Source organism: Theropithecus gelada, chromosome 1 (assembly GCF_003255815.1).
Source record: "Theropithecus gelada isolate Dixy chromosome 1, Tgel_1.0, whole genome shotgun sequence".
NCBI lineage: Eukaryota > Metazoa > Chordata > Mammalia > Primates > Cercopithecidae > Theropithecus > Theropithecus gelada.
The window spans coordinates 221,484,037-221,556,125 of record NC_037668.1 but is presented as its reverse complement, the minus strand read 5'-3'; the positions used below and the strand labels follow the sequence as shown (position 1 = coordinate 221,556,125).

Genomic DNA, 72,089 nt, shown 5'->3' with positions numbered 1-72,089 from the left:
GAAGTCAAATTGTCCCTGTTTGCAGATGACATGATTGTATATTTAGAAAACCCCATTGTCTCAGCCCAAAATCTCCTTAAGCTGATAAGCAACTTCAGCAAAGTCTCAGGATACAAAATTAATGTGCAAAAATCACAAGCATTCTTATACACTAGTAACAGACAAACAGAGAGCCAAATCATGAATGAACTTCCATTCACAATTGCTTCAAAGAGAATCAAATACCTAGGAATCCAACTGACAAGGGATGTAAAGGACCTCTTCAAGGAGAACTACAAACCACTGCTCAGTGAAATAAAAGAGGACACAAACAAATGGAAGAACATACCATGCTCATGGATAGAAAGAATCAATATCGTGAAAATGGCCATACTGCCCAAGGTAATTTATAGATTCAATGTCATCTTCATTAAGCTACCAATGACTTCCTTCACAGAACTGGAAAAAACTGCTTTAAAGTTCATATGGAACCAAAAAAGAGCCCGCATTGCCAAGACAAACCTAAGCCAAAGGAACAAAGCTGGAGGCATCACGCTACCTGACTTCAAACTATACTACAAGGCTACAGTAACCAAAACAGCATGGTACTGGTACCAAAACAGAGATACAGACCAATGGAACAGAACAGAGTCCTCAGAAATAATACCACACATCTACAGCCATCTGATCTTTGACAAACCTGAGAGAAACAAGAAATGGGGAAAGGATTCCCTATTTAATAAATGGTGCTGGGAAAATTGGCTAGCCATAAGTAGAAAGCTGAAACTGGATCCTTTCCTTACTCCTTATACGAAAATTAATTCAAGATGGATTAGAGACTTAAATGTTAGACCTAATACCATAAAAATCCTAGAGGAAAACCTAGGTAGTACCATTCAGGACACAGGCATGGGCAAAGACTTCATGTCTAAAACACCAAACGCAACAGCAGCAAAAGCCAAAATTGACAAATGGGATCTCATTAAACTAAAAAGCTTCTGCACAGCAAAATAAACTACCATCAGAGTGAACAGGCAACCTACAGAATGGGAGAAAATTTTTGCAATGTACTCATCTGACAAAGGGCTAATATCCAGAACCTACAAAGAACTCAAACAAATTTACAAGAAAAAAACAAACAACCCCATCAAAAAGTGGGCAAAGGATATGAACAGACATTTCTCAAAAGAAGACATTCATACAGCCAACAGACACATGAAAAAATGCTCATCATCACTGGCCATCAGAGAATGCAAATCAAAACCACAATGAGATACCATCTCACACCAGTTAGAATGGCAATCATTAAAAAGTCAGGAAACAACAGGTGCTGGAGAGGATGTGGAGAAATAGGAACACTTTTACACTGTTGGTGGGATTGTAAACTAGTTCAACCATTATGGAAAACAGTATGGCGATTCCTCAAGGATCTAGAACTAGATGTACCATATGACCCAGCCATCCCATTACTGGGTATATAACCAAAGGATTATAAATCATGCTGCTATAAAGACACATGCACACGTATGTTCATTGCGGCACTATTCACAATAGCAAAGACTTGGAATCAACCCAAATGTCCATCAGTGACAGATTGGATTAAGAAAATGTGGCACATATACACCATGGAATACTATGCAGCCATCAAAAAGGATGAGTTTGTGTCCTTTGTAGGGACATGGATGCAGCTGGAAACCATCATTCTTAGCAAACTATCACAAGAACAGAAAACCAAACACCGCATGTTCTCACTCATAGGTGGGAACTGAACAATGAGATCACTTGGACTCGGGAAGGGGGACATCACACACCGGGGCCTATCATGGGGAGGGGGGAGGGGGGAAGGATTGCATTGGGAGTTATACCTGATGTAAATGACGAGTTGTTGGGTGCTGACGAGTTGATGGGTGCAGCACAGCAACATGGCACAAGTATACATATGTAACAAACCTGCACGTCATGCACATGTACCCTAGAACTTAAAGTATAATAATAATTAAAAAAAAAAAAGATTGCCATGCTACCCAAGGTAATCTACAGAGTCAATGCAATCTCTAGCAAAATACCAATGTCATTCTTCACAGAAATAGAAAGAAAAACCTTAAAATTTGTATAGAATCACAAAAGACCCCAAATATCTCATGCAATCCTGGGCAAAAATAACAAAGCTGGAGACATCACACTACCAAACTTCAAAATATAGAACAACAGATACAAGGGCCTACTTGAGGGTAGGGGAAGGAACATGAGAATCAAAAAACTACCTATTGAGTGCTATGCCTATTACCTGAGTAGCAAAATAATCTGTACACCAAACCCCCACAACATGCAATTTACCTATATAACAAATCTACACATGTACTCCTGAACCTAAAAGTTAAAAACAATATAAGTATAAAACTACAGTAATCAAACAGCATGGTACTGGCATAAAAATAGAAACAGACAAATGAAACAGAATACAAAAACCCATAAATTCATTCGCGTATCTACAGTCAACTGGTTTTTGACAAAGGCACCAAGAGCACTCACTGGGGAAAGGCCAGTCTCTTCAGTAAATGGTGCTGGGAAAACTGAATATCCATCAGCAGGTGAATGAAACTAGATCCCCACCTCTTGCCCTATACAAAATTCAAAATGGATTGAAGACTTAAATTTAAGACCGGAAACAACAAAACTACTAAAAGAAAAAATAGGCAAAATACTTCAAGAGTTGGTCTATGAAATCACTTTATGAATAAGATCTCAAAAGCATAGGCAACAAAAGCAAAAATAAACAAATGGGATCATATCAAACTAAAAAAGCTTATGCATAACAAAGGAAACAAAAGAGTGAAAAGAGCCTACAGAAAAAGAGAAAATATTTGCAAACCATTTATTTGAAAGATAATTAATACCCAGAGTATACAAGGAATGCAATCACCTCAAATAGCAAAATAACAATCTTATTTAAAAATGGTCAGATATATCTGCATTATATTTTTAGATCAGGTGGCATGATGCCTGCAGCTTTGGCAGCTTTGTTTTCATTTTTCTGTTGTTTTCTTCATTTTTTATTTATTTATTTATTTATTGCTCAAGATTGCTGTGGTTATTTGCAGTCTTTTGTGGTTCCATACAAGTTTTTGGATTTTTTTCCTATTTCTATGAAAAATAACATTGGAATTATGGCAACTGGTGGCCCCTGCCTTTCCCCCTTCCCCTTTTCCCCTTCCTCCTTCCCCCCCTTCCCCCTCCTTCCCCCTCCTTCCCCCTCCTTCCCGCTCCTTCCCGCTCCTTCCCCCTTCCCCTCTCCGCGCTGCTTCCCCTCTCGCACCTCCTCCGCCTCCCGCTCCCCTCCTCCGTAGCCACAGCCGCCATCTTAACACACCTACCGCCACGAAGAGCGCCCTCGCTGGCCCACGGCCTCCCGGGCACCACCCGGCAACCGCTGAGAGGCTGTGCGGCCCCACGCGTGCCTCTAGGTCGAGATGGCCACGGGCTGCCAGGGCTCACAGGACCGCCAAGGTCTGGCAGGCACAGGGGTCTAAAACTTTTAAAGATAGGGAAAATAGGGAGAATAACAAAATTTTGTGGCAACAGAGAAAGATGTGAGTAGCGCCCATTCATTCATGTGTTAACCACTTGCTACTGTCCAGGGTAGGCCACACATGAAGCCATATTCTTTTTTTTTTTTTTTTTTTTTTTTGAGACGGAGTCTCGCTCTGTGGCCCAGGCTGGAGTGCAGTGGCCGGATCTCAGCTCACTGCAAGCTCTGCCTCCCGGGTTCCGGCCATTCTCCGGCCTCAGCCTCCCGAGCAGCTGGAACCACAGGCGCTGCCACCTCGCCCGGCTAATTTTTTGTATTTTGTAATAGAGAGGGGGTTTCACCCTGTTAGCCAGGATGGTCTCGATCTCCTGACCTCGTGATCCGCCCGTATTCTAAAGACAGAAATCTATCGCCATCAGTGATAGACTGGATAAAGAAAATGTGGCACATGTACACCATGGAATATTATGCAGCCATAAAAAACAGTAAGTTGAAGCTGGAAGCCATCATCCCCAGCAAACTGACACAGGAACAGAAAACCAAACACCGCATGTTCTCACTCATAAGTGGGAGTTGAACAATGAGAACTCATGGACACCGGGAGGGGAACATCACACACCCGGGCCAGTAGGGGGTGGGGACAAAGGGAGGGAGAGCATTAGGACAAAATACTTGATGTATGTGGGGCTTAAAATCTAGATGACAGAGAGAAAGGTGCAGGAAACCACCGTGACGCATGTATACCTATGTAACAAACCTGCACTTTCAGCATATGTATCCCAGAAGTTAAAGTAAAACAATATATATATATTTTATCCCAGAACTTAAAGTTTTATATATATGTGTGTGCATGTATATGTGTGTGTGTGTGTGTGTGTATATGAATGAAAGAAATCTACCTCATGATGCACAGCTTAGTGAGGGAAGACAGCAGATATCAAAGACTTAGAGAGAGAATGTCAAGTCACAGCCGAAATAAGCACCATCACAGGCCAATGGGGCTGGGAGAGCATCTAAGCAGAGAATTAGAGCTCCTCTGCAGCATTCTTAGGCCTAGGTGATCTGGACTACGTCCACCACAACAGGAAAATAATCATTACTGTAGGAAGGCAAAGCAGACTTAAAATCACAGGAAGTTGCATATCCAGACGTTATAAGATCTGAAATTGTTATTGGGAGTAACCTCGATTTTCTTGGCTGTTGTTTTTGCCTCTCTAAACATATCTAATAGCTTAGCCATGTGATAGAAAGGCCTGTAGCTACTTTCTCTTCATGCCAAAGGTCGAGCAAAGCTTCATCTCCCTGTGTGTGTTTTCAGCCTCTCAAAATTTTGCCCAGCCTTTACCCCTCTGCCCAAGCTTTTCCCTTATGTGTTTCAGGACACAGTTCACTGTAGTTTCCCTCCTAGATCAGGTTCTCATCTTCTCCCAGCCTTCACTGGTTTTGTTTAGTTTTGCTTTCCTCTCAGCCTTCATTCTGGTCTTTCTCTCTCTTTTTCAGGTTTATTCCTCTTCATCCTCTCAAATACAGCTTAGATATTTCCCTTTCCAAAAAATATTATATTGCCTCCCTATACCCAAATTTATTCTAAGCTCTTTAGTGTGAGTACTTTTACTCAGTGCACCCAGGAACTTGTTTTAATATTTAAAAATATATGTATTGATATATAGTAAAGTTGAGTTTTAATATATCTCTTTCCAGATGACAAGGATCCACACTATGCTAGGAAATGTTAGTAGATTTGGGGAAGAAAAGAGGAAAAGAGACTTGTTTGGTTTTAGTTTTGTCTTATTGGTGTTGTGACATTCACATAACATGAAATCAACCATTATAGCTTGTACAATTCAGAGGCATTTAGTACATTCACAAGGTTGTGCAACTATCACCTCTACCTAGTCCCTTTAATTTGAGAATTGATTCTACATGTCATCTCACATAGCATTTCAGATATCACCTTAGTTAAGAATGACTATACATTTGGTTTTCCTGGGAGTGTCCACGTTTATCTCCAATGTCCCAGCATCCTGTCCAGTTGTCAGAAACAAAGGAGCTCCCACTAGGGTGATACATACAAGGCATACTTCTTCCCAGTGTCTACAAGTGGAACACTACTGGCCTTACCACACACTCGATCTGGGCATAAGGGCACTTCTCAGTAGCACTCCAATGAGTGCCACCAGATTTTTCATGAGAACTCTTACTCTAGATGTCCAATATTATTGCCAGACTATGTAACCATATGGTTTAGATGATTATGAAAAGCTGATGTTGTATGTGAGAATAACTCTTCTAATTTGAAAGATGCTATCTACTAATTTGTAGTTCCCAGAATGCCATCTTCATATCCTTATTTCTTAGGCTATAGATGAAGGGATTCATGATGGGTGGCATCACAGTGTAGAACACTGAAACCAGCAAATCCAAGGGTGATGGAGATTTAGGCAGAGGGCGTAAATAGGCAAAAAACCCTGAAGAGAAAAATAAAGTCACAACAGTGAGATGAGGCAGGCATGTGGAGAAAGCTTTGGACCTGCCTTCTTTGGAGGGCATCCTGAGCACAGTGGAGAATATGTGAATGTAAGAAATGTCAATAAACACAAAGCAGCCAAAGTCCAACACGAGGCTGAGCCCAATGATTACCAATTCACCAGTGTTGTAAGAACAGGCAAGGGAGAGCAGTTGTGGAATATCACAAAAGAAATGATGAACCTCAGGAAACCCACACATGGGCACAGAGAAGGTGCAAGCTGTGTGCAGGATTGCATTGAGACCTCCATTGACCCATGAAGAGACAGCCATCTGCACACAGGCTTCATGACTCATTATGACCTCATATCTGAGTGGGTGGCAGATGGCAACATAGCGGTCATAGCACATGACCGTGAGAAGAGCTACTTCTGTATTGGCTAAGAGAAAGAAGAAAAAAACCTGACACACACATCCAAGGAATGAAATGGTGTTGCAATTCATCAGGGAGTTTGTGATGGACTTAGGAACAGTGACGGAAATGAGACACAGATCCAGGAAAGATAAGTTCTTTAGGAAAAAGTACATGGGCGTGTGGAGCCGATGATCCTTGATGATGAGGGTGATGATGAGAAGATTCCCCATCAGTGCCACCAGGTAAATTAGCAAAAAGAGCACAGAATGTAGGATCTGGGTCTCCCGAATGTCGGAGAACCCCATGAGGAAGAATATTCTCCCAAAGGTGAAGTTATTCATTTCTTTGGACATTTTACCAGTTGCTGTAAAAAATAAAGTAAGCAGTTTTAGACTTGGACAAAAGGGTTTACTGTTTTATTTCCTTCACTTATCTTTCTCCCACTCAGATGTGCATCTGCCAAAAAATTCAAGATCATATCAGACAACACCAAGGAACAAGGAGGACTTTAACAAATAGCATTTCCTCTGCTCATCCAATCTTCATTCTTATGCCAGAGTCAGGAAAAATTGTGAAAAACTTTGTAATAAGAAAATAACAACAGTGAAAAATACTAAGTGTCCTGTCTAGTTGTTTTTATTATCTTTGAGCTACTTTACAATTCTGGAAGTCATTGGAAGCAGTTAATGTGCAAATTATTCTTTCTCATAAAAATACAAATTAGTTATATTCTGATGTAATGTAATTGATTACTGTTCTGTAGGTAGACCTATTTTACATCTATTTGTAAGTTTATTTCAGCTTTCTTTATCTGCCCTTATATGTGTGGTACTTTGATTTCACTGTGGTACTTTGACTTCTCTTCTGAACCAGTTGGAATATCTTGCAAATTCCCCCATTAATTATTGAGTTAAATAAAATCTTTGACCTGTGTTTATATTCATATGTGACTCATGATTTTATCCTGTTTAAAAAAAAAAAAATACGCTTTAGCATCTGCCATGGATAGTGATTGCTGACACAGTCGAATTTTACAAAAAAAACTTGTGAGATCTTAGAAACATCACTCTAATTTATCTAACACACAGAAAAAATATCAGACAGTTTTCATTACTTTTGTTGTATTACATTTTGTTCAATGAAAACTTGTCCCTCAGTAGAACTGAAATATCTGAATTGTGCAACATAATATTCACATTCATTTATTATACGTTAAAGTCTTTACCTTCTAGCAAATTTCTCAGCATTAGTGCTGTCACCTTTCAGCAACTGCTCCGTGTGTTTTTAGTCAAGGCTCCTATTTAGTTAGCTGGGACAACAAGCTCTCGTTTTGGTTCATAGCTGTCTGGCCGGCTCTCCCTTTCCTTTTGTTGTTCTTCCTGCCCTGAGCTTTCACCACTGTCCATATTCCTTCCATCCTCTGTTGGTTACATCATCATCTGCATGACTGAGAATAGCAAATTAATCCTGTATTTCTCCATCAAGCTGCTTTCTGCTCATATTTCCATTCCTTCTTTCTTGTCTCAGAGAAAAAATTATTTCCTCCTTTCTGAGTTTGCAGTGCAACATCTAACATTGGAAACACTCAATGTCATTTAATAAGCCATGTTTAATGTACCTATTCATAAGCATTGTTGAGAGGAGATAACCTTTGCAGGATCCCACTATGAGGCCACATCAAATAGATTCAGGATTTTCCCCAGTATTTCACATTCCTAATCTAATAACTGTTTGCTCAGTTACTTTTCCCTGAACTATATTATTAATTTTTACAACTAAGGTTTTTGTCTAGATCTTGATAAAACTTCTGCATCCAAGAATTTGCTCTTTATTGGTTTCCCCTCTCTCTTCTTCATTTTGAACTCCATTATTCAGATAACCACATAAGATTCAACAAAAGTGCTGGTGTTGGCTATAAGCGTATATGCTCAATGGAAAAACAAACACTAGAGGCTTGTATACTGTAAGCGATCATTAGATGTAATTACACAACAATGAAAAATAGGGTAGAATTCACTGTTTGGCCTGGAGCATAGTCACACTTCAGAAAATAAATAAAAATTAGCTTTTCAAAGTCAGTTACAGCTGAGATAGTATCCAGCAGAGTTCTCCTATCTCAAAAAGTACTTTCTCATAATCTATTTACCCAGGTCTCATTGCAATTTCTCCCACTGTAAACTTCATATTTTCTAAAAGATTGCTTCATGCAGGCTGGAGAAATCAGAAATTATATATTCTCCCTAAATCCATCTGATACGCCCTATAGTGAAACCAGCTAAGCAACCAATCAGCCAACAAACAAACACAAAATAAAATATTTTATTATCCATGATCGAGCCAATTCTTTTTTTTTTTTTTTTTTTTTTTTTTGATCTCTTATTGGAATTTACAACAAGTATCTGTTTAATATTTATCACAGTCTTCTTCACGGGCCTGACCAGCGGTTCTCAAGGTTTAGTCCTTGGCTCGGCTATGTCAGTATCACTGGGGAACTTGCTAGAAAGGCAGTCTCAAGTCCCCACCTCAGATCTGCTGAATCAGGAACTCTGGAAGTGGAGCCCAGTGAGAGGTGTTCTAACCATCCCTTTAAATAATCAGGATGCATGCTAGAGTTTGAGGACCACTGCGTTAGAATGTCCCGATTCATAAAATTTCTTTCTGGAAGACTTTTGCATTTTTTTTCTCTCAGAAGTGGTTGTCCCTACCCCCAAATTGTTTATGCTTTTCTTCTTTTCTACTGCCAAATTCTACTTTGGGAATTCCAGCAATCAAAATTAATTTAGCATCAATCCGAAATTTCCTCTGGTAATCCAGTTACTTATCTCAACATTATTTACTACTCTGATTATACATTTTCATTTCTCAACAACTGATATTTTCCTTCCTTACAATTGTAATAAGTATGTACGATGATGTCTGTTGAACCAGATGAGGGAAGGCACAAAGTACTTCAGAAGTTCGAGGGAATCAAGGTGCATGTGATGTAGAAATGTGGGAAATGAAATAATTAACTTTTGGAAAATGGATAATATTTAGGAAAACAAAAGGGAACAGAGGTATTTTAAGCCACTGTTCTTTTACAAGAACAGTGTGAACATAGCAGGACCTCAGCATCCTGAGCGATGTGTAGGTAGAATGCTTTGTAGCAAAGGTTTGTGCATGTGGTGTGGGCTAGGAGGATGAGGGATTTCGAAAGGATGAGCAATGGGCTGAGAGGTTTAGCTTTCACCTTGCTGACAGCAAAGGGCACTTCAGTGGTTAAGGGGGAGGTGGCCTAATGAAAGTGGCATTTTCTATAACAACTTTTCTTTATATATGGTCACTTTTGCAGAGAAGATATTCTTGAGGCAGATAAACTAGGGAGGATACTATAGTAAACCTATGAGTTATTAAAAGGAGGTTTGAAATAAATGGTCATAATAGGTATGAAAGGGAAAGAGAAAATACACACTGACTTGAGAAGGAAGATGAATGGGAGGTTTGAATGTGTTCTTGAATAAAGCAAAGTGAAATCAATGTAAGAGCAAATGCTAGATACAGAGGGGTGAATATAAATTTTTCCGCCTTTGCTTTGAAACTAGTAAGGAGGTAGAAGTAGATGCTCCCAGCAAGCCTCCTATCTCTGCCTCCTTCCCACTGTGGCTCTTCTTGTTCAGACCTGCTCATGTCCCAGACCCCAGTGCTATAGAAAACTCTTCTGTTAATTAAAGACTTGGGAGAGAGGGCCTGCAAGAGGGTGTTCTGACCTCAGTGAGGACAATCACCATAACTTACGTCTCGACATAAACTACTTATAGATATCTTTATTAATTATGAAATGCAAATGAAAACTTTACCACTAGTGTTTAGAAAGTCTTTGCATTAAGGCCGGGTGCAGTGGCTCACACCTGTAATCCCAGCCCTTTGGGAGGCCAAGGCAGGCGGATCATGAGGTCAGGAGATGGAGACTATCTGGCTAACATGGTGAAAACCCATCTCTACTAAAAATACAAAAAAATTAGCCGGGCGTGGTGGCAGGCACCTGTAGTTCCAGCTACTCAGGAGGTTGAGGCAGGAGAATCGCATGAACCCAGGAGGTGGAGCTTGCAGTGAGCCGAGGTTGTGCCACTGCATTCCAGCCTGGGCGACAGAGCGAGACTCCTTCTCAAAAAAAAAAATGTCTTCACATTAGCAATTCACGGTTAGAAGTGTTTATACAGGGGAAAGAATGTCTTTGTCCCTTCAAATACTAGCAGACTTCCCATAGACTGATTCACCCTGGCTTTGATGGCTAGGCTTGGAGTGGAAGTGGTATTTGTCTCTCTTCCCTTCCTTGGACTGCTATAGAAAGGAAGATCCCAACTGTACATGTCAAAACAATGACAAACTCTTAACCATCTTAGACCAAGGCAACATATTAGAAAACGTTTTTTAAATTATATTGATTCAGATAAACAAATGAACTCAAATCTCAGTTGAAATGAAATTAAAGCTTGTATTTTGGTAAGCCTCTGAAAATATTTCTAGGCTTACAAATAATTTTGATGTAAACTGTTCACCTTTTTTAAGTATCTAAGAGGTCACATCCATGGATTATGTGTAGGAGGATATATCAAAAAGGTTATACAGATCAACCTCCCACACTCTAATTCTTCAAAAACAACAAATTGTTGTTTTATTTTCTTCAGAATAAGGTGACCTGAGAAGGCATGCATTTTGGGAGGATGGTCAGAGGCAGGAATGACTCATGGTCTGAGAAATGTGCTCTTGGGAATGTGAGATCTAGAGCACTTACCTACACCAGTCACATTCGAAGACGTTTCCAAATATTACTGGATATAACTTACATCAATGCTCAAAACAAACCCTTGTATGCCAATTATATGCAGAAATCGGACCTGTGGGAAGCTTAAGCAATTAGCTTCTGGTCACACAACTGTGGGGGCTGGATTTGAAAACAGGTGGCCACATTCCATAGGCTTCTATGTTAGGATGTCTTATACAATGTTAAGAACGCAGGCTTACTCACCTGTATCCCAGGATGGCATCATACAAGGCTTCTGAAGAGGTGATACAGTAACCCTCCTCCCTAGCATGGTACTCTTCTTTATACAAACCGATTTCACACCTTCCTTTTTCTGAATTCCGCTAGTGGATGCCACCCATCAAAGTCCAGTGGACACCAGGGAGGTGGTGTCGCGAAGTCTCCCCATTTCTATGGCTGTTGTGGGCTTCCAGCTAATGTCACTAACAGCTAATGTCATAACTCTCTTACTCTGTCCATGTTACTCACATTGACTCTTCTGAGCTTCAAAGTAGACCAATTATTCACAATCCAAAGACAAAAAGTGAATACTTACAGAAGTTAAGACATCCAACTAGGGTTGCAAATAAAAGGACAGAAAAAGGTTGGAAAACAATAAGGGCACGAATTTCATTGGATTCTTTTAGCTGCAGAGATGATCATGTACACAATCATGTCCAGACAGGGCAAGAACCATGAACTGCTGTGCCCATGGTTTTTCCCGGTTTTAAGGTGATTCTCCTAATTGGTTAGGTAAATATCCTGGGAGTAGAACCAAATTAACCACCATCCTGCCCTTGGAAAGAACAAAACTTTACAGGCGCTGCCTCATTTTATCCCCAGAGATGCAAGGAAGTCTCAAAAGACAGATTATTTCAACTTTTTTAATCTAGGTCCATCCTTCCTTAACATTATGAGAGGAGAAATAAATGTCTCCTTGTTCTGATGTGCATATATTTGTCAGTCAGTCTGGGCAAGTTTTATAAAGTATATAAGCCATTTGTTTTAATTTTTTTGTCTGATGTCTTTTTATAACTTTTCCCTATATTATTCATTTTTATTGCTTTGCTTAAGTTTTCTATATATTAGAAAATTTAGGTCCTGTAGGTCTCATGCTTCTTAAATACAAAAAATAAAAAAGAAAGAAAGAAAAATTAAAGCTGCTTTCTAAAACTCTTTTTGTGATTACATTTTGTCCATGAGATATTATTCAATCTAGTTAAATCTACTGTTCTTTTCCTTTAAGGCTTCTGGCTTTGGGGTTTTGCTTAGGGAGGATTTTTTCTCTGCTTCAGTACATTATGGTTCATACTATCAAAAAAAAAAAAAAAAAGCCAGAAGGCATCTTTCTATTTTTTTTCCCCAAGCTACCATCCTTCTTTTCAACTCCTTGACTCAGTAGGAGTATTTTAAATGTGTATGTTTCCATAGCATCACTGTAGAATTTTTCTTAGCTCCTTTTCCAAATGATTTAAGTAATAATTTATTAATCAGGTATGGATATATTTTCTGTTGCATTTCATAGGTGATAATTACCTAATTAGATATAGATCACAATGGCTTTATTAATGTAATTATAGAATTATCTTATTACTTCCATATACTGTTATTCTTAGTTTTCCAGGTAAGAAAGAAAAGGTATTTTTATGTGAGGAGTGCTAGCCCCTTGAATTTTCAGGCCAAGAAATGCATTGAAGTGCAATAACAGTCATGTCTTACTCCTTCCCTTGAGCTAAATAATTATCTCTTGAAACCACTCTCTGCATGGGCTCTAGACTAACTGACACACAAAGTAGCCATAAAATACCATACACTGAAGAGAGCAACTATTCCCCTACAGTTCCACAATGTATATCCAATTTCTCACAAATAACTTCATAATCTCCCCCTTTCCTGATTTGTTCCTTTTTCTTTAAAAACTTGAGTCTCTCCTTTGTTTTCTGAAGCACTCCTTGAGGCAACTTTAAAGTATGTCTCAGGCACCTGTGCTCAACCTTGGCCCGTGGCTATGCAATATAGCCATGTAGCAGAACTGCACGTATACCCCTTAAGTTTAGATTAAAAAAGAACAAGAAGAGGCTTACATTTTTGGCATATCCATCAAGATATATGGGAATGATAAAGATCTAGATCTATGGACAGTGTCCTCCACCAACAGATATCTTCCATGGCAAATTTTGATTTGGCATCTGCTTTCAAGAGGTGTAATACATCCAAAACTCTTATCCCCCACAAATAGAAGAAAATTAAGAAACCTCAGAGAATTCAACCCTAACCAATTTGTCCCAAAGAAAATTAGTGTTCTTCTTAGATAATAATATTTATGCAAGTAGGAAGGTCAGAGATATATTGAGGAATGAAGACCAATAAAAATTCACAATATTTATATATTTGAAGATCCAAATGATTAATGTTTCTATTTTCCTTAATCAATAGATTTAATGTGATTACATTAGAGTAAACAAAACAAAAAGATCCTAACTATATTATATGTATATGTGTGAAAATTTATAGTCTGCTCTAAAACATATATAAATTACATGAAAAGAGCTAAAACTTTCACCACAAAGGAAAAATAATTTGCTCTATGAACATCGATATATTACAGAATTACAATCATTATAACACTATGATTATCGTTCAGGCATAGGCAACATAAGGGCCAAAAACTATACCATGCATATATATGACATGAGCAGTGGCCAAGGTAGAACTTCAGAGAAAAAGATGCAGTCATTTAAATGTTCATATGGTTAAAAATAAAATTTGATGCCTACTTTACCCAGTGTGCAAAAAATTAATTAGAGGTTGATAACTGATCTAAAATTTAATGGTAAAATATAAAGCTTTTAAACATAATATAGCAGAATATATTCAATATTTCTCATGAGGTTAGAAAAATAAACCTTCAGTGAAACAGAAAAAGACCCAACCATGAAGGAAAATTTTTACCAATTACAACACACTTAAAGACTTACATTTCCATGAAGACAGTTAAAAAGACAGGCTCTAAGGTACAAGCACAAAAAGACACTGGAAACTCGTATAACCAACAAAGGTCTCATACCCAAAATATTTTTTTAAACTCCTATAAATCAATAATGAAAAAACTTGAAGAGGCAGCACACAAAAAAAGGCAATGCCAACAAACATTTGAAAATGTGTTCAAAATCATTAATTATGAATGAAATGCTTCTTAAACACATAATGAAATGTCCCTGCAGACCCATCAGAATGGCTAAAATTAAAAGGCCTGCCAAATATCAAGTAGTCCTGAAACTGCAGAACCATAGAAATTGTCATAGATGTTTGGTAGAAATAAAAGTTGGTGCAAAACTTTGTCCCTTGAGGCCAATCTCTGGCTGGGCTGGAGGGTCCAAGGTGCTCCCAAACCACTGGCAACAGCATTCTGTAGGAAATTATTGGGGACTGCCGCTATAGAAGCTCCAGTGGAGGCCGCAGGGGCACCATAGGTGGGGGGTGTTCTGACATGGTGCTCTGCAGGTGGGGGCACTCCAGAGAGGGGTGCCATGGGTCGGGGGTGCTCTGCTACGGGGAGTTCTGCTGGGGGCGCCATAGTCAGGAAGCCCTCCAGTGGAGGGCTGTGTGGGCAGGAAGTGGAACACTAAACTTTCACTGGAAATAATTTGTATTTAGACTTTATGAAATTTGAAGTGGACAAAAAATAGATTTCCAAACTCTGGTTGTTTCAAGCACACTTAAAAATGTTCCAATAAATGAATCCACTATCAATTTTTAAATGCAAATTAATTAAAAGTACTAATTTAGCTCCTTAGTGATACAAATTATATTTCAAAGTACACAGTAGTCACATGTGTCTAGTGGTGCGATATTTGATAGCATAGTTCTAGATACATTTAACTTGAAAAATTACTTTTAATTGTAGAGTTCCTATCTCTAATTAAATAACCTACATCTACTTTCCAATGCATATTTTTGACTTATGTTCCCCTTTTTGTGTCTTGCCCCTGTCCTTGTATCCTCTTGTTGTTTTGCTGTCTCAAATCATTATGTCCACATATTAGTTTCCTAAATTTGTTAATGGAAAAATCAAATATTTCTAATCTTCTTAATTCTCTATTTTATTATCATATTGATTGATTATCTTCTGTCATATAGCCCCAGTGTGCAAAAAATTAATTACAGGTAGATAATTGATCTAAAATTTAATGGTAAAATATAAAGCTTTTAAACATAATATAGCAGAATATATTCAATATTTCTCACGAGGTTAGAAAAATAAACCTTCAATGAAACAGAAAAAGACCCAAACATGAAGGAAAATTTTTACCAGTTACAACACAGAGAGTAGAAGCTCACTTTCCTTGAACAAGCAGTTAAGTGGCTAGTGTTAGATATTTGATTTAACTAGCTACTGGTGGGGTCTTTTAAATAAGCATCTTGTTATGTCAGATTATATTCTACAATGGTAAACACAGTCTTCACTTCATGGTGTGTGTGTCTGTGTGTGTGTGTGTGTGTGTGTGTGTATTATCTCCAAGAAATTTCAATATTGAGGTATAAGAAAAGCAGACTGGAAATTACATGGTTAAAATAAAAATTACATGGAATTTGAAATAAAATAATAAAGAAATCTGTTTCACACCATACCAAGTTCAGGCTTTTCCATAAACCCACAACAAACTACTGTGAAGAAGCTTTCCAAAAGTGCAATACACATTTTGTTTCAACATTTGAACAAAGCTATCTTTTTCAGATACTTGGAATTCCTTTGAACTGAAATAGAAGTACTATTTCAAGTTACTTTCATCTGTATCATCATTGTAAAGGTAAAACTTTGGAAAACAAGAGTGGGAGGGCATCACAGAAGTGATCTGTAAGCTTGCAGGGTTCTCAATCGTGGCATGTCTCCATCTAATGCACGTGGGTACAGTACAATGAACGTTTCATAAAGTAAGCAGAGAAGTGTCAAAATAGTGAATAAAGAGTTTCATAGCACAACCTATCAGAGCAAACATCAGCAATGTACTCTTTAAACATAAAACTGCATGACCAATAGATTCAAGACAAGTTACAGCTTTTTTTGCTTTGAATGTAAAACAGCAAAAATTCACTTCCTGTTACTACTTCTTACCCTTTTTTTCCATTGAAACTTTGACTGTATCTATATGTATATTTACACATGCATACTTGTGTGATTTATCACTCACTCTTTATGGTTGCTCTCTAAAAATATAGTCATTATCCAGTGCCTTCAGTTCTCAGACACACTTTTTTATTCATATTCCAATTCAATGGTTCTATAACAGGGATTCAACTCAAAGTTGATAAGTTCATTTAATGCGATGTTTATTTTTTCTTAAATACACAAAACTAAATTTATGGTGCATTGAAATGAATTGGCTTAGGATCCAGGCAGTGTTAAAGAAGTAATGACAAAACCATTATATGCTCACCAACTGTGAACTGCACTGTAAAAGTAAATCAAAGAATTTATGCATGAACTTTCCATGCAGGCATTAGATAATCCAGTTTCTGTGTTAAACAAATTTTTAAAATATATTTATTTTCTGTCAAATATTTGCGCAAAGCTCACTAGAAGATATTTAAATTACTTTCTGACGTACAATACATACAATGACATATGAGAGTTTAGAGACAGAGAAATGTGTAATTAAGCACTTTCATAATGTTTTGTAGCTAGACTCTAAAAATCTTAGCTAGATTTTAATATTTGGGTAGAATATGGGCAAATAGAAGATTTCATGAGGAAGCTAACATGGACCAAGTTTCAAAGATGCTGTAGTGAGCATACAGAGTTTGAAAGGTATTGCCAAAGGCTAGAAACATATTTTATTACATTCCTAAGTTATGAGTAACATAAACAAAAAGATACTCAGTCTCAGCTGTCCCATCTGCTTAACTGTATTACATGCTGCCTCACATCAGAGGATTAATAAAAGTGGTATATATGAAAGTGTCTGATACAGTGAAATTAGGCAACAAACGTTAATTTCCATCTCTAGGAAAGAAGCAGAGAGAGGACAAATAGGGTGACAGGACTTTTTCCTGCAGCAAGGAGTAGAAAACAATTCTACACATTTAGGGTATTTGAAATGTTACATAATATATAAGTCCAGAAAATGTAGAATTTATCACAATGTTAGAAACAGTGCTAAATGCTATTTCATTAATTCTAATACATTATGAAAGCAATTTGCACAAGTCAGGAATCAACACATTACACACATTACATAAAACAAAGTTTTAATGAAGAGAAAAATATTCTACTCCAAAACATAATTTATGTTAAAAAAGACATGAGAAAATCATCTTCCTAAATCTTTAGGTAATTGTATAAAATTTACCAAGGACACATGAATCAAATAGGTAAAATGCAATAAAATTGAGTGCATTTTTTAAACTGTAAAAGTAAGTTGAAATCATAACTTTAAGTTAAAATTACAATTTTACCAAATAGTGAAAATCAGAAGCTATAAAGAAAGTCGAATCGATAAAACCTGAGATGCAATGCAAAATCTAGGACAATAATGCAGGAACTAACTGAAGAGAATGCCAGGAAAGATAGGACAATAACGCAGGAACTAACTGAAGAGGATGCCAGAAAAGATGAAAGCTTTTTGAGGAATGAGAACCTCATACAAATCTCATGCAATGCATGTGGATCTTTAGAACAAGAGTAAAAATCATTGAAGGTGTCATAGGAAAACTTTAATCATTTCTACATAATAAAGTGAAGAAGCGGAGGAAAAGAGAAGGCACAGGGTCTTATGCCTGTAATCCCAACACTTTTGGAGGCTAAGACTGACGGATTGTTTGAGGTCAGGAGTTCAAGACCAGCCTGGCCAACATGGGCGGAACCCTGTCTCTACTAAAAATAAAAAAATTAGCTGGGCGTGGTTGCACACGCCTGTAATCCCAGTTACTTGGGAAGCCAAGGCATGATAATTGCTTGAGCCTGGAGGCAGATGTTGCAGTGAGCCAAGATCACGCCCCTGCACTCCAGCCTGGGCAACAGAGTAAGATTCTGTCTCAAAAAAAAAAAAAAAAGTGCAAAAACTTTAGGAAAATACTTGCTTTCTATTTCTATTAAAACTGACTACTTGAGATTATCAGTAGCAAGACTCCATGACATTTTGATCCCAAAATAGAGATAATTTTAAACAGCTAGTGGATGGCAGAACAACAACAAAAAAAGTTACTTCCCAGCTTCAACTTCAGTCATCTTTTCATTACCCCACTGCTTCTAACATTCCATAGGACTTTACTCAGAGCGGATTTAATGGCCTTGTTCCTCAGACAGTAGATAACAGGGTTCAAGGTTGGAGGTGCGACAGAATAGAACACAGACACCAGCAAGTCTGGAATAGACGGTGCATCAGATCCTGGCTTTAAATAAGCAACAGCACCTGTTACAAGAAACACAGTGACAACAATGAGGTGAGGCACACAGTTGGAAAAGGCTTTGGATTGTCTTTGTCTTGGTGATATCCTTAACACAGCAGAGAAAATGTACACATAGGAAACTACAATGCAAACTAAACATGAAAATGCATAACAGACCCCAATGGTCACACTGACACTAATGATGCCATGTTCTTTAGAACAAGTAAGCTTCAGTAGGGCAGGGACATCGCAGAAGAACTGATGTATCTCATTAAAGCCACAAAAATTCAGAGAGAATGTTCCAGCTGTGTACAAGAGTCCCAGGGCCCCTCCGTTGAGCCAGGACAGAGCCATCAACTGGACACAGAGCCCTCTGCTCATGACAGCCTCATAGTGCAGGGGGCGGCAGATGGCAGCATAGCGGTCATAGGACATGGCAGTGAGGATGCCAATCTCTGATCCAGCCAGCAGTACCACCAAGAAGAGTTGCAACACACACCCCAGGAAGGAGATGGAGTCAGTGGAGGTGACAGAGTTGAGGATGGATTTGGGGACTGTGGCAGAAATGAGACACAGGTCTAAGAAGGACAAATGTCGGAGGAAAAAGTACATTGCCATGTGGAGACGGTGGTCAAGAATCGTGAGGAGAATGATTACTAAATTCATCAGCACAGCCGCAAGGTAGATCAATGAGAAGAGCACAGCGTGTAGCCTCAGGAGCATCCAATTCTCAGTAAATCTCATAAGCAAGAATTCCATCATCTGAGTCTGATTGGTCATAATTCAAAATTATAAGGGCCCTATTGAGTAAAGGAAAATAAGTGTCATACAAATATTAAAAAATATCATTTGTTTCTTCATTTATTGAATGAAGGTATGTATAGCATCAAGAGCTAGACAAAAAGTTTAAAAATATCAAGCAATTTATATTTCTCATCGACTCGTGTAAAACAATTGTGGGTATATCAGTCTAACACTTAGTAGTCCTGGACTAAGATTCATTGTGAAAGAAGCAAAGAACTTCACTCATCTCCCTCATTACTTGAAATGACTTTTGAGTGATTTTATTTCCATTGGGAATTACAGGGTTGGCTATGCAATTATATATAACTATAATAGGGCATACCTTTTCATGCATAAACATCCTGGTTAATGTAGTTTTGTGTGTATTAAATGTTATGAATGAAATTTCTGCTTGCTACTTACTGCAATATTTAAAATAGTCATTATCATCAGGTGATACTCTAATTTACTATCCCCTTCTCACTGAAGGATATTAAGATTATTCTCCCATTTTTGCATTAAAGTTTACTCCTTTGGTGAAAATGTGATTATAGTATCATTTTTTTCTTTCTTTAGTCCATATACATAGCATAGCACAAAAATTAAAAAGTACTCAAGTTATTTCCACAAATCAGTTTTCAAATATATAGTGTCATTTTTCATGAAAAGAACAAAACCTGAGACTTAGGCAGATGATTAACATAATATTCTCGGAAGGGTTTAATTAACCACAGGAAGCGACAGACAGGGATCTCTACTGCATCTAACCAGAGATGCGGTGTGCCTCTTACGTGAAAGACATTCAGAGCTTGTCATGTGAGATCACTCGCACACCCCGGCGGGAGGGAGAGTTCTGGCCATGTTTTTCCCTCAGATCATCTTGTCTTTAGAACCTCTCTTGATTTTACTTTAGTATCACTTCAATGGCAATTTTTTCACCTTCCCCTTTGCTTTCCAGGCCATCTCTAAAACACACAGAACAGAAAACAGGATGGACAGTTTGCTAGTTTGGAAGTAGCTCTTAGGGTGTGCAGACACTGCTCTAGGTTTTATTCTCCCCAGCAGGTCAAACAGAGGAGGCTTTAAGTTTGGGGCAGCCGTGAGTTTGCTTATGTTAAGTTGTAAGTCAGGCTCCCCATTATTGCTCTAAAGCTACGGCCAGTGCTTTTTCCAACAATAACATCCAAAGTTTGCAACATAGTATGAGATTTCCATTTGCTCTTGAGTCTTTTCAACTTAAAAAATATTTTATTTTTGTAGACACAAGAGGGTCTCACTTTGTTGTTCAGCAGTTTTTCAACTGAAATAGAAAGTAGCAGGCGATTACAACATACATTCTCCCCCTTCCCTATTCACACACACACACACACACACACACACACAGCTGAGAGGATGAGCAAGAATAAACAGAGTTTTTCCAGCATGAGCAGTCGTACCTCTAACCTTCATATAACACGTCCATTTCAGTACAGGTGATTTTCTGAGAACTGAATTAACAAGTGATTTGAAGCTGAAAACGGACCAGGCATGGTGGTTCATGCCAGTAATCCCAGCATTTTGGGAGGCTGAGGCCAGAGGATCTCTTGAGGCCAGGAGTTTGAGACAAGCCTGGGCAACAAGATGAGATCCCTCTATGTCTACAAAAATAAAATAAAATACTTTTTTTTAATTGAAAAGACTCATGAGCAAATGGAAATTTCATACTATGTTGCAAACTTTGGGCATTCTTGTTGGAGAAAGCAATAATGGAGAGCCTGACTCATAACTTAACGTGAGCTAATTCATGGAAGCCCCGAACATAAAGCCTCCTCCGTTCAACCAGCTGGGGGAATAAAACCTGGAGCGGTGTCAAAATACCCCAGGAGCTACCTCCAAACTAGCAAACCATCCATCCTGGTTTCTGTTGCATCAGCCTGTGTGTTTGAGAGACGGCCAGGGTAGCTCAGTGAGTGAGTGTCCTTTTGAGTTCCTCCCACTCCAGTGATGTTTGACTTCGATGCTAGATTTTTATCCCTTCCATCTCGTTTTTGATTATTTTACATGATTACATATGAAATGAGTGATATCATCAGTTTAAAAGTCTGTGTGCTTTTCTTTACAGACAACATTAATAACAATAAAGCTTTGCCTCATTATATTTATATACTTATTTGGTCCAGGGAAATTCCACATAATTTATTAAAAATATGCAACCTGAGTCTCAATCAATCTAAAACTTGGAAAATACTTACAATGCACAAAATAATCCTAAAATCAAGGGGTATCTAAGGAGGCTGGGAGAATAGGGTAAGTTCAGGTTTATATGTTTCTTTACCATTTCTATATCATATTAACAACAAATTTTGTCACTTTTGTCAGGAATATGAGGAACGGAGAGAATGAGAGAGCAAACAGGAAGAGGAGGGGGGGGGGAAGAGAGGAGAGGCGAGGGGAAAGAAGGAGAGGGAAGGGGACGGGAAGAGAGGGGAGGGGAGGAGAGGCGAGGGGAAGGGAGGGGAGGGGAGGCCTATATGGAATCTTCAGCTCCGGAAAATATTTCTATTCTTGAGTAAAATCAATAGAAGCAACATTCATAACAAAGGCTGGTGAGAATGCTTTCCCAAACAGTTCTACATTTGTTTAAAATAATTTCAGAAGATAAGAAAATAAAAATGAAATGTCTAAGTAATTTAGGACTTCTTTTCACAGTTTTTGTTCAAAGAGAGCTCTAGTTTTCAATTCTTAGGGAGATCTAGAGAACACTGCAAACAGTTTCCTATAGCTTACTGATTCCTGCTTCAAGACCCCAGCTCCCCGGGTTAAACTCACAATGATTTCGATTGACCATTTCTGTCCTCTACATATCAGTATTTGTTTCTTTTGTGCAGTCTCCAAGCTCTGCTTGATGTCTTCTGTTTCAGGCACTTCATTCTCTATGAAGGAGCAAGGCTTGTAAAGCAGCTTTAAACAGACTTTCATTGACTACATGGGACTCTCCCCGGAGGTCACACTTTTACTTGTGCTTATATTTTATTTCATAGGATTTAAGGCCCTGGAGGCTCCAGCTCTTCACTCCCACCTCAGATCTGACAGGTGATGCCACTACCTTTTCCTCCAGTGAGACAGAAAAGGAGATCTTTCTGGGTCTCAGGAGAATAAACCTTTATTTATTGCATCCATAATATGTGACTAGTGGATCCTAGACATTCATTTGCATGTAACAACTTAAATTTAGGTGTGTGTACACAGAATCGTTAAATTGAGTGTAATAATCTCAGTCCAGTTTCAACTGAGAAGGACACTGGGAGATGCAGTGCTCTGACTCTGGGGTCTGTAGCAGGGATTTGTTTAAGTCCTTGAGCCATCACAGTTCTCTTGCATCTTTCTTTTCCCCTCTCACCATAGATTTAAGCCTCCAGTGAAGATAGCATCCCTGCAGATTCTCACAAATGACTAGAGATGCCTGTATAGAAAGTTCCCAAGAGCACTGAATTTCCAACTTCGGTTTCATTCTCAAGTGATGCCAGTGGCATCCTCGTGAGCATCCTACGAGTTCAGGCTTCTCTCTTGGAAGTGGCAACAAAATGAAATTCAGCAGAGTCTTCTCCAGGGTTGGGATGAGGTGCAGTTTGTTTTCAGATTTTGATCTTGTAATATTCTTCTTATATTCACAGAATTTCCAGTTATTTTCTCATTAGTTTGCTTTGAATGACTGACTTTGTAGATATCCTGGTGGACACAGCCTCTATGCTGCCTAGAGCTTGTTGCTGTCATCCAGCAACCTCTTGTGGACACCCCACGTTCATCACGAAGTTGATGTTTAGATTAGACCTTCTTCATCATTTTATGACATTTCATAAGAGACATATGACATCCAGCCCCATAGGACACCATTATCTACATTTTAAAAATTAGCTTACCGATTTTTAAGCCGGGCGCGGTGGCTCAAGCCTGTAATCCCAGCACTTTGGGAGGCTGAGACGGGCGGATCACAAGGTCAGGAGATCGAGACCATCCTGGCTAACACGGTGAAACCCCGTCTCTACTAAAAAATACAAAAAACTAGCCGGGCGAGGTGGCGGGCGCCTGTGGTCCCAGCTACTCCGGAGGCTGAGGCAGGAGAATGGCGTAAACCCGGGAGGCGGAGCTTGCAGTGAGCTGAGATCCGGCCACAGCACTCCAGCCTGGGCGACAGAGCGAGACTCCGTCTCAAAAAAAAAATAAAAATAAAAAAATAAAAATAAAAATAAAAATAAAAATTAGCTTACCGATTTTTAAGTCATTCCTAGGGATTTTGACAGGGACTGAATCTAGATTCAGTAGATCTAGAGTGGTAGATTCTAGATTCAGTAGTTCTAGAATCACAGTGTAGAAAACACTGTAATTGTAGCAACACTGAGCATTTTGAGCAATAAAGATTGTATATTCCTCCATTTCTAAGTTTTTAAAAGATTCTCAGAAACATTTTGTTATTTTAGTACACATCAGTACACAAACCCCAAGCTCATTTTGTTAAATTAATCAGTAAATACTTCATGAGTCTGATCCAAATCTGTATTTGTTTGTTCAGGCTGCCATGACAAAATACTACGGATGGGGTGACTGAAACACGCCGCCGGTGAGTGGCTGTTTCTCACCATTCTGGAGGCTACATGTCTGAGATCAAAACGTCAGCTGCCTTGGTTTCCTCTGAATCTTCTCCTCGCACTGCAGATGGACGCCGTCTTGCTGCCTCTTCCCATGGTCATCTCTGTGCACGCGTGCCCCCAGGGTCTCCCTGTGTGCCCTAATCCCTGTTCTTACAAGGCATCAATAAATTTAGATGGGGGACCACCCTAAAGGCCTCACTTTATCTTAATAAGTTCTTATAAGATTTTTCTCCAAATACAGTCACATTCAGAGGTATTGGAGGTTAGGACTTCAACAGATGAATTTTGGAAGGACACAGTTCAAACTGTAACATAATATAAATGGTATCGCTTTTGCTTTCCATTTCCATTTGTTTTTTTTTTTTTAACACCATGTCACAGACTGATTTTTATCATGCAACCTTCTTAACTAACGTAGTAGCTCTAGGGGCTGTTTTGTAGATTTCTCAAAATTTCTATGTAGATATTTATTTTGTGAGGAAAAGTTGCACTTCTTCATTTTCTTTTTTTTTTGTTTCCCTCACATTTTTTCACTACTTGGCGCTAAATAGAGGTGTTGAGAGAATAATCCTTTTTGATCCAGATCTACAGAATAAGCATTCTGGCTTTCAGCATTAACTATGATACTAGTTGCAGGGATTTGTCTTTTGTTCATTTTGTTGGCTTTTGTTTTTGTTCTTCTTGGTTTTGAGTTAGCAGACAACTTATTCAAAAAGACTATTGCAATAGAATTTCCCCAAATATGATACCTGTAGTCGTCTAAATGGTCAGGCAGAAAGGGCTTTTGTTATATAGGGAGAGTGAGGAAGGCTAGAGAGGACATGGAGTGAGGGAGTAGAATGAGCAGGTAGCATGATTGAACAGATAAACAGGAAATGTCTTTCCTTAAGGTTCAGAAGGTTTGTAAAATAGGAATGGTTCCATAGTCCAATGCATTTCTTTGGTTTTTGTTTCTTTTCAGATGCCTTTCATCAGTTTAAGAGGTTACCTTCAATACCAGGTTACTGAGGATTTTTGTCACAAATTTCTTCAAATCTTTCAAATCTGTTTTCTGATAATCAGGTAACTGTATCTATTCATTTTTTTGTCTTTAGTCTATTATTATGGAAACTAATCCTTAAATCTAGAGAGACAGGTGAATATAGAGAGTCACAGCTAAGATCTGCTAAGTAGGAATGAAAGCCACAGAAATAATAAACTGGAAGGGTCATAAGTTTTGATGAATTTCCGAATGCTCTCAGGATGGTGTGAGAGTAAGAAACTCCTGAGGGCCGCAGTCTCAGGGTGACCTCGTACTTTCATCGGTTTTATATCTAGCAACCCCACTAAGGTTCTCAAATAAAAAGCCAAGGAAGAATCCTTCCTGGATTGCCAAAAGGGTGGAAAAAGTAACTATAGCATGCCCAGAGCCTTCCCAGATCAAAGGACCACTGCAGGCAAAAAGACCCTACTACAAGCATATCCTGCCTGGGGGAAGGGCGGGCTGAGTGTGAAAGCCAGACTTTCAGACTTGCTTCTTCACTTAGCAAAATGCATTCATCTATGTTGTTGTGTGGATATCTCATGACTTTTTATGCTGATTACCGTTCTACTGTATTGTTGAAGTATACTTTATCCACTCACTTACTGAAGGACTACTTAGATTCTTTCAGTTTTGGTAATTATAAATAAAACTTCTATAAGCATTTATATGCAGGATTTGTTTGGGCATAACTTTTCAAATCACTTGGGTAAGTACCAAGGGACCAAATCACTAGGTCATTTGGTAAGGCCACGCTGGGTTTTGCCAAAAGAGAGGTTTTACTTCCAAATAAGAAGGACTAGGAAAGAGGTCCTCAGACCACTCTTTTTCTCCAACAGAAAGCACATGTGAAACCTAAACATAGTACAAAAAACACCTGAATAAGTGCTGGCAGACTGTGGCCAAAGTTTTCTGTTCACTTGGAGAAGTGTCATAAGGGCGCTTAACCATTTAGTTTCCTCCATCACAGTTTTCAGTGTTGGGATTTGTGCAGTTTTCACAGCAACACAACAGTGGTGAGCTTATGATGCTGGCCAAAATGGATAGAGATAGATCTTTTTTTTTCTGGATTGGGGCGCCAGAAAAGAGAAGCCTGGGGACTGTAAATCTGAGTGAAGAGATCTTTAAAGTAAAATACAAAAAAAAAAGTTAGGTCAAACCCTTTCTACCCACATCTCTGGCTTACCCCTGAATCACACATGCACAGAAAGCCCAAAAGATATTCAGCCATACCAAGATCTGAATGAAATGGAAGCTACTACAAATGAAATAAAAATTGTAGTTCAAGACCAATCAAGAAATGGCTTGTTAATATGTAGAAATAATACTCGCTTAAAAATAAAATAAAATGTAGAATCTCTACAATTCAGCATTCATAATATTCAGGATAAATTCTACCCATCATATGAGGAATCTAAAAATTAAACCCATTAAGATGTGAAAAGAAAATAAATCTAGGCCAAACTCAAGAGGAACCAGATGCTTAAGCAAACAGACAAAGATACTTATATTGGTCATTTGTCTCAATTAAGAAAAAAAATGTTTTCAATACATGTGAAATCTCAGTATACAAATGGGATTTCTCCACAAAGAAATAGAAACATTTTTTAAATGACCAAATTGAAATTATAAAATTGAAAATTTCTATTTCTGAAATTAAAATTTTACTGAGGGAGTAAGGAAATTGAAGATAGAGCATATAAATTATGTAAGCTGATGAATTGGAAGGAGAAAAAAGAACATGCCAGAAAAAATAATTATAGATATAATAGCCGACATTTTTTGAAATCTGAGGGAAACAGAAATCTGTAGATACAAGGTGCTAAAAAACACCAGTCAGAACACAAACAAAAATAAATAATAATAAAACTACTGAAAGCAAAGTATAAGCACCAATCTTTAAAGCAGCAAGAAAAAATGAGTAATATATTACATAAAGGGAAAAAATACTGTGAATAATGAATGACTTCTCATTAGAAATGGTGATTACACAAAGAGAATAGAAAAACATCCTCAGCATACTGAAAGGTTGAAAGGTTTGGAGGGGCAACTATCAATCAAAAATTTTATGTCCAGCAAAAATAAAATTGAGAATGAAGGAAAAATAAAGATAGCACTAGATTAAAAAAGACTAAAAGGAATTTTTTGACAGTAAAACTGCCTGTAAGAAATACTGAAGTAAGATCTTTAGAATGAAATAAATAATACAAAAAATATACTGAAATACTAAAAAAAGTTAATAGTATCAGACATGGTCATATATGAGGCATGATAGTTAACTTTATGTGTCAATTCGATTGGGCTAAAGAGTGCCCAGGTAGCTGGTAAAACACTATTTCTGAGTGTGTCTATGAAGGTGTTTCCAGAAGAAATTAGCATTTGAATAAGTAGACTGAGTAAAGAAACTCACCCTCACCAATGTGGAGAGGCATCATCCAATCCAATGAGAGCACAAATAGAACAAAAAGGCAGAGGAAAGGTGAATTCACAGTCTCTCCTTGGGCTGGAATAGCAACCTTCTCCTGGCCCTCCAACATCAGAGCTCCCATTTCCAAATATATATATTTTTTATCCAGTTGGTTTTGTTTCTCTGGAGAACGCTGACTAATACATGAGTAAATGCCAAAGATATTATTTTACAAGAAAGAGTGCATTATCAATTATAAGTAGAGTTAGAAAAAGTTAAGTATGTATATTTTCTCATTCCTGGGGCAGCTACACACAATAAAAAGCAGCTAGAAAACAAACAAAATTTTAAAAGAAATTTTAAAAATTATTCAAATAATCACTGAAAAATAGCAGGAAAGAAGAAACGGAGGAAAAGAAAGAGGAAATAAAACAGTAAAAAACAAAAATTATATGACAGAGATAAATTTCAAACAGTGGTTTGAAGTGTTTTGTAGCCCCAGGGTTAATTTTAATTATGGCTAACAGATGTTGGGTGCAGTTATGCAGAGTAGAAATAGGCAGGTTATATATGACTAAAACATGTGAGGTTTTTCTGCTATGTTTGAATCAACTGATGTGTAAGGATTTGAGTTCAGTGTCATCAGCGTTTGAGCTAACTGTCACAGCCTGTTGCGAAGAAGTAAACTACGTGAGGGCCAATCTACAGGAGCCACCTTTGACTCATTTATATGATTCCCTGTATACTATATATTCCTGTATACAGGAGATGTACCTCCTGTAGTTTAATAAATGTTCACAAGGTTTCCATTTGGCAGCTTTGTTTATAACCACAAAATTTTGAAAACTAAATACCAAAACATATAGTAATTGTTGAATATACTATTACCTTTATTTACACTGGAGTATTCTTCAACCATGAAAAAATAATGATAATGAAGGCAGTTTCCATAAACTGTATCTAATGTTTGCCAGCATTTATTACATTAAATAATCAAATGTAAGGGAGTATACTTCGCGTGCTATAAGTAACAAGAAAACATGAGCAAATCCTTTTTTGTAAAATTGAAACATACGGACAGTAAACCAGTAAACCCTGAAACTGCTTTTCTGTAGATCTCAAGCAACGGGGTGGAAAGGATAGAGAATGACATTTCATTGAGAATAGTATTCTGTGGGGTTTTTGTATGTATTTTTACTTCAGAGAAGCAGATTGATTTTTTACATATAAAAGCTGTCAACAAAAGTAAAGGACAAAAAACTTTAAAATTAAATGCAAACCAAATCAAATGAAATAACTATACTTCAAATGAAAAACATAACCATGTTCAAAACAAAATAAAAAGAAACCATTCTAAGTAACTTAACCATAGGCTTAATATAAACTCTTAGTCTAAAGGGGAACAGAGCTATAAGCAAATCTTCAACTATGTTATGTTGGCTTGTTGTATGTTTCAGGAGTCTTCATTTTTAGTGAAGTGCTCAAATGATTATTATACAGTATATTACATAGTTTGGTTACCACTGTACTATAGCCTATAACTCTATGATAAGTAGAATTAAGGGAATATTTGAGTACTTTATTATTTTTCTGCTAAAAGACTGAGTCATGTCCTTAACAGTGTATTTCAGAATGTGTTCTGGACCTACGTTGCAGTTGTTTCCTCCCTACAGAAAACACGTGATTATAATGCTAATGGTCTTAAGAGATAATCACTTAACAAGGTGATTCAGAAAATATTTAAGACATTTTTCTTCAGGGAATTCTAAAGTATTAGCCAAGTGCCTTAAAAATAATTTGTTCCAGTCCCTTTGACTATAGAAGTTTCCAAATTATGTCAAATTTGAAATAAAAGAAAGGCAAGTCGCCTTCCTCTTTGTGGTACTATGCATCCTTCCACGTGAAGAAACTCCCACAGCTTTGCAGAGCTCTTCGAGTCTTTTATCAAAAGTCTAGAGATGGAACCATGTGCTATGTTGACACGGAGTTTATGAAGGAAGCTAGATGTTTTGTTTTCATTTCAGGTAATCAACTGACAAATTAAATTTTTTATTCTGGGAGAAATATTTCTACTATTGTGTAGATGTGATGGAATTATCTCCTTAAGGACATCTGATGAGTAATCCTGTGTCCATGTGGTTGAAGAATTGGAATTATTATACGGTATTAATTTCAAATTTCTATTGGTAAAATTTTAAAAATCTTGTAGATATTAAGGAAATTTAGGGCAGACCAAAAAACAATTAAATTTAATGGCCAGTTTCTTTATCCTTCTTCCTCCCTTTTGTCCTTCCTTGTGTATTTCTCCAGACTGACCATTGAAGCTAATAAATGTCTTCAGAATTACTTAATCACTCTACCACATTTTCCAGGTTCACTGTATACTGCTTCTCCACATGTGATCCAAATGTCCATCACCTTTACTTTATTTTTTAAGCTTCTCTTCCTAAAGCATCTTCTCTACAGATCTTTGTCCTGTATTTCTTCTCTTCATTTTGTTGTCAGCCCCCAGGTCACCCACATAGAAAGCCCTTTCATCTGGTTAATCTCTAAAATAACACCTTTATATTTTCGTAATGCCTGCCCCAATCTGAGTTTATCTTGTTTACTAATTTATTTGTTCTTTTTCTGCCTCCTCCCATTAACAGCAAGCTCCTAGGAAAAAAAAAAAAAAGTTGTATATTTTTTTAAATCTCTACCATCTAGTTTGATGTCTGATATATATGGAACATTTTTCTGATCTTTTCAATAAAGAATAAATAACTCTACATCAGTAACTAATAATTGAGGGAAATATTTTAAACACTGAAAGAAGATATTTGATAGCTTTACAAAGTAAATTATGGAAAACCGACCATGATCAAGAAAAATTATTCAGTTAGGATGGGAAAGCCATTTTATCATGGTGCCCTGTTAAAATTCCTTTATACACAAATCAACCACCCTTATAATGATGTGGCTTTAGTACACATGTGCACATTCAAAGAACATGAAATTTTGCTAAATAATTCATTTTTTATTTCTACACTAATGAGATATTCATTATGTTAGAATTGTATGACCTCAAGATAATACAAACATTGAACAACAAATCCTAGTTTATTTTTCCTTGCTTACTATCATTAGAATAGAGAAAGTTATTTACCTATGTGAGATTATTCAATACATCTGTAAGTGTGACTTTATGTTTGTAACATCACATAATTGATATTTTGCACCTGTGTAGGATATTAGGGACACTAACACAATCTAAAGACATGGGCCTTTGCATTGCTTTTCTGAAAGCAACGGATTCATCATGAAGCATGGCACAATAATAATTTGATGCAAATTCTCAGTGGGTTGGAAAAGCTTCTGTGTTTAGTCAAGTTATATGTGTCTTGTAACAAATTAAGTTGGAGGCTATAGGATTAGGTAAAACTCTTAGACAGTCTAACGGAATTTGCACATTACTCATGGAGTTTATCTTAAAAAATGAACAATGAAGTTTTAAGTAAGTGGAGAGCCATTTTAGGTAGACTTCTTTCCACTGAATATTTTTGTATATCAATATGACTCTTGCTAGTCTCTATAGATTAATTTTTTAATTTTTTTCTCCTTTTTTTTTTGCATATCTTCTCACCTTGACAGGCACTGAAGAGAATCTAGTATGGCCAATGTCACCTTGGTGACAGGATTTCTTCTTACGGGGTTTTCTAATGTCCAGAAGCTGCAGATTTTATACGGTGTGCTCTTCCTACTGATTTACCTGGCAGCCCTAATGAGTAACCTTCTCATCATTACTCTCACTACCCTAGACATAAAGCTCCAAACACCCATGTACTTCTTCCTGAAGAACTTATCCTTTTTGGATGTCTTCCTGGTGTCTGTTCCAATCCCAGAATTCATTGTCAACAACCTAACCCACAACAATTCCATTTCCATTCTAGGATGTGCCTTCCAGCTACTTTTAATGACTTCCTTCTCAGCAGGTGAGGTATTTCTCCTCACTGCCATGTCCTATGACCGCTATGTAGCCATCTGCTGTCCCCTGCACTACGAGGTAGTCATGAATACTGGCATCTGTGTGTTAATGGCAAGTGTTTCCTGGGCCGTTGGAGGGCTCTTTGATACTGTGTACACAGCTGGCACATTTTCCATGCCTTTCTGTGGCTCCAGTGTGATCCCACAGTTTTTCTGTGATGTTCCTTCATTACTAAGGATTTCCTGTTCTGAAACACTCATGGTAATTTATGCAGGTATTGGAGTTGGTGCGTGTTTAAGCATTTCTTGTTTCATCTGTATTGTGATCTCTTACATTTATATCTTCTCCACTGTACTGAAGATCCCTACCACTAAAGGTCAGTCAAAAGCTTTTTCCACATGCTTCCCCCATCTCATTGTTTTCACTGTTTTTATCATAACTGCTTATTTTGTTTATCTTAAGCCACCTTCGAATTCACCATCTGTTATTGACAGGCTGCTCTCTGTGATCTACATTGTGATGCCTCCAGTATTTAACCCTGTAATCTACAGCCTGCGGAACGATGACATGAAACGTGCTCTGATAAGGTTGTTGCAAAACACGTATGGCCAGGAGGCTTACTTCATTTAACACTTTCAAGTTCTGTCAATGATACAGTACCTTACAGGTCACGAGAAACTTTCCTTATTTTTAACTTTGGAAAGACCTAAGAAAAGAAAGCAACATACATTATTTTTTCCCTGAAGAAATAAATACTCAAGAGCCTAACTGATTATTTCTAAGGTCACTTAATTGCATTACATCAGGATAACATATAGTGTTAGGGTAATCATTTGGTATTCTTCTATGACAAAGCATTTCTGCCTTTGTATTATAACTTTCTGAACGAATTGGTTCTGTTTAACATGATGCTTTCATCTTTGGTCTCTTAATAACCTATTTTCTCTATTTTATTCACTGAGAACAAATTAAAAATGCTGAGGTGATTCGATGAGTACAGTATAATGCATTTGCACTACCCAGATGAAATTCACAGAATCTAGCTAGTGTTGAGCAAGAACAATACTAGGCAAAAATAACACAGGAAGCTAAGGCCATTTTAGAGGTATGCCCAGATATGTAAACAGTCCTCAGGACACCTAAAGCAGAGGTGAAAAGACATGTCTGAGCCAAGGTCTCCTAGGCAAATGGTGGTCACCCAGTAAATTGTATTTCCAGAAAGAGACCAGGCAGAGTTCCCAAGGTCTAAGAACTGTGTGTTTCTATGTGTCTACATGTCTATAATTCAGAAAGGCCTTTACCTCTCCCTGTATAAAGAATAATATTTTAAATCTGATTCTGAACAGAAGCTTGGAAATGTGTTAAAATGATTGCACAAGTCATTCAGTTGTGATACACTTCCTTTGGTTTAACCACTAGTGTCTACAATGTGAAATCTTTTTCTTTACCTTCTATATAACCCTCCCTAGAGAATCTGTGTCTTACTAGAATAACTTTCTGAATTTTATATTGACTTTGCTATGTTCTTATTTATCTAAGAAAAAGTACAAATGTTCCTAAGATTGTTCTCAATCATATTGTCCTCTTTTTTCAATCATGTTACTAATGTTTTATTGTCCCTTGAATTAACTAGATGGCCAGGTATTAATTCTGAGTCACATGTTATCTTATTTAATCATGTCCCAAATATCCTCTGACAGCTATGTTGATTTTTACCATACCAGAATAAGATGCTAAGAATATAAATAAGGTTAAATTAAACTTTCATGATATATCTTACACATAAAATTTCCTTTAAGTTCTACCAGAGGGAAAATCACACAATTATTTGTTCTTTCCCTTTAAAGAAAAAATATATGCTAAATATAAATAGATTACTTTGACGTGTATATCTACCTATTGTCAGAGTTGAGTGGGCAGAGTTGTAAAAGAGAAAAGACTGTTACCCTACCCTCAGTTAAATTATATTGGTGAAATGTTTTTGGTTTAAATATTTAAGAAATTACATACATTGTGGAAAATCCGTTGAGATTTTTCAGTGTCCTCCCTTTTGTTTTTTAGTAGCATCTGATATTTTATAATTATAGTCCTCTTTTTCTTATACTTTATTAGTTTTATTGATACACAATAATTGTATATATTTATAGGGTACGTAGGATATATTGATTCAGGCATATAATGTATAATAATCAAATTGGAGTATTTGTGTTTTTCTTTGTCTGCCTGAATTATTTCAATAGAGTTGTCTTCAAGTTCAAAATTTTTTTCTTCTACTTAATCTAGTATTTTGTTGAAGCTCTCAATTACATTTTTATTCCATTCATTAAATTCTTTAGTTCCAGGATTTCTATTTGTTCTTTTTATGGTATCTATTTCTTGTTGAATTTCTGATTCAGATCATGATTTTTTTTTTCTTAGTTCTTTGTATTGTTTACCTGTGTTCTTTTGTATCTCATTCGGGTTCTTTCAGAGAATTAGTTTGAATTCTTTTTCAGGCATTTTATATGCCTTTTCTTTGGGGTCTTTTACTGGAGAATTATTGGCTTCCTTTGTAGGTGTCATGTTTCCTTGTTGTTTTGTGTTTCTTTCATCCCTGTGTTGATATCTGTGCATCTCATTTAACAGTCATTTCTTCCAGGTTTATGGAGTATCTTCTGTAAGGAAATACTTTTTATTATTATATATGTGTCTTCAATTTTGGTTGGGCAGGTTGCTTTGGCTTTGATTCTGGATATGCACCAGACTGTAGCCACTGTATGATTTCTTTTGCTGTCATCAATGTCAGTAGTTTCTGTGAGTTCCTTAGTGGCTTAGGTTGCAGTTGTTTGCAGATGCTTTGACTAGCCTTTGCTGAAGATGGGGACACAAGGCTGACTGGTGCTTAGGCCTTTTGGTGGTGTGTGCAAGTGCTAGCAGTAATGGCAGTGAACCCTCAGTAGGCCAGTCTTTGGACCTCTGAGTGTGGAACAAGGATGCTGGCTATAGAAGTAGCAGGCTGGGCAGGCTGGCCCTCAGGCTCCTGGGTGGGGTGTGTGGGTTCCCGTAGGCTGGACACACCACTCTTCAGCCTCTGGACAGTGTGTGCAGGTGCCTACATGTGTACTTACATGGATCTCTCATTTACCTTTTTTCCACATGAGAAGGGAAGTACTTTCTGGCTCCTAGCCCACCCAGCTGGCTGCCTTACTTCCTTCTCCATGCTGCCATCTTGAGTTTCTATATCTCCTAGGATTCCTTTTGCTTCCCTGCTGGATACCAGCATTCTCTCCTAGATAGTGCCGTCAACATTTGGCTATTTACTTGCTATTTCAGTCCTTCTTTGTGGAGTAGGTAAGTGCTAGGCATCTCTAGTTAGCCATCTTAATGACAGCTGTCCAAATTATATCAGTGCCCTATTTTTCTATAATATGTTTTAATTACCAGGGAAAAATTGATTTAAAAAACATTTTTAGAAGATTGGCAGCTAGTAAATATTTAAGAAATAATAGAATTTAAAAATTCATAACATTAATCGTCTATATTGGAATTGATTCAGGCAAGAATCAGTCATGGATGATAAAACCACTAGAAAAAGAGTTGTAAGAAAATGAGATATCTTCATAATGACAAGATTTCAACCTCAAACTATCTATATTTACAATAAAGAGAATGGATGGTAGCCTCCATAATCTAATTGATCAAAATTGGTATCAATAATAATAAAATAACATATGTGCATCCTGATATGTTGCAATATGTAGACTACATCATCCTTGAAATATTCTCTTAAAAATATTTAACCTGGAATTTAATCAAGCCTCAGAATTAACTTCCAGTTTTCAAAAAAACAGAAGATACAAATTTAATAATACCATGAGAAACAACTGAACAAACTAATAATATGAGACATCCTATAAGAGACTGATGAGACGGCTCAAAAAGTCAAATTTGGGGGTGAAATGACCAAGGAGAGTCCTAGAGTAAAAGAAACTAAAGATGGATTACATATTCACAAGAACATTGAAAAGTATTTGGTATCTGAGATTAACTCTCATCAATGGGGAAAAATAACTTTTAGAGAATATAATTTTTTAAGTTACCTAAGAGTATGAACAAAATGAAAGTAATTGGATTACATACTGTGTACAGGGATAAGAAGACTCAATAAAGGTGTTGATTCTCCATAAGTAACCAATAAACTTTTCATCTGAAGTCTTAAAGCAGTTCAAAATGGAACTTAAGTTTTTAAAAAATTCATATATACAATTGAACAGCCATGAAAATTAAAATAATTTTTAAGATGAAAAGTAAGAAGTAGATAATGGCTTTTCAGATATAAACATGTCTATAATATCATAGTAATTGAAAGATTATGGTTGTTTAGAGATAGAGAATGGACCAAAGGAAGAAAACTCAATCCATTCATGAATGGTGACCAGAATACGACAGAGGATAAATCATACATTACTGGAAAAGGAAGGACTAGAAAGGAAAATGATGTAGAAAAAAATAGAATTAAATATTTTTAAAATCCACCTTACACTTCACACACAAAAAATAAAATTCAGATGAATTACAAACCTAAATATGCCAAAGTTCACATCCTCACTGACACTTAACTTTGATCTTTTTTATTATAGCCACTTTAACAGGTGGGAGGTGATGTCTCATTGTGGTTTTAATTTGCATTTCCCTAATCGTTAGGGATGCTGTGCACTTTTTCATATATTTGTTGACCATATGCCTTCTTTTAAGAAATAACTGTTCAGGTCCTTTGCCCATTTTTAAATTAGATTATTTGTTTTCTTGCTATTGAGTTTAGTGTCATATAAATTTCAGATATTAACTCTGTATCAGACATATGGTTTGCAAAAGTTTTCTCCTAATTCGGTTTGTCTCTCATTAACTATTTCCTTGGCTATGCAGAAGCCTTTTAGTCTGATGCAATCCCATTTGTCTAATGCTTTTGTTGCCAGTGTTTTGCGGGTCCTATCCAAGAAAATCATTGCCCGGACCAAAGTCATGGAACTTTAATTCATTTTGCATTGATTGTTGCATATTGTGTGAGACAGGGTCCAGTTTCACTCTTCTGTATGTAGCGATCCAGTTTTTCCAAAGTACTCAGCATGCCAAAGTGTCATACTTTGAGGTACCATTTTCTGAGCCCAAACATAAGCATTACTGGTGTTACTGTAGAATGTATTTTCAGATTGTTTCACATGAACAAACAAACTAAAAATATTAAATATAAACAGCAAAGGAGAGAAATTATATTATTTCTTTTCTCTCTCTTAAACTGTTTTGCACAGCAATTTATTTCTCAGTAATTAAAAAAAATGCTTATCAACATGTTGGGGCTTAGGATACAACTCCAAAATATGACTGTAGGAGATCAGAATATGTCAGCTCAAAGTACACTTCTTGGGCAAATTTCCAGCAGGTTACTTTGAGAAACTGCAGACACAGCTACTTTTTAATTTTTTTAAAAAAGTACATCTATAGAGAAAACCTACAATAGTAAAAGTATCTGTATCAGGAAGAAGGCTGCTCTAGGGCAACTTTCATTATCTGATATACTTTTTATCTGCATAACAAGACAATGTGTATGCACAATACATTTTTCCCCCTCACACTCCCATAACCTGTCAACGCTATGCTCCAGAGATCCCTACTCCCAATCTTATCTATAGCTAAGGATGTTATATAAGCCTCAATCATGTGGCCCTTCTTTGAATCCCATATTTTGTGGGACTCCTGTGTATATGAACATTATTAAATATAATTTTTCTCCTATTAGTCTGTCTTGTGGCAATTTAATTTGTAGCCCTGTCAAAGAACCTAGAAGGGTGAGGGAAAGCCATTTTCCCTACCCTACAAGCACATAGATGGTAATATACCTTTAACTAAAATTTAATTGTGTAGAACAATTATAAGTTTGCAAGTGAATTTTCTAGAATTCAGGAAATATTTCTGTAGAAGGATCATGGCATGTGTTTTCACTCTTCTAATTTTACCTGAGCTCAGTCATCCTAAGTCTTCTAGAGGCATCCTTATTGTCCAGCAGTCAGGTTTTTTGACCCATGGACGTAAAGGAGGCTGCAAACCACAAGAATCACAGGGCAGACGTCTCATTAAACAATGTAAAAGACAATTATTTTAAATTTGGGGAAGGGTGAAGTTGAGGTGAAATTTAAAAGAAGTGATTTTATAGGTGGAAAGCAAAGAAAGCTCCTTATGAAGATCAGATCTGGACCCAATTGTTCTTTTTCCTTGGAAACTACAAAATTAAGATGTATGAGAAATTTTGTTTTCAGAACTTTTTCTCTGAGGCTCTGCTTCTGGAATAGAATGTGAGGTTGTATGTCTCTGTCAGCATGAATTAGGTACTCCCAGAAAGGGTGTCATATTTTATTCTTATCCATATGATTGAAAACAACAAATTTCTGATATCAAAGATTTTAAATAAGAAATTTTCTCACTCAGTGAGAAAACAGTTATCACTCAAAGAAGGGAGTCATTATGACAATTTACAACTGCAACATGTCCTTGGGTAAAATTGTTTTCTGATATATTTATAACTGACTTTTTCTTCCCTTGCTGTTTTAGTCTGATCAACAGCCAGGCAGACTTTTTTTTAAATTCAGAGATAATTTTAAATTTCTAATTATATCATGCTTCATATTACTTAATTATATTTTAGTTAAGGTCATTTGTCCAGTTTTATTCTGTTTGATTTGTTTTAAAGAGTTTTTCACAACTTTGTTGAACTTATTAAGCAGCTGTATTTGCTAAAAACTCTCCACAAGACAAAATACTTAGATTAGCGTATGTAAAGCCCAAAGAGATATCCTTTTCCTGTTCCAGTAACTTTACAATTTAGTTGTTTAAATCAAATAACTGAAAACGTTCTGAAGTCATCCATTTGGAAAGATTTAGTACGAGGTCATCATGTCTTTTTGAACTAGCCCTAGATACCTGAGAGACACTTCATCTCCCGGAAGATTCATCCGTACATAAGCAATTACTTAAAAAAACAAGTGATTTCCAGAGTCGAGCCAATTATGATGAAGAGAGGTAGAGAAAATATAAAACACCAAACTAGGTTGGTAGAGAAAATATAAAACACCAAACTAGGATAGAATGGGATCAGAGTATAAGAACAAAGGGAAACAGAAAAAGACTGAGCTCAAGTTTCAAAGATTATGAAAGTTTGAGTTAATACAGGAGTAATGGACATCAAGAGAAGGAAGCACACTATTAAATAGCAAGATAATCAAAGAAAAACAGAGACATAGAGGGAATGATTGCAATCAAAATATTTTTAAATAAAGAAAATCATGGAATAAAAAAATGAGTAAAAGTAAGGTCAAGAGACAAAGCTTTTGGAGTTTATGGCAGAAAGAATTGCAACTGGGTAAGTGAAAAGGGTGATTATGCATTTGACATGTTCTGTCCAGTGTTTCATCAATTGGTAATTTTTTATTTTTATTTTTTTTTTTGATACAGGGTCTCACTCTGTCGCCCAGGCTGGAGTGCTGTGGCGTGATCCTGGCTCACCACAACCTCCGCCTCCGGGGTTCAGGTGATTCTCCTGCCTCAGGCTCCTGAGTAGCTGGAACTACAGGCCTGCACCACCACACCTGGCTAATTTTTGTATTTTTAGGGTCTCACTCTGTTACCCAGGCTGGAGTGCAGTGGCACGATCCTGGCTCACAGCAACCTCCGCCTCCTGGGTTCAGGTAATTGCCCTGCCTCAGGCTTTCGAGTAGCTGGGACTACAGGCATGCACCACCACATCTGGCTAATTTTTGTATTTTTAGTAGAGATGGGGTTTCACCATGTCACCCAGGCTGGTCTCAAATTCCTGTCCTCAAGTGATCCCCCGGCCCTGGCCTCCCAAAGTGGTAGGAGTAGAGGTGTCAGTCACCACGTCTGCCAGATGGGTAAATTTGTAATCACAAAATTGTGGTGTATGATTGATCCATCATAGTATTCAATCAATACTGAAAACCTCCTGAGATTAAGCAACAATTTTAATGTAGGTGTTTTTTAATAAGATATTGCATATTTCTATGAAAAAATAATTGTTATATTATGTATTTAAAATTACTTTTCAGATGCAAGAAATTAAAATTACTTATACTCAAACAAAAAAATTATTAAAAAGTCAGTCTACTTATATAAGAAAGATTAATCTGTTAATCTGAAAAATTAAAAGGTAATTTACTTGAACCTAATAAATCAAACTACATTTTTCTCTGATTTTTATTTTAAGCTCTTGTTAAGTCACATCCACAGATTTCCATTTAGGCTCTCTTAGAAGTAAAACTAGAAACACTCAAGTCTGGAGCAGTATATACAGGTTTTTAAATTGGGATTAATCATCATGTGCTTCAAGTAAACATTAGGTCATGGTATCTGACAAATTCAGCAGCATAATTAAAAGTAAAATATGAAAATGTCATTTCATAATATGGTTCTGGATATTTGTTTTCTAATTTTTAGTTATCAAAATGATTTTTGAATTTTGAATATAGATAATTATAATTGCCTTATTCACATTACTCATAAAAGTTAAGAGTTGATAGAATTATTTCATACTAGCTTTTCAAAATAGCTTTGCCCAGAGATTTCTATTTGAACATGAATTAAAATATTTTTGAAATCTGCCAATCAGATGCTGTGGGAACCTATAAAAAATATCTGAAAGTCTCAAGTTCGAAGTGCTTTGGCTCCAAAATCAGACATCTTGAATTGATAGTCATGACTCCACTTTGAATAACTTCTTCAGCTTCTTTGTGTTTCAGTTTTCTCATTTGCAAAACAAGTAGGATAAAAGCAAGCTAATAGGATTTACAAAGATCATGTTAGCTAACAGTCTAGTGACTGGCAATTCACCATTCACTACGTTAACTACTTTTTGCTGTTTTTAACAATGCTCCCTGATGACCTTTAAAGAAAAAAAAGCAGATTATACCAAAAGGCATTAACAATTGACATTGGCACTTGAATTCAAAAATAGTTATTACATAACATGAATGATACATATGTTGGAATATATTAGCTTTAAGAAATTTGCAAATCTATTATTTAATATTTATTGTTAAAGAACATCTTTTCTTTGTGATTCTTGTTCTATGTCACCCATCAGTATCTAGGGCATTTTTTTCTGTATTAGGGTAATGAATTCATAATCTAGGCTCCTTTACTAGAGTAGAGGAGGAAAAAAATATTTTCCTTCTTCCCATCTTAGGTTCAGTGGGTGGAATCCTGCAATTTAGACTGACCAAAGACATATAAGCAACAACAAAAAAGAAGTTTATTGACAAGTGCATTGCACATACACATGGGAGAACTCAGGGATGAGTAACTCAAAGAATTGGTTAGAACCTGAGCTTATGTAGTATTTTAACAAAAATACAATAAATTTGTAAAGAAGTGACAAGACAAAAGAAGGGGGTTCTCAGGGGTACAAACTGTGGAAGGTAGATATATGGGGAGATTAATGGAATATAAGGGCTATTTAAGCAAGGGCTGTTGAGTAGATTCCTCTGTGGCCTTCTCTAGGACGATAAGACCCCAGAGTTGTCTTTGGTGATTAAAAATCATCCAATCCTTCCTGGTAGAAAGGGGGCAGCCAGAGAGTTTTTCTTGTGTCTCTCTATTTTTTGTTTTTCACAATTTTCTTAAGCTCAAAACAATCCAATGCCAGAGGAGCACATTTTACGGTGGCTTACTCTGAACTTCTTCATTACCCAATCAAGCAAATCTTCAGATTTATAACTTTTTTATAAAATGAGAAAGTTGCTAGATCCTTGCTTCTCAGTGCATGGTCCTGGTCATTGACATTTGGAAACATGTGAAATGAAAAACCACAGGCCCTATATCAAGGGTGCATTAATCAAAATTTGCATTTTGGCAATACTCTTAGGTGATTCATGTGCCCATTAGAGCTTGAGAAGCACTGCTTGGAAGCTCCTTCTGCCAAAAATGAGGTAAACCCAATGTATGTACCCATTTACTTTGTAGACCCATTTTATAGTCTAAATGCACTTAGTGACATTGGATACATGCAATAAATTTGAGTTTATGCAGGAAACAACATCTGGCATTGGTGAATGCAAGGGTATGATACATGAGGATGGAGAGAGCATTCCTATTTATAAGGGAATTCCTAGAATGAAGCTGCCAAAGTCTTCCCTGTCTTTCTTCAAAACTCTGTCTCCTAAACATAGGTTTTGGTCACCTGCACGTTTGAGAGTAATAGCTTCCCAATTCACCCTCTAATTTATAGACTCTATTCTCAAAACCAGTGCTTGGAAGTAAACTATGAGAATTTTTTAAAAAATGGTTTCACAGTGATATTTTGCCCTTCACCTGCTTTCAGTGTACTCCCTTCCAAATGGGCACCAGGATTTCCTAGATTGTTACCTTCAGTATATTGTTCAATATGGAAATATACATTTTTGATGAGAAGTATCTGTCATATAATGTTTAAACATGAAATCATCAAGAGAAGACAAAACTCATTTTGAAACTAATTTTAAAGTTATCTTTGGTAACTTTTGAACATATTTTTGAAGATGAATCTTATGAATTAGATCAATTTAGAAGCCACAACTGTTAAATATGGATGTGACTAGAACTTAGGTTTAGTGGGCCAATTTCTAAACAAAGACAAAATTACACATTTCATCCAGGGGCCGTGCCGAGTCTAGTTAAAAAGTAGTAAATTCAGTCAGCCCTTTGTGGGTTTAGATGTAATCTGGGACTGAGCTGGAACGTGGCTCAGAGTGGAATGAAGGCAGAAAGACTGGAGTTGAATCTTAGAGCTGAAATGTAGCTATTAGTGCAGTCTTTCCAGAATTGCTGACATTCTTTGCACATTTGTTTTCTAAACTGATAATTGGTTATAATAATACATATCTCACTGTTTCATTAAAATAACTGACAGTAACTATGCCTCCAAACACAGAGCAGACATTCAACGAAAGTTACATCATATCTCCAATAATTGCATTTAATTATTGGAGCTCTTTCATGAATCCAGTTCTTTTTCTCTTTCTAGGACTGTGTGATTGGGTTAAAGGGTTCGATGCGGGGACTCTGTTTTTTGGTTTAAGTATCACAATGGACACAGGCAACAAAACTCTGCCCCAGGATTTTCTCTTACTGGGCTTTCCTGGTTCTCAAACTCTTCAGATCTCTCTCTTCATGCTTTTTCTGGTGATGTACATCCTCACAGTTAGTGGTAATGTGGCTATCTTGATGTTGGTGAGGACCTCCCATCAGTTGCATACCCCCATGTACTTCTTTCTGAGCAACCTCTCCTTCCTGGAGATTTTGTATACCACAGCTGCAGTCCCCAAAGCACTGGCCATCCTACTGGGGAGAAGTCAGACCATATCATTTACAAGCTGTCTTTTGCAGATGTACTTTGTTTTCTCATTAGGCTGCACAGAGTACTTCCTCCTGGCAGCCATGGCTTATGACCGCTATCTCGCCATCTGCTATCCTCTACACTACGGAACCATCATGAGTAGCCTGCTCTCAGCGCAGCTGGCCCTGGGCTCCTGGATCTGTGGTTTCATGGCCATTGCAGTGCCCACAGCCCTCATCAGTGGCCTGTCCTTCTGTGGCCCCCGTGCCATCAACCACTTCTTCTGTGACATTGCACCCTGGATTGCCTTGGCCTGCACCAGCACACAGGCAGTAGAGCTTGTGGCCTTTGTGATTGCTTTTGTGGTCATCCTGAGTTCATTCCTCATCACTCTTATCTCCTACATCTACATCATCAGCACCATCCTCAGGATCCCCTCTGCCAGTGGCCGGAGCAAAGCCTTTTCCACGTGCTCCTCGCATCTCACTGTGGTGCTCATTTGGTATGGGTCCACGATTTTCCTTCACGTCCGCACCTCTATCAAAGATGCCTTGGATCTGACCAAAGCTGTCCACGTCCTGAACACCGTGGTGACTCCAGTTTTAAACCCCTTCATCTATACACTTCGTAATAAGGAAGTAAGAGAAACTCTGCTGAAGAAATGGAAGGGAAAATAAATCTCCTCTTCCACAACAGATGTCCTGTAACTGGTCTCTGCATCAATACAGAGGTTTCAAGTAAGAATGTGGAGGAACAGGGCAAATTTTTCTTGGTATGCAGACAGAAAAAACAAACAAACAAAGCAAGTAATACTATATTTTCTGTACATTATCATGTATGATAAAAATGGGAGTTTTTGACATAAGCAAAGTGGACTTTTTAAGCAAAAAATAATTGTACATTGAATTAGATTTGCTCTTGACTTTGGTTCATAAATTAGAGACATCTGCAATAAAAATGATGCTTTGGTATATCAACTCTGAATTCTTGTTTCTTTTTAAAGATTATCAAAATTGTCTTAGTATAAAATATTGAGAACTATATTTATGAAACATGAGGGAAGAGAAATATGCAAAGGTTAAATGAATTAAAACATGTAGCTGAAACTAGAGTGTGTGCAGTTATTGTAGCATAGTATTTTTCAGTAAGGTATAATAAAATAGACAGATATGGAATTAGAACTTGATTATTACAAGGTGCCACATTTGTTTCAGAAGGATAGTGAACAAAGCAATCCAAAAAGTGGATAATGAAAAGTAGATAAACGGGATTGCAGGAGAGTTTGAACAAAGCAATAGAAGTTTCTTGCATAACAATATTGATCATAGAAAAGGAAAAAATACTAAAGATTCTGTTGGCAAGTCAGCAAGTATAGAATATCCAGTGGTTTCAGGGAAGACATAACCATAGGAAACAATAATTATAATAACTATTTGATTTTCCTCCAAAGTACCGCATTCCACAGAAAGCAAAATACTTTCCTTCCAACCATCAACACATGATAGGTGCCTTCTCCTCCCTTTCCTCATTATCGTATGGCTGTGGAAAATGGGGCTCCAGCAGGGTAACAGAGGCTGCAGGGATATTCTGTTTGTCTTATTCATATTGGCTCACATGTGTACAAAGTAGTCTGCTTCTCAAGGAAATGTCTAAGGGGCTGAATAGAAGCTACTCTTCAGACCTTGCTTGTATTATTTGAAACCCCTTCTGGTTTCAAAAGTAAAGTGGTACAAAATAGAACAAGAAAGCTATATGTTTGAATAAAATAGGGAAAGATGTCTCATTGTGAGAATGATGCATATTAACTTCAGAAGTTGTATCTATGTTGAAAGCCTACCTCTTAAGGTACTTGTGATGGTTAATACTGAGCGTCAACTTGATTGGATTGAAGGACACAAAGTACTGATCCTGGGTGTGTCTGTGAGGGTGTTGCCAAAAGAGATCAACATTTGAGTCAGTGGGCTGGGAAAGGCAGACCCACCCTTAATCTGGTGGGCACAATCTAATCACCTGCCAGGGAATATAAAGCAGGCAGAAAAACGTGAAAAGGAGAGATTGGCCTAGACCCCCAGCCTACATCTTTCTCCTGTGCTGGATGCTTCCTGCCATTGAACGTCAGACTGAGGCAACAGTGATGGGCTCCCCTGAGGCAGGTGCAGGCAAGATAATGTTGGTTCTCCTCAGGAGCCACCCCCAATGCTTCTGTTTATTTCCAGACCTGTGACTACACTAAAGTCGCAGTGGTCCCCTAGAGGTGAAGTTGAGAGTGTGATCCATGAGGAGGTGTGCCACACTCAGAAAGAACTGTTTGAGTTCTAATTTATATAAACAGAAATTTGAAGAACAGGCATGGGAATGGATATTAAGGGTATAGGATAATGGTGGAAGGAACATAAAGTTGGATCAGGCCGAATTTATTGATTTGCGCCCACTAAGTAGGGACTCTGTTTTTAATGTTGCAGATCAGAGAGCTAAAAAAGGTTCCAATAGTTTGTTTGTTTAGCTGAAATGTGGGTCAAAAGATGGACCACTGGGAGCTGGAAATGCCTGACCTCCCTTGGTTTAATGTAGAGGAACAGATCCAAAGGCTTAGGGAGATGGGGATGGCAGGGTAGATTAGTCACTTTAGACCTACTCATCCCAGCTGGGAGGGCCCAAAAGATATACATTTGACCAATGCCTTGCGAATTAGATTTGTGAGGACAGCACCTGCATCTTTGAGTAACTCTGTAACTGCTCTTCTCTTTATGTCAGATCTAACTGTGGGAACTGCAGTCACTCAACTACAAAATTTAAATACAATGAAAATAATTGGATCTCAAGGAGTCAGGGGCCAAGCAGCAGCACTCAACTGTAAAACGCAAAGTGGGTGTAGTTACCTTGAAGGGGAGGCTGGGTCCCCTTGAGGAGGGACCCCACTACATTACCGACAATTTACGCAGTGAATCTTTCTCCCATCCTTCCCCAAGGAGACCTCTGGCCTTTTAGCAGGGTAACTGTACACTGGGGAAAGGGAAATGATCACACATTGTGGGGACTACTGGACACTGGCTCTGAGCTGACATTGATTCCAGGGGATCCAAAATATCACTGTGGTCCTCCAGTTAAAGTAGGGGCTTAGGGAGGTCAAGTAATTAATGGAATTTTAGCTCAGTCTGACTTACAGTGGGTCCAGTGGGTCCCCAGACTCATCCTGTGGTCATTTCCCTAGTGCCAGAATGCATAATTGGCAGAGACATACTTAGCAGCTGTCAGAACCCTCACATTGGCTTCCTGACTGGTAGGGTGAGGGCTATTATGGTGAAAAAGGCCAAACGAAAGCAATTAGAGCTGCCTCTACCTAGAAAAATAGTAATTCAAAAACAATATTGCATCCCTTGAGAGACTGTAGAGATTAGTGCCGCTATCAAGAACCTGAAAGATGCAGGAGTGGTGATTCCCACCACATCCCCATTCAACCCTCCCATTTGGATCCTGAAGAATGACAATGGATTATTGTAAGTTTAACCAAGTGGTGACTCCAATTGCAGCTGCTGTACCAGATGTAATTTTATTGCTTGAGCAAATTAACACATCTCCTGGTGCCTGGTGTGCAGCCATTGACTTGGCAAATGCGTTTTTCTCCCTTCCTGTCTATAAGGCCCACCAGAAGAAATTTACCTTCAGCTGGCAAGGCCAGCAATATACCTTTACTGTCCTACCTCAGGGGTGTATCAACTCTCCAGCTTTGTGTCATAATCTTATCCAGAGAGACCTTGATCGCTTTTCACTTCCATAAGATATCACACTGGTCAGTTACACTGATAACATTACGCTGATTGAATCCAAAGAGCAAGAAGTAGCAAACGCATTGGACTTATTGGTGAGACATTTGCATGCCAAAGGATGGGATGGAAATAAATCTGACTAAAATTCAGGGATCTTCTACCTCAGTAAAATTTCTAGGGGTCTAGTGGTGTGGGGCCTACTGAGACATTCCTTCTAAGGTGAAGGATAAGTTGCTGCATTTGGCCCTTCCTACAACCAAGAAAGGGGCACAATGCCTAGTGAGCCTATTTGGACTTTGGAGGCAACACATTCTTCATTTGGGTGGTTACTGTGGCCCATTTATCAAGTGTCCTGAAAGGCTGCCAGTTTTGAGTGGCATCCAGAACAGGAGAAGCTCTGCAACAGGTCCAGGCTGCTGTGCCAGCTGCTCTGCCACGTGGGCCATATGACCCAGCAGATCCAATGGTGCTTGAGGTGTCCATGGCAGACAGGGATGCTGTTTGGAGCCTTTGGCCAGGCCCCCATAGGTGAATCACAGTGGAGGCCTCTAGGATTTTGGGGCAAGATCCTGCCATCTTCTGCAGATAACTACTCTCCTTTTGAGAGACAGCTCTTGGCCTGTTACTGGGTTTTGGTGGAAACTGAAGATTTGACTATGGGTCATCAAGTCAACATGTGACCTGAACTGCCTATCATGAACTGGGTGCTTTCTGACCCATCCAGCCATAAAGTGGGTTGTGCACAGCAGCATTCCATCATCAAATGGAAGTAGTATATACATGATCAGGCTCCAGCAGATCCTGAAGGCACAAGTAAGTTACATGAGGAAATGGCTCAAATGCCCATAGTCTCCACTCCTGTCACCTGCCTTCTCTCCCCTAAGCCTGCACCAATGGCCTCATGGGGAGTTCCCTATGATCAGTTGACAGAGGAAGAGAAGACTAGGTCCTGGTTTACAGACGGTTCTGCACAATATGCAGGGACAACCAGAAAGGGGACAGCTGCAGCACTACAGCTCCTTTGTAGGACATCCCTGAAGGACAGTGGTGAAAGGAAATCTTCCCAGTGGGCAGAAATTTGAGCAGTGTACCTGGTTGTGCACCTTGCATGGACGGAGAAATGGCCAGATGTGTGATTATGTACTGATTCATGGGCTGTAGCCAATGGTGGCTGGATGATCAGGGACTTGGAAGAAGCATGATTGGAAAATTGGTGACAAAGAAATTTGGGGAGGAGGTATATCGGTGGACCACTCTGAGTGGACAAAAACTGTGAAGATATTTGTACCCCATGTAAGTTCTCAGCAATGGTTAACTTCAGCAGAGGAAGATTTTAATAATAAAGTGGACAGGATGACCCATTCTGTGGATGCCACTCAGCCTCTTTCCCCAGCCACCTCTGTCATCGCCCAATTGGCCCATGAACAAAGTGGCCATGGTGGCAGGGATGGAGGTTACACATGGGCTCAGCAACATGGACTTCCACTCACCAAGGCTGACCTTATTACGGCCATTGCAGAGTGCCCAACTTGCCAGCAGCAGAGACCATCACTGAGACCTCAATATGGCACCATTCCTCAGAGTGATCAGCCAGCTACTTGGTGGCAGATTGATTATACTGGACCTCTTCCATCTTGGAAAGGGCAGAGGTTTATGCTCACTAGAATAGACACTTACTCTGGATATGAGTTTGTCTCTCCTTCGTGCAAGGCTTCTGCCAAGACTACCATCCGTGAACCCATGGAATGTCTTATCCACTGTTATGGTATTCCACACAGCGTTGCCTCTGACCAAGGCACTCACTTTATGGCTGAAGAAGTGTAGCAGTGGCTCATGCTCATGGAATTCACTTGTCTTACCATGTTCCCCATCATCCTGAAGCAGCTGGATTCATAGAACTGTGGAATGGCCTTTTGAAGTCACAATTACAATGCCAACTAGGTGACAGTACTTTGCAGGGCCGGGGCAAAGTTCTCCAGAAGGCCGTGTATGCTTTGAATCAGTGTTCAATATATGGTACTGTTTCTCCCATAGCCAGGATTCATGGGTCCAGGATTCAATCGGTGGAAGTGGAAGTGGCACCACTCACCATCACCCCTAGTGATCCACTAGCAAAATTTTTGCTTCCTGTTCCCACAATGTTACATTCTGCTGGTCTGGAGGTCTTAGTTCCAGAGGGAGGAATGCTGCCACCAGGAGACACAACAATGATCCCATTAAACTGGAAGTTAAGATTGCCACTGGGACACTTCGGGCTCCTCCTATCTTTAAGTCAACAGGCTAAGAAGGAAGTTACTGTGTTGGCTGGGGTGACTGTCCCAGAGTATCAAGATTAAATCAGTCTACTACTCCACAACAGAGGTGAAGAAGAGTATGCATGAAATACAGGAGATCCATGAGGGCGTCTCTTAGTATTACCATGCCCTGTGATTAATGTCAATGGAAAACTACAACAGCCCATTCCAGGCAGGACTACAAATGGCCCAGACCCACCAGGAATGAAAGTTTGGGTCACTCCACCGGGAAAATAACCATGACGTGCTGAGGTGCTTGCTGAGGACAAACGGAATACAGAATGGATAGTAGAAGAAGGTAGTCATCAGTACCAACTGTGACCACACGACCAGCTGCAGAAATGGGGACCATAATTGTCATGAGTATTTCCTCCTCCTTTTGTTAAAAACATGTTCGTGCATGTATACACTTGTATTAATATCTGTATTTTATTTCTTTTTTCCTTTATCATGTGACATAAAATTTATTGACTTCATATCAGCATTTAAATATTGTTAACTTTGTGTAATAGTATTTGGGTTGGGGGTCGGTGTGTTTCCAGCTGTATGAAGGATAGTCATATTATGTTAGGGATAATTATGACCTTATTATTGTCTTTACTTGAAGATTAGGTACGATTTCAGGAGATGTGTATGGGTTCAGGTTGACAAAGGGTGGACTTGTGATGGTTAACACTGAGTGACAACGTGACTGGACTGAAGGACACAAAGTACTGATCCTGGGTGTGTCTGTGAGGGTGCTGCCAAAAGAGATGAACATTTGAGTCAGTGGCTGGGAAAAGCAGATCCCCCTTAATCTGGTGGGTACAATCTAATCAGCTGCCAGGGAATATGAAGCAGGCAGACAAACGTGAAAAGGAAAGATCTAGCCTCCCAGCCTACATCTTTCTCCTGGGCTGGATGCTTCCTGCCCTCCAACATAGGACTCCAAGTTCTTCAGTTTTGGGACTCGGACTGGCTCTCTGTGCTCTTCAGCTTGCAGACACCCGATTGTGGGGACTTTGTGATCGTGTAAGTCAATACTTAGTAAACTCCATATACATATATATATATATGTTAATATATATCCTATTAGTTCTGTCTCTCTAGAAAACCCTGACTAATACAGGGCCCATAAAAAACACTGCATACCTGATTGGTTCCCTTCATTTATTCATTCTGAGGATAAGTTTCATGTCCATGGAATTCCTAAGCATATTTTTGGAAATTTCTAAAAGTCATAATTTCTAACAAAAGTCAGATTGCTACCCTCTGAGGATGAATAGCCTTCCTGCTTCCATAAGTTAGGCCTCAATTTCCAAAATCCCCAAAAGCAGCGCCTACTATCTATCTCAGCGAGAGTTATCTTCAACACCTCTCTACTTCTGCTACTCACCTCAGTACTGAAAAGAAGAATGTAGAGTTCAGCTTTTAAAGTGAACAAATCAGTTTGATATGGAATTGTATCTAAAACTTAATGTTCAGTGAAGGAGTATCAAAATGAACAGAATGCTTTCACTGACTCAGGTCTTTTCTTTCCATACTGATTGAAAAACACACCCCACTTAAGAATAATTTGCATAATTAATTTGCAAGCAAATATACTTGACTACTAGAATTCTGATTCACTTTTCTTTCTTCTTTCTTTAACCTATAACTTACGATGATACATTTGTAGATAAAATACATTATTATTCAGAATCATCTTCCAGTAATAAATTACTGGCAGTGGAAAACAATAGATGCCCCATCAGGGAAAATACAAGTTTGAAAAAAATAGGTTTAACCATAATAAATTGCCTTTGTACAACAAATACAGCAGTGAAGGAATATAATAATCAATCTAAACATTACGTCTATGCACACATAATTTTTTGTACAATGGTGAGGGTAAAATTAAATTATATTTAGTCATTATATTTGAAACAGCAATTCCATTACTATCTACCAAAAAGAAAATAAATCATTATAATATATAAAGACACATGCACACATAAGTTCATTGCAACACTATTCACAATAGCAATGACCAGGAATCAACCTAAATGTCCATCACAAATAGACCAGATAAAGAAAATGTGGTACATACGCACCATGGAATACTATGCAGCTGTGAAAAAGAATGAGATCATGTCCTTTGCAGAAACATGGATGGAGCTGGAGACCATTATCCTTAGCAAACTAACCTAGGAACAGAAACCAAATTCCACATGTTCTCACTTATAAGTGGGAGCTAAATGGTGAGAACACATGGACACATAGAGGGGAACAACACACACTGGGGCGTGTCGGGGTGGATGGTGGGAGGAGGAAGAGAATCCAGAAAAATAACTAATGGCTACTAGGCTTAATACCTGAGTGATGAAATAATCTGTGCAACAAACTCCCATGACACAAGTTTACCTACATAATAAACCTGAACATGTACCCCTGAATTTAAAATAAAACTTAAATAAACAAACACATTTATTAAAAGTAGTTCAGGATTTGCTAGCAGTTATCCCATATTTTACCCCACCCATTATATTATATATGATCAAAAACTATTGTTATTACTATTGTTAGTAATAATTTTTACTATAGTTACTAATAATTTTATTACTAACAATAGTCCTTGGTTTTGTTATTTTATTCTGTCTTCTTTTTCCCCCTTTAGTGTGTATCTGATATTCATTTCAAGTATGCTTGAGTTCATTTGTTTTCATTCTCTTTCAGTTTTAGGACTTCCATGCTTCTCATTGTTAGAGATTTTATTTCATGTTTTGAATATGAAGAATATTAACATGCTTCACAAGTCAGAAATGCACAAGAAGATACGTGCCAAGAAGGGATATTCCCTCCCCTATACCTTTTACTTCTTCCCACTCTTCACCTGTTGTAGTTAATATACTAATTTTTTTTTTTACTTTAATTTCTGTGTTTTCATTTGTAGGCGAGCAGATATGCTTTCTCTATTTTCCTTTTCTTTCTATAGAAGAAATTGTACTCTATATTTTTATAGTAGTTTGCTTTTTTCACTTACTAATATTTCTTGGAAATGCTATATACAGATCTACCTCATTCTTTTCTTACATTTGCATAATGCTTCCATTGTGTAGATGTACAAAAGCTTATTCAATCAATTTTCTATGCCTGAATATTGAAGTTATTTTACAATATTTAGTAATTATATGATGAATAATTTTCTACATCTTTTTTGTACTGTCAGAGATATATTTTCTAGTTATCAGCAAATTATTGGGTCGATGCTTAGCTAGTTTTGTTAGATATAACCCAAATTTCCCAAACGGGGTTGCACCATTTGTATTCTCACGAATAATATGTGAGAATGCCAGTTTCCCCACATTCCCATCAACAGAATGCCCTGTCAAGGTTTTGCATTTTTGCCAGTTTCGTGAGAAGTGGTATCTTAAGGTTGTTTTAATTTGCATTTATCTTATTATTGTGAAGTTCACCATTAAAAATATATCTAAGAACTATTTTCATATCTCTATATGAATTGCTCTAACATCCTTTGCCCATTTTCCATAGCTTAAAAATCTTTAGTAAATTTTTAATATTTTTATATATTAAGGATGTTAGCCTTTCACCTACAATGTATGTCACAAATATTTTTTCTCCGTTACTTTTCTTTTAACTGCTCATGGTGTTTTCCCCCAGTATTTTACTTCAATTTTATGTAGTCACACAGATTACTCTATATTTCTATTGCACACAGATTTTCAGTCTTGGTTAGGAGGCCATTCCCTACTCTGAGATTACAGAAAAAAAAATCCATTCTTTCCTAGTATTTGTAATTGCCTCATTTCCAGTTTTACATTTAGATGTCTGAACCATTTTTTTCCTTGTGGGTAACATAAGGAATGAATTTAATTTTGACTCTGGCAAATAACTATACAGTTGTTCTAACTCCATATATTTAAAAGACTATCTTTGCCCTAGTAATTTACAATAGTGATTTTATAATATGTTAAATTTCTATATGTAGTAGGACCTATTTCTAGGTTTGTCTTCTATCTCCCTCCCCTCGCTTCCTGGTCCCTTTCCCTCTTCTCTCCTTTCATACAGGCTCCAACGCCTCATTATTCTATTATAGTCTCAGCAGTAATTTTAAAATTTAATACAGCAAGTCCTGTCTCATAACTCTTTCTGCTCAGTATTTTTCTAGTTAATCTTATGTATTTACTTTTTCATGATTTAGGATCATGTGTCTAGCTTGACCAAAAAGCTTGTAATTTTCACTGCTTTTGTATTAAAGGTATAAAAATAACTTTAGAACTGACCATTTTGTGAGACTTTCTAACTTAGAACATAGATTACATTTCAATTTATGCAAGTATACTTTTCCATTAAAATTTGTTATTAGGATCTTTGTAGTTTCACATGTAGTTTTAAGAAATAATACTAAGAGGTTCTTGGTACAGTTTACTCGTTTCTCACAATGGTAACATTTTGCAAAACTTTAGTACAATATCACAGCTATTGACATTGATAAAATCCACAATCTTATTCCAATTTCCCCAGTTTTACTTTCACTTATTTGTGTGTGTGAATGTACTTCTGTATAATTTTATCACATGTGAAGGTTTATCCACCACTGTAGCTAAGATAAACAGTTCCATCACCACAGGATCTCTTATGTTGTCCTTTTATAACAACCACTTCCTTTCCACTGCTTATCCTTTATGGCTGGCAACCACCATATTGTTTCCTTTCCTAACATTTTATTATTTCAACAATGTTTTATAAATGGATCATACAACTTGTAATATTATAGTATTAGCTTTTGTTACTCAGTATAGTTTCTTTGAGATTATCGAAATTGTTATGTATATCAATAGTTTGCTTCTTTTTATTTCAGAGTAGCATACGATGCTATGAATGGGTCACAGTTCATTTAACCCTTCACCTATTGAAGGACTTCTGCGATGCTTTCACTGTTTGAAAATTATGAAGAAAGCTTCTATCTATGAGCTTTCATGTATGTTTGTAATATATATGTGTGTGTATACATTTATGACATATACACATACATATTGCATACATGTATACACATATACATGACATATATGTATATACATAAATATTACATACATGTATATACATATATGACATATGCCTATATAGCACATACATATACATGTATGTTGCATATATGTATATATACATATATGTAACTTCATTCATGTGGGATTAACACCCAAGAGTAGAATTTTTGGATTGTATAATAATTGCATGTTGAGTTTTATAAGAACCTGATGAACTGTTTCCCAGAGGCCCTGTACCATTTTACATTCCCACTAGCAATGCATAAGCAATCCAGTTTTTCTGTATCTTGATTTTTTAAAAAATAGTGATTCTGATAGCCCATGACAGTTTAAATTTACATTTATTTAATGGCTAGTCATTTTGAACATATTTTCATGTGTTTATTTGCCATGTGTATATCCTCTCTAGTGAAATATCTATCCATGTCTTATGCTCCTTTTATAACTGGATGTTTATCTTTTTTTTTTTTTGTAGATTCTTTGGGAACTTCTACATAGACAAAATGTCTGCAACTAGAGATTGTTTTCTTTCTTCCTTTCCAATCTCTACACCTTTTATTATTTTTCCTTTTCTTATTATAGAAGTTAGAACTTCCAGTACCTTTTTATTGAGTAAGAAAGATGAAAATGGACATTCTTAACTTGTTCCCTATTATTCGGAAGAGCATTTAGTCTTTACTAAGTCTGATGTTACCTGTAGATCTTTTTTGTAGATGGTCTTCAGCAAGTTAAGATAATTTCTGTCTCTTTGACTTGCTGAAAATTTTAAATAAAATGATTACAAATAGGAGCTGAATTTTGACAAATGCTTTTGCCGCATCTTTTCCCTGTTAACATAGTTGATTCTATTAATTTTCAAATATTGAACTAAGCTTGCATACCTGGAGTAAATGTCCTTCGTTGTGTTATATGATACTGTTTATACATTGTTAGATTTGTTTTGATATTTTGTTAAAGATTTTCTATCTAGGCTCATAAGAGTCACTGGTCTTAAGAAATAGTGTAGTTTTTTTTGTGTGTACTGTTTTTATATTTTCTTTGTTGTATTAATTGAGGTCAGGAGTTCAACACCAGCCTGGCCAATATGGTGAAACCCTGTATCTACTAAAAATACAAAAATTAGCCAGGCAGGATTGCAGGCGCCTGTAATCCCAGTTACTCAGGAGGCTGAGATGGGAGAATCGCTTGAACCCAGGAGGTGGAGCCGAGATCGCGCCATTGCCCTCCAGCCTGGGCGACTGAGTAAAACTCTGCCCCCAAAAAAACAAAACAAAACAAAAATTAACCTCATAAGATATTGTATAAAATCCACATTAATATTTTCTTTAAAAGTTTGGTCAATTCTTTTTTTTTTTTTTTTTTTTTTTTTAAATTTATTTATTATTATTATACTGTAAGTTGTAGGGTACATGTGCATAACGTGCAGGTTTGTTACATATGTATACTTGTGCCTTGTTGGTGTGCTGCACCCATCAACTCGTCATTTACATCAGGTATAACTCCCAATGCAATCCCTCCCCCCGCCCCCCTCTTTAGTGAACCATTTTGGACTGAAAATGTCTCTGTCAGAGGCTTTAATTTATAAATTAAATTTCCTTAGTGGCTATGGGAATATTCATATTACCTCTTTCATCTTCGTTGAGTTTGGGTAGTTTACAATTTTTGAGAAATTTGTCTATTCTTTTTTCTAAGTTGTTGAATTTATGAGCATAAAGTTGACTGTATCATCTTTTCAACAGCTGAAGGATCAGAAGTGACAGGCCCAATTGGCATGGGAGGGGAGTATCAGGTTTCTCCAGAAATTGTGCCTATTTTGGGATAATCATATTTGCCGGTGGTCCTTGGCTACTTTGGGGTCTCCTATGGCAGGGGTCCCCAATCCCCTGGCCACAGACCACTATGGTTCCTGATCTTGCCTCCTATCAGATCAGGGATGGCATGAGATTCTCATAGGAGTGTGAGCCCTACTGTGAACTGTGCATGCGAGGGACCTAGATTGTGCACTCCTATGAGAATCTAATGCCTGATAATCTGTCACGCGGAGCCTGCCACACCGGTGGGCTTCCGCGCAGCAGGAGCCTCCCCTAGGGGTGCTGCCCCCTGCTCCGCGGCGCCCTGTCCCATCAACCGCCCAAGGCCTGAGGAGTAGGGGCGTGTGGCTGGGATCCACTAGGCGAAGCCAGCTGGGCTCCTGAGTGGGGTGGGGACTTGGAGAACTTTTATGTCTAGCTCAAGGTTTGTAAAGGCACCAATCAGTGCTCTTTGTCTAGTTAATCTAGTGGGGACTTGGAGAACTTTTCTGTCTAGCACCGTGTTTAGCTCAAGGATTGTAAAGACACCAATCAGCACTCTGTGTCTAGCTAAAGGTTTGTAAATACAGGGATCAGCACCCTGTCAAAATGGACCAGTCAGCAGGATGTGGGTGGGGTCAGATAAGGGAATAAAAGCGACTGCCCCAGCCAGCAGTGGCAACCCCCCTCTGGTCCCCTTACACTATGTGGAAGCTTTGTTTTTTCGCTCTTTGCAATAAATCTTGCTGCTACTCACTCTTTTTCTTTGGGTCCACGCTGCCTTTCGGAGCTGTAACACTCACCGTGAAGGTCTGCAGCTTCACTCCTGAAGCCAGAGAGACCAAGAACCCACCAGGTGGGAGGAACAACTCCGGAGGGGAGGAACAAACAACTCCAGACGGGCCACCTCCATGAGCTGTAACACTCACCGTGAAGGTCTGCAGCTTCACTCCTGAGGCCAACGACACTGCAAATCCACCAGAAGGAAGGAACAACCCCAGATGCACCACCTTTAAGAACAGTAACACTCACCGCGAGGGTCCCTGGCTTCATTCTTGAAGTCAGCGAGACCAAGAACCCACCAATCCAGACACACTACCATGCTGAATTCTTTTATTGTTGATATTCATTTTATCATTGATTATGGTTTTTCATGTATAATATCATGTATTTTTCTAACAGGGTACACACAGGGAAGCCCGCCACCCAAAAGGAAGAATTCCTGGTATAAGGAGTCATGGGCTTTTCATGGCTCCTGTGCTCTGTATTTATTCTAGTTGTCATTTGCAGCATGTTCACGGCCCTCAAATAGAGAGTGAGCAATTCCTATGTGTATATCCTCCCATGGGAGAGAACCATAGTCAATGAATTCTTGATCTGTAGGCCACATTTGTATGGAGAGAGGAGGTGCCCTAGCAGGATGCCCGGGGACTGGATGGAAGGGGGCTGATGAGAAGTGACCCAGCTGATTGACTACACAGGTAAACCCAGTTCCAGAATGAAGACTCTTCGTAAGAATCTTGAATGAAGGCTAGAAGGGCTGTCTATCAAGGATCCAAGAACAGGCAAGGCCTGCTCCCACACCTCTCCCTTGTCCTCCACCTTCCCTCACGTCTTGGTTGATTTGATAACCAGGTTATAAGAGAGATAGAGTTGCAGCCTGCAGAATGGACTTTGAATGAATGTCTCCTGCTTGGTAGCACACCATTTCTCTCCCAGAGTATGAAAGAAGCCAGGAAGACCAGGTGTTAAGCAACTCTGGAGGTCGGAAAGCCTATGTATGGCCTGCGGTCTGCCTGCTCTGCTGTCACTGTTGGGGTGTCTAAGTTCATTTATCCTTGTCCTCTCTTTTGAAGTCCTTTCTTCTGAGACTGCTTTTAGGTTAATTATGGGATACAGGGTTCTGTGAGAGGCTCCTTTCCTCTCTCCAGTCCCATCTTCCACTAAAAATTAGGAGATCTTTGGTTTTCCAGAGAAGCTCTGAGGATGGGTAAAGCCAGACTGCCAAAAGGAGCCCTTGCATTTGGTGCTGTGCTGTGGTTTACAGCTTCTTTTTAGGTTCATGATGGGTGGTCTTTCCCTATCAGAATAAAGAACATATTGGGTTCCCTGATGTACATGGGGCCCTTGTTACCAACTTCCTCTCTTGACTCTTTTGAGGTACCTCCTTCTTCTAACCAAGACATTCTCATTGATCTCCCTTTTCAGCAGCCCTCAAAACAGCAAATCCTGGCATTGTGGGATTTCTACATTCTCAACTCTCCTTTCTTACTCATCTGCCTTGTACTGAATCCAGGATCCTTGATTGAGGATCAAAAATATACCACGTCCATGCAGTTGAGGATAATAGCAAACTGCTCTGAGATTGAGTCTCATTGGATGGAGGATACTACTTGGCAAATAAAAATACCCACCATTCAGCTAGCCCAGAGTTATTCAGCCTTAATTAATCTTTCCCAGAACCTTAGGAGTTATTACTACAAATTGGGCCAATTTCGTTTAAATCAATTCATCAAAATCTATTCACGATTAATTTACCGAATGACCAAATTTACAGCAAACTAATTGTTCAAAAGGCGAATTTACTAATTCATTTATTTATTTTAAAAGCTTCAGCTACAGAAACAGTTGACTGAAAATCAACTTCATGAGGTCAAATCAAGAAAAGTTAATTTGCCAAATGACAAGTCCGCCAACATTTCAACTTAAAAAAAACTGTATTGTCATCATATATCCTTAAGGTTTATAGAAAATTATACTGCATGAGATGTATTTAACAGTTTTTGATGGTTTATTGAAATATGCTACTTCAGTTTTAGGGCTTATGTTATTTTTGGTTTTAGTTTATTCTGCTATTTTGTATGTTTTATATTAGCTTTAGTTGCACTGTAGCAATTCTGCCTAGACATGGGCATGTGAGTTGAATGTCAGTTTTGTACTTGCCCAGACATAGGCATGTGAGTTGAATGTGAATTTTGTACTTTGCCCAGACTTCAGATACTACAGTCTTTTCAAAAATAAATATTTTCATGTAAAGATGTTCAGTTGAGTCAGTTAACAAGTTTTTGTGTGTGATAACAAAAGCAGTGGACTTTTTGAAGTTTTGTTTTAAAATGAAAACTTGCCTCATCAATGATGTTTGAGACACCCAATTATAATAAGCAGAATAATGAGCTCTCAAAGATGTCCATGTTCTAATCCCTAGAACATGTAGACACATTAGGTTACATGGGGAAAGAAAATTAAGGTTTCAGATGGAATTAACTTTGCTTATCAGCTGATCTAAAAATAGGGAGATTATTCTGGAAGATTCAGGTGGGTTTGATGTAATCACAACATTCCTTAAAAGTAGAAGAGGGTCAGGAGATCGAGACCATCCTGGCCTACACGGTGAAACCCTGTCTCTACTAAAAAAAAATACAAAAAACTAGCCGGGTGAGGTGGCGGCGCCTGTAGTCCCAGCTACTCGGGAGGCTGAGGCAGGAGAATGGCGGGAACCCGGGAGGCGGAGCTTGCAGTGAGCTGAGATCCGGCCACTGCACTCCAGCCTGGGCGACAGAGCGAGACTCCATCTCAAAAAAAAAAAAAAAAAAGTAGAAGAGGGAGGCACATGTAAGAGAAAGAGAAAGAGAAAGATGGCAGGGTAGGAAGGAGTTGGTACAACGATCCTAGCTCTCAGATGAAGGAAGCTGATAATAGCCAAGGAAAATGAATGGCCTCTAGAAACAAAAAAAGGCAAGAAAATCAATTCTACCCTACAGCCTCCAGAAGGAAATATAATTCTGCTGACGGCTTAAATTTAACCCATGGAAACCAATCTTGGACTTCTAAATTATACAAATGTATGTTAATAAATTTGTTTCATTGTTATTTAAAGCCACTGAATTAATTGTAATCTTAATATAGTATTGAATTTAGTTTGTCATATATATCCCAAATATTCTTTTCCAATATTTTTATATTTTTATATTGTATTTCTTTACAATAATGTCAATAATAAATTTGAATTTTTTTGTTAGTCATGTTTTATTATATTTGCTTTTGTGTTCAGACAAGAATGTAAATCCTTAGATTGAAGTGATAATTCTTAAAAATTCTGATAGCTTCTGTAGTTTTATTTATTTTACTATTTGAAATCATATTTGTTTTGTAATTAATTTTGGTTTAGAGAATGTGGTTTTGAGCTAGAGTTTTTGTGTTCCCAAGGACTAGTTACTCCACAATTTCTTTCTAGATAATTTACTTCTTTACAGATTTTAAATGCAAAAATTATTAAATACCAAAACATCATGTATGCTAGAGTCTATTTCCGAGCTTAGGTTTTTGTTTTATTTCATTTTATTTTTTTCCCTCACTAGTAACAACATTTTTATAACTGCACATTTAAACTGTATTTTAATACTGTCATATAGTGCAACAAATCTGCTCTCTATAAATGAATATCATCAAGATTTTTCCTCATTGTTTTAATATGCTCTTTCTATTTTTAATTTTTGCAGTATTTTTATCAAAGGATAATAACTGTAACTGTACATATTTATAGCGTTCATATGCATACATGCATTTATAAGGTTCATTGATACATGCATACAATGTGTGATTATCAAATCAGGGTAATTAGACTATCCATCACCTCAAACATTGATCATTTCCCTATGTTGGAAACATTTAAATCTTCACTTCTAGCTATTTTGAAATATACAATTAATTTTTGCTAACTATAGTCACCATACTGTGCTACAAACAGTAGAAGGTATTCTATCTAACTGTATTTTTGTACCCAGTAAGTAACTTCTCTTCACCCTCTCCTCCCTTTCCCACCTTCTGGTAAAATATTAATATTATTAGATCTGCAAATATTAGTACATATAAAGGAATAGATAAACTGCCATATAATAAGAGCAGGGGACTTCTCTATTCCCTTTTAACAATGGACACATTATCTACCAAGAAAATCAATAAGAAAACATTGGACATGAACTACAATTTAGATTGAATGGCCATAACACGCTTATACAGAATGTATGTTACGTATTCAATAGCAGCAGAATACACATTCTTCTCAAGCACATATGAAACCCTTTACAGGACATATCATATGTTTAGCCACAACATAAGCCTTAACATTTTAAAAGACTGCAATAATATCAAGCATTTTTCATGAGTACATAATGTAAAACTAGAAATCAAGAAGAGAATAAATATCAGAAAATTCACAAATATATGAAAATTCAACAAGTTTTGAAACAAGCAGTGGTTCAAAAAGAAAATAAAAAGGATATTGAAAATATCTTGAGACAAACAAAATGAACATACAAGATACCAAAATGTATGTGATTTTAAAATGTAGTAATAAGACAAACGTTTATAGCAAAAAAAATGCCTATATCAAAAAAGAAAGAGGATCTCAAATAAAAAAAGACATAAAATTACACTTCAGAGAACTGGAAAAAATAACAAATTAGGCCTAGAGTTAGCAAAAAAAAAGAGAGCGAGAGAGAGGAAAAAATAAGATTCAGAGCAGATTTAAATAAAATAGAGACAAGAAAATGGAAAAGAGCAACAAAATTAAGAGTTATTATTTGTAAAAGACAAATGGACAAACTTAGCCTCATGAAAGAGAAGACTCAAATAAAATAGAAATAAAAATGAGACATAGAAATAGAAATGAGACATTACTACTGATACCACGGAAATACAGAGGACATAAGAGACACTTACAAACAAGAAAACGCCAACAAATTGGATAAGCTAGGAGAAATGAAGAAATTCCTAGATATGTACAATCTACCAGAAGTAAACTGCACTCTGGGCCAAATAGACCTAGCAGACATTTACAGAACAACAGCTGCAGAATACACAGGCTTCTCAATTGCACATGGAACATTCTCTAGAATAGATTATACATCAAGCTATATAACAAGTCTTAACAGATTTAACAAGACTAAAATTTATAGTGTCTTTTATTATACAAAACTATGAATCAACAAGAGGAGGAACTTTGGAAAGTTTACTAATACATGGAAACTGAACAAAATGCTTCTGAACAACCAATTGGTAAATGACGAAATTAAAAGGCAAATTAAAACATTATTGAGACAAATAAAAAAATACAACATATCAAAATCTTTAGGATATAGGAAAAGCAGTTCTAAAAATTCAATTTATGCCAATAAACACCTACATCAAAAAAGTAAGATCTCGAGTAAACAACCTAACATTGCACCACAAGTAAATAGAAAAATAAGAACAAACTTAACTGAAAATTATTAAAAGAAAAGAAATAATAAAGATCAGGGCAGAAATAAGCAAAATAGAGACAAAAAATTATAAAAGATCAGTGAAACAAATATTTTTTTGAAAAAATAGACAAAATAACTTAGAAACAAAAGACAAGACTCAAATAAATAAAATAAAAGATTAAAAAAGACCTTACACAACTGATACCACAGAAATATGAAGGATCATAAAAGGCTGTTATTAACTATTATAAGTCAACTAATTGGGAAACCTGGAGAAAATGAACAAATTATTAAACACATAAAACCCACCATAACTTTAAAAATTAAAAAAATTATTTTAAAAATTATTATTATTTTAAAAATTAAAAAAAAAAATCTGAACACACCAATGGTGAATAAGGACATTGAATCAGTAATAAAAATCTCCCATCAAAAAAAGAATGTCAAGATCAAATGGCTTCAATGCTGAATCCCACCAAACATTTAAGGAAAAAATTAGTAACAAGTATTCTCAAATGATTACAAAACTGGAATATAAAGAAATTATTTGAAACTCGTTTTACAAGGCCAGTATTACTCTGATATCTCCTACAAAGTTATAGTCATCGAAATAACAACTTACTGACATAAAAACAAACGGACCAATGGGGCAGAATAGAGAGCCCAGCAATAAATACATGTACTTATAGCCAATTGATTTTTGACAAATATGTCAATAACACACAATGGGGAGAAGGCAATCTCTTCAATAAATGTTGCTGAGAAAATTAGATAGCCATATGCAAAAGAATCAAGAGAGCCTTATCTTACACTGTAAGCAAAAATTAATTCAAAATAGATTATACTCGCAAAGGTAAAAGTTAAAACTGTGAAAGTACAAAAAGAAAACATAAGAGAAAATTTCCATGAAATCAGTCTTGGCAATGACTTTCTTGGATTTGATCCTAAAATTGCAAACAACAAAAACAAAAATAAATGTGATTACATCAAACTACAAAGCTTGTAAACAGTAGAGGAAGCCATCAGCAGCGAAGAGACAACCTATGAAATAGACAAAACTATTTGAAAAATCATACATCTGATAAGAGATGAAAGCCAAAATATCTAAGAAACTCAAATAATTCAATAGCAAAAAAGAAAAAAACAAATAACTCAGTTAAAAAGTGGTCCAAAGATCGGAATAGATATTACTCAAAAGGAGTCAGACATATGGTCAACTGATATATGAAAAACTGTTCAGCATTATTAAGCATCAAGGGGAATGGAAATTAAAACCACAATGATATCATCTTCACATCTGTCAGAATCACTATTATCAAGAATATGAAAGATAAGGTGAAGATATGGTTAAAAAGGGATCTCTTACACAATGTTTTTAGAAATATAAAATTAGTACAGCCATTATGGAGGTCCCTTGAAAAGTTAAAAATAAAACTACTATATGACTCTGCTATCATACTACTGAGTGTGCATAAAAGGAATTGAATCGCTAAGTCAAAAACATATCTGCACTTCTGTATTCACTGCAGTATTATTCGGAATAGTCAAGATACAGTCAACCTAAGTGTCCATCACAGATGAATGGATAAGAAAATATGGTATATGTACACAAGAGAATACCATTCAGCCATTAAAGGATCCTGTCATTTGCAACAGAATGGATAAACCTGGAGAGCATTACGTTAAGTGAGAAAAGCCAAGCACATAAAGGCAAATAGTTCATGACTTCACTTATATGTGGAGTGTAAAAAAGTCAAATTCATAGAAACAGAGAGTAACATGTTGATTACTAGAGGCTAGGATAGTAGTGGTGGGGTGGTGGGGAGGCAGCTGGGGAGATACTTGTCAAAGGATGAAAGATTCCAATTGGATAGAAGGAAAGAATTAAAGAAATATATTGCAGAACATGGTGACTATAGTTAATAGCAATGTCTTGTGTTCTTGAAAAATGTGGAAAAAAGACCACTAAAGACATATGAAAGCATTAGTTCTTCAGTGCCCTCCCAGCCATAAACTTGTAAACTTGCATAGTAAGTGACTATTGTAAATGTGTCCCTATAAAGGGACGCAATGTGTGTAGGGGTGTGTGTGTGTGTGTGTATGTGTGTGTGTGTGTGTGTGTGTGTGTGTTCAGGGGATAAGACATTGGGAAACAGGCAAAGAAAATTTGAAAAATGGAAAAAAAAAAGAAGATCTAGAGATCAGACCACAGCTACCTTGTATAACTGTGCCATTGAAGAAACTACCCCAAATTCCCTTTTTACAATACAGTAAATTTTATTTAATAAAAGTTTGATGAATCAACAACAAACAAAATAACATAGTTATTATTAATATGTTGAAGAGAATATATGAAAATAGAGATAACAGATGAAAAGATGTAGATAGAAAAAAATAGAAATTCTAGAAGTATATGTCTAAAATTAATATAGAATAGAATTATAAAAGCATGAAATACTCTACCTGAAGTTAACAGCTAATAGTTTGAGATTGACAGCATGTTAGATCCAAGAGATCTGATTACTTACTTGAATATGAGTTAATAAAAAATATTTAAAGTAAAGAGAAGAAACATAATTGGAAAGTACAACACATTAGATAAAAACCATAGTGAAAAGTTCTAGCATGCATGTTATTTTAATCCTGGGAGGAACACAGATTTAAAAAGGGGGGCAGAAGCAGCATAAATAATGATACCCACAGATAAATATTATTGGCAAGCTTCAAGCAAGATAAAGACAAGTTAAATCATATCCTAGAGACATCACACTAAAATTGCTAAAAACTAAAGATAAGCTTAAACAGCAGCAATAAGGGGAAAAGAAGACATTTTGTTCAAATAAGCAACAATACTATTGACAGTTGACTTTTCAACATAAACCGTGAATGCTATAAGACAATTTAGATATATCTTTAATGTCAATAAAATTAGTCAACATAAAACCATATACCCAGAAAACATAATTTCCAAAACTAATACCAACCAAAAATTTTAATACATAAAAGAATGAGAGAATTTCTTGTCAGCAAACCTGTAGGTTTGCATTAAAAGAAGAGTTACGCAGGCAGAAGAAAAATGGCCCAAATGGGAAAAATGGGCAGGAGAGTGGAAGAACAATGGAAAAAGCAATATAAGGGCATGTGCAAAGATTAAACAATAAAAGTTATGGGTGGTGAGGTTTGAGATATGTGTTTAATTATAATCCATTATAAAAACAATACAAAGAAGGGACTAAAGTAATTAGTGTTCTAAAAGCACAGTGTCTCTAGAAAGTGGTAAAATAAGTAATTTCTACTTGACTGTAATAAGTAAAAAATGCATAAACACTCAAATCAGTGTAGAAATGCATGACTACTCACCTCATAGATGGAAATGTGGAATAAAATAAAATAAAGTAAAATAAAACAGGGAGAAGTAAAAAAAGAACATAGATGGGCCAAATAATAATATATTCATAAAGCAAACACAAATATGTCCGAAATTAAATTAAATGCAAATAAACTGCTGAAATTAAAGTACTAAGACTGACTGATTTTGTTAAAAAACAAAACTGTATTACACTTACATATTTTCAAATGAATACAAAGAAAAGACCCAAAATAAAGATGGAAAAAGATACACTATGAAAAATTAAACAAAAGAAAGTTGGTATAGTCGTATCCTATTAGAATACATAGCTAATAAGGCAAGCAACTTTTCTGAAGCATAACCTTTGATAATGACAAGACGGCCCTTCCACTACAAATAGATCATAAAACCAGTTCTCTGGCACATACAACAGTATTGCTTCTAATGATACATGACTTAATTTGACAGACTGAAAAGAAGAATGAGGCCAATTCAAATCATCCTGGGGTATTTAAAATCAAAAGTCAAAATACTGGAAGTGCTAGAACTTCACCAAAAAGACCAGGAGAAGCAAGCAGAGAAGGGACCTGTTTTTCCTCCTCTAATCTTACAGTTTACCTCTATTGCCCCCTACTGGCAGAGTTCATGTGGTGCCAACACGCTAACAGCGGTGTGGTTGTAGGGTTCACCCAATCCAGCATCCAAGATCTGAGTGCATAGGGGTGGGTTTGGAGCCAAGGGACTTAATTGGTTCAAGTATTTTAGCTTTTTTTTTTTTTTTCCACCAAATACCTCCTCTCCACCCATTTACAAATACATTTAATTCAAGGTTATTCTGGTTCATTGTCCAGTCATCACATCTTGAACTGTTCTATATTATTTTAATGTACTTGTTCCGAGTGATAAAACGATAATGTTTTATCATTGTGGAAATGAGTAGGTTATTTTACCTGTAAAAAAAAATACTAAAGCAAGATAAACTATGTCAACTGGCTCAACAGCAAACACTCTTTAAAGGCAAATGATTTAATTTCTATTTGGCCATGTGATGATGACTACATACAATTTCTGCCCCTTACTTGCTCTCATATTGATAGTTTGATATACTTGACTAATATTTAGTAATACTATGCTTATAATAAATGTGAAATAAGCATTTAGATCACTGTCTGGAAGCTTTAAAAAGGTGTTAAAATGATCTGATATTTACCCACGTAACTTTTCTTTAAGATAAACAAATAGGAGAAAGAAATATATGGTAAACATGTAAATGTGTGTTTGAATTCTAATGAACATTTCAAACTATGAGGCTATTCAGCAAGAGGGATAGAGACAATGTTATTTCATTATGAGTACATCACACAGACGAGTTGCATTTGTGTTTGGGTATGCATAAACACCACAAGGATGTACAGAACAGTTTTTCAAACAATTCAGAAAGAAATTTAGCTGAAGGGTTTGTGTGTTGCATTACACAAATGAAATCCAAATTGTATTCCACAGTTTATTTGTAAGATCCTCCAATCCCGCACAGAGTAAAGGACTAAATGAACTACAAACTTTGCTTTAACCTTCATCTTGGAATTCATTTCCTACCACTCTTCCTTTTATTAAACTGAACTGTTTGTCTTAAATCTGCCTGTGTACATGGTGAACTGTAACCTAACTTAATGTGTAAACAACCTGCAACCTAACTTCAGAGCATATATTATAACAAGTAGCAAAGTCTCAGCGAATCATAGCAGCCTAACCTTCAGCCAACTGTAGGCCGAAACCTGCCAAAACATTCAAATAAGGCAAACACAGAACTCTGGTCAATCAGGTTATTTCTGCGTGTCATTTCCATTTCTCCGGCTATAAATATTGCCTGCACACCTTGTGGGATGAAGCTCTCTGCACTGCTTTTGGCCCTGAATGTTATCTGGTTCATAAATATTTTTTATTTTCTCTGCTCAATTAAACTCTGTTAAATTTAACTTGTCTAAGGTTTTTCTTTTAACGCTGTCTAAATTTATATTCAGAGAAGATCTCCCAAGCAGATGGAATGGCTTTTATAGCAACGTCCATCCATTTATTCTTTAAATGTCCTACCAGCATTTCCATTGTGTCTCCTTATTCAGGCTTCCCACTCCATGAAGACATTATCTCGGGATACCTTTTGGTCTTCACAGAAAAAGGCTGACACACAACGCCAAGTGATTGAACATCATAATTAGTAATTAGTTCAGGGTTTTTAAAACTGTCCCCCTGAGATACATTTTAATGTAACTAACAGCAGACCAGTTCAAGATGCTCTTCCCTGGGGCCCCTTGTCCTTGAGTCAGGAACCCTGCTTTTCATTGATCTTAAGTATAAATAAACCAATACTGAAGCAAGCATGAAAGAGCTACTTTGATAGCAAACTGGCAAGAGCTATTGTACTTTTAGTTTTTTCCAGTGATTTAATACAGGTCACCATTTGAACATGACAATACTCTGCAAAAAGCTACAGTAAGTATTTGTGGGCAGACTGTCTAATTCTTAAGTTTACCATAAAATCATGGCCTGAGTAGGGATATTTTTGAGCCAGGTAACATATTTAATTCCTTTTTAGCCATAGCACACAGGCACACAAAAATCTATCCATGGATTGTACTTTAATTCAAAACAGGGGATTTTATGCTATCAATGTATCAAAATACTGATGATGCAGGTATCTATATTGCCTGACTGCCTTTCAAAATTTTTCCTTTCATATCAAACATGCAAAAGTTGGAGTTTAAAAGAAAGTCAACTAAATTTAGGTTAAAATGCTGTACCAAGTTACGGGAATGCTTAACACGTGTGAGAAATTGTTTTAGAATATGTCCTTTCTTTAATTATCATAAAGACTTCGCTAAATGGTTTAAGAATTAGCTTGCAAAACTTCTCATTGTATCAGGATGCTCTAAGCTGTTTAAAACACCTCTCAAAAATAGAGCCTTACAAGGGTTTCATTTACTCATTTAGTGTTCATATTCTACCTACCATATATAAGAATCTGTGACAGACTCTGTATAATGGTGAGTGGTACGTTCAGAGTTTAATTTTTTTAAAAAAAAAAGATCTCTTCCAAAGATTAGAAAACAATGTAAATTTGAAAAATTATGTCTTCCCAAACATAGAGAATAAAATGCTTTCAGACAGAAATTGTATTGGCTTCGAATGTCCTAGCGTGACCAACTTTCCCAGTTGCCTGAGACTGACAGGTCTCTTAGGATGTGGGTCTTTCAGTGGCAAAACTTGGACAATCCCTGGCTAACCAAGTGATTGATTATTCTTTGTAGGGTAGGGCCATGATTTGTATGCAGGTATTGACTCTCCTTAATTTCTACCACCTTTTCTCTTTTTATCATTTATTATACTTCCTGTACACTGATCTTCCTTTCCTACCCCTCTGATCACTTGGAAACCTAGAAAATTAAGAAGTAGCTACTTTCACTTCTTTTCTAGTACTTCAGCAGTGAAGCTAAGCTGAAGAGAATGTAACATTCTCCTTAAAGGATGCTTGAACTAGAATCACCTCTGACGTAGACTTACCTAATAGAAAGTTGCCTAGAATGAAACTGTCTGACAGAAATCATTCAGGAATATGCGAGTACTAGGTAATTTGTATCACTCTGTCCCCACAGAGCACAGTGGCTGCTGTGGTGAGTTCTTAGCACCTTGCCTTAGACAACATAGGCCCCTTTAAACGTGTGCCAATATTGTTTATTATGACAATGAAGATGAAAATACTTGAAAACAGAGATGATGATAATAATGTAATTGATACAGAAGAATAAACTGTGCTCTTGGAGTTGACATAGGTATAACATTGGCTTATAAAATGTAACATGAGTGAATTTTGTCATTAGACTCCCTGGATTCAGATTTCCATGTCTCCAGTGTCTGACTATGTGACAATGAGCACGTTTGATAACTACCAAACTTCACCAACTGCTTCACATGTAAAATAGTGACATAAATATTATTAATTCCTTTTTTTTTTTTTTTTTTTTTTTTGAGACAGAGTTGCACTCCTGTTGCCCAGGTTGGAGCGCAACGGCATGATCTCGGCTCACTGCAACCTCCGCCTTCCAGGTTCAAGCAATCCTCCTGCCTCAGCCTCTCGAGTAGCTGTGATTACAGGCATGTGCCACCTCTGTCTGGCTAATTTTGTATGTTTAGTAGAGACGGGGGTTTCTCCATGTTAGTCAGGCTGGTCTCGAACTCCCAACCTCAGGTGATCCACCCATCTTGGCCTCCCAAAGTGCTGGGATTACAGGCGTGAGTCACTGTGCCCGGCCCTATTAATTCTTAAACTTATTCTCATGATTAAGCACAATAGCATGGTGAATGGTACATAAGCATCACTGTGAACTATTAGTAAATGTTTGGTGTTCTAGAGGAAGTAAACAGAATGTGACCTTAATTCGCTCCTTTTAGGAAAAGGCTGCCAGTGTTTATCTGGCAGTGCACTGCATCCTGCCAAACAAAATGGTCTAAATTTTTTCTGTATGCAGTTTTTTATTTTATATCACTTTTATGTTATTCTGGCAATTAATTATTATAAATAAATCCTATTGTTAAACTTAAATTGATAATGTTCTACAAACCAGTTGGTGCCTGTAAACACAGTCTCAGTTTAAGACGGACAAATAATGTCTTCCTCTGAATTCATCCTCCATGATGCCTTCAGGGCTGGCTTTCTAAACCTGGGGTATGTCACATACTACTTCCTCTCTCAGAAATCTACAATTTCTCCCTTATCGACTCCTTAACAACAAAATGATTCCTTACCTTTGAATATAATAATCTCAGGTAGTCCTATCTTTTCTTATTTTTATTTTTATTTCATTAAGACAGAGTCTGGCTCTGTCATCCAGGCTGCAGTGTAGTGGCACAATCTCGGCTCACTGCAACCTCCGCCTCCCAGGCTCCAGTGATTCTCCTGCCTCAGCGTCCCGAGTAGCTGGGATTTACAGGCCACCTAATTTTTGTATTTTTTGTAGAAATGAGGTCTCACTATGTTACCCAGGCTGGTTTCAAACTCCTGGACTCAAGCCATCTGCCCACCCCAGCCTGCCAAAGTGCTGGAACTACAGCTGTGAATCACATACCAGGCCAGTTTTATTGGAATTTATCTTCTCTTACCTCTTCCCTTTCCACTCACACTCCTCAAACCTGCTTACTCTTGGAGACAATACCACATTCATGTGGACTACAAACAGAGTCATGCATGAGAGTAAAAGTGGTCCCATAGAAGGGAGGATATGCAGGAGAAAGAAGAACAGTATAAATGGTAAATATAAAGGGATATTGACTAAATAAGCAATAAAAATCTCGGGTGCTAGGGTTTCAAATATCACACTCATGTTTTTGGTTAGTCTTTTCATTACTTTATCCAAGACCAAAGTAAGTGTGCTATGTTACTATATAAAATTGTTTTATACCTCTAATCATTTTCTCATGGTCTCAAAGCATATTAGTTTATTGTTCATTATTTCATCACTGATGCTGAAATAACTGAGAATGTATATTACATTTTCTACGTCGTCATAATCTAATAGCATAATGATTAGCATAAACTGTGGCCTTTAAATATTTAATGAATAAAGTCACCTTCATTGTAATTATGATAGAATTAATTGAATTATCTTTTATTGCCCTAACCCAATCTGGTTATTCTTAAATTATTATAATATTTATTCAATCTTTTCAAATATATTTCTGGAAATTTCTTCCATTAAATAGTAAAAAACTGCCTCATTATTAATGACTGAATACTCATATACTAAAACATGATTTTTCAAAATTATATATTTGGAAGTCTAAATAATAATTATTTTTGCCTTTGATTGGTAGCTCAATAAGTCCCCAGAATAGAGCTAAAGATTTACATTCATTATTTAATCCTCAAAGAATCTCAGTGAGTTTACTACTGTTATCCCCATTTAACCAATGGGGATGGACTGAGGCTTGAAGAATGTCTGTTAAAAATGGAAGGTCACAGACAGGGTCAAGATTAGGCCATATGTATTATAATGATTCAAACTAAATTTCACCGATTTTTCTTGCCTCCAGATTTTGATCAATAGAAAATCTAAGCTAGATTAAACATATTTACTAAAGCTAAATTGATAATTTCAGAGGAGATGGCCAGGGAGGGACATGGCCAGGAGTAAATGGCTTTTGATTTGCAACAAATAGAAACAGACTTTCTAATTCTGGAGAAAGACACTTTCCTTCAGGCAGGCCCTCTTCTTCAGGATACTGTGGCATTTTTGGAGCCTACAGTAGTATCCAAGTCAGATTAACATCAATTGCAGGATTTCAAGAGAAACCACTGACTACTGTTTGGACACCATGGATAGAAAACAGTACATATCTCTACCTTAAGCCAATGGTGGACATCCTGAACACAGACCCTATCTGTGACCTTCCGATTTTGAACAGGACATCCTGAACATAGTCAGTAGATACCCCCTCCTCACAGTGAACTGTGTCATCGTGTCATTCCAGGTTCAGCCTCCTTCACACACAACCACCACCCAAACCAAGGAACCCGCACTGAGAACAAAGTCAAGCAAACCAATGTCATAACTCCAGTGAAGGTGGTGAGGACATTACAAGAAGATGAGAGAAACAGAATCCTCAGGTTCCCTCACCTTTGCTCTTAACTTAGAGATGGTGGAACAGGGGTGCACTTTTCTATCTTCTGTGAACTTAAAGAATTTTGTGAAACTTGCCTTTGTGTACTGGGGACTGGGATCTCCTTCTTCATACCCTGCTTCAGGAAATTTGATCAGTAATAGTCACGTGGATAAATAACATTGATAAATAGCAATGCTTACATTAATAAGTAACAGTTCTCCAAGAAAAAAAAAAAAACAACAA

General features: G+C 37.1%; 4 protein-coding genes across 4 annotated transcripts; 2 read left to right on the top strand and 2 right to left on the bottom strand.

The window, feature by feature from the left end:
• Window positions 1–5,812: 5,812 nt before the first annotated feature.
• LOC112635885 (olfactory receptor 14A16-like) lies at window positions 5,813–6,742 on the bottom strand. The gene has a single exon (XM_025403988.1). The coding sequence runs from the start codon at window positions 6,740–6,742 to the stop codon at window positions 5,813–5,815; it is 930 nt and encodes a 309-aa protein (XP_025259773.1).
• An 11,654-nt stretch (window positions 6,743–18,396) lies between these two features.
• Window positions 18,397–19,341, bottom strand: LOC112607184 (olfactory receptor 14K1). The gene has a single exon (XM_025358330.1). The coding sequence runs from the start codon at window positions 19,339–19,341 to the stop codon at window positions 18,397–18,399; it is 945 nt and encodes a 314-aa protein (XP_025214115.1).
• Window positions 19,342–24,992: 5,651 nt separating this feature from the next.
• Window positions 24,993–32,199, top strand: LOC112609974 (olfactory receptor 14A2). Its single transcript, XM_025363202.1, has 2 exons — window positions 24,993–25,034; window positions 31,031–32,199. Exon 2 carries the CDS (start codon window positions 31,050–31,052, stop codon window positions 31,992–31,994), a length of 945 nt encoding a protein of 314 aa, XP_025218987.1. The 5' UTR covers window positions 24,993–25,034; window positions 31,031–31,049; the 3' UTR covers window positions 31,995–32,199.
• A 10,232-nt stretch (window positions 32,200–42,431) lies between these two features.
• On the top strand, window positions 42,432–43,416 carry LOC112609985 (olfactory receptor 6F1). The gene has a single exon (XM_025363213.1). The coding sequence runs from the start codon at window positions 42,474–42,476 to the stop codon at window positions 43,398–43,400; it is 927 nt and encodes a 308-aa protein (XP_025218998.1). The 5' UTR covers window positions 42,432–42,473; the 3' UTR covers window positions 43,401–43,416.
• The last annotated feature ends 28,673 nt before the right edge of the window (window positions 43,417–72,089 follow it).

What these genes read in the sequence shown, in the direction of transcription:
- LOC112635885 (XM_025403988.1), bottom strand. Translation starts at nt 6,742, where the DNA reads ATGTCCAAAGAAATGAATAACTTCACCTTTGGGAGAATATTCTTCCTC.
- LOC112607184 (XM_025358330.1), bottom strand. Translation starts at nt 19,341, where the DNA reads ATGACCAATCAGACTCAGATGATGGAATTCTTGCTTATGAGATTTACT.
- LOC112609974 (XM_025363202.1), top strand. Translation starts at nt 31,050, where the DNA reads ATGGCCAATGTCACCTTGGTGACAGGATTTCTTCTTACGGGGTTTTCT.
- LOC112609985 (XM_025363213.1), top strand. Translation starts at nt 42,474, where the DNA reads ATGGACACAGGCAACAAAACTCTGCCCCAGGATTTTCTCTTACTGGGC.